Here is a 72,089-nt window from a genome sequence, read left to right as displayed (position 1 = left end):
CCCTCCAAAACTTAAACTTGCCACTCTCCAGAGGGTCGGCACTTCCAGATCTGTTTTTGTACTATATAGCTAGCCAATTGATCCATTTGAAATTTGGTTGGGAGACAGCCCATTGCCTAATTCTGAAGCCCATTTAGCTCATGTTCTGAATACTTCTAGTCTTTGGCCGGTGTTGGAATTCCCTGCCACCGTAATGGGAAATATATTACCCATCCACAGATTGGCGATGCAGGTCTGGCGCCAGGCTAGGGAGGTAAGTGGGTTTTCCGACATTGCTGCGGATATACCACTGTGGAGGAACCCTGGGCTGCGGGAGCTGCTGCCGCTGGCCGACCTTGAGGGGTGGGAGCAATATGGTATAACATGCCTGGGTGACCTTAATAACTCTAATGTCTTGCTATCCTTTGAGCAACTGCAAAATCAATACCAAATACCCCGACCCCATTTTTATAGGTATCTTCAGATCCGGCATGCGCTACAGACGCAGTTTCTGCCGGCGAGCAGTACTATATCCCATTACCTACTAATAGGAATTCTGCGATCACAGGGGCCCCAGTGGGCTTATTTTAACATTATACTCCCATTTAACAACCTCAAAAGCTGCTCGAGAAATCCCAACTGTCCTAACCAAATGGAATTCTCTGATCCCAGCACTCACGGAGGACACATTTCAAGATGTACTAGAATCTCCTTTATTTGTCTCGCCCTCAGTAAATAACAGAATGATTCAGCTATACATAGTGCATCAGTGTTACCTCACCCCAGCGAGACTGCATAGGATGGGCAGAAACCCATCTACACATTGTATCCGATGCTCATGCACATTTGCTGATTTCTGGCACATGATTTGGAATTGTCCGTCGATTCAGTTGTACTGGGGTGAGGTCATAAACCTGCTGTCTGAAGTCCTTAACGTCCCGGTTCCCACTGCCCCAGAAATCTGTCTTTTTGGTATCCTTGATGAAGAACAATGGCAACACTATGATAGAGTTTTCCTGCGAGAAGTCCTGTTTCTAGCTAGGAAGGTTATCGCGCTGTGGTGGATGGACCCAAGTGGTCCATCCTTGACGATGTGGAGAAAGCTCACTAATTCAACCATACCCTTCAACAACCTATTCTATAAGGCACGCAAGTGCCCGGACAAATTCTATAAAGTGTAGGGTCAATGGTGCGATTCATCACTCACCCTGTTCCCTCCACGACCGCTCAACTCAGCTATAACAGCGCTGCAAAGAGGACTTCAGTAATCAGTGGACAACGAAGACGAGTTAAGGGTTCTGAATTTCACTCTTGGCTGTCTGGCCATAACATTTCGTATGAGAGTATCCCGACTACTTTGTTTGCTTTTTTTTACTATGCTTAGTCCCCTTTATATACATACTTATATAGGGTATACATATGCTTCGTCTTCTAACTTATCCTGCATATGGGCTACTTCTACATATAGTCAATTGTTGTAAATGCTAATATTCCCCTCCTCTCCATCTCAGTGACCTCCTTCCAAAAACAGTGAGCTGCTTGCACACTTAGCCATTTGGGTCAGCAGTAAACACAATGTTATAACTGCACTGAAGAGTGTTTAGGGCTGTCAAGGAGTTAGGGGGACAATAGGGACTAGCTGTCAAACCGAAGTGTGAAAGTCACTGACAATGCGCTAGTCCAATACTGTATTGTGACTCTTCTCATATGCCAGAAACTTAATGAAGTCACAGAGGAATATGAGTGAAGACAAAAGAGGAAAATACAGTGACTTTCCTACATATGCATGAAGCTTGTGATTTTATCCTATAATAACCCAAAAACAGAAATTAACACTTCTTAAAAATGTTCTTTCTAGTATAATACTGTCTGGTCACACAATTTTTGTGCACATCATGAAAGTACAATAATATTTTGTTCTTACTCTTATGGCCAGGATAAAAAGTAGATGGGGAGACAGCAATTTAAAGCAACTCTCCGATACGGAGGACAAAAAGGGGGGGGGGCTAATTATATTACCTGGTGCTCTTCTCTACTACCACCTGCTCCTAGGGCCCCTCTGCAGTTTTCCAAGATGGTCAAAGTGTTCCTGTCACTATTCGATGCACACTGCACTAATTGTCAGACATTGTATGCAGTTTTCGTATTGGTCAACGCTGCTCACATGAGCATCACAGGCCAATCAGAGCAGAATGTAGTGTCTTAGACTTCTGAATCACTACCAGTGCTCAATATACCTCAGGTAATCTGAGAAGCAATGTGGCCACCATGGAGCAATGCAGAGGGACTCCAGGAACGGGCAGATTTGTAGAGATATGGCTATAGAGGAGGGCAACAACTAATACTCCTCCCTCAGGATAGGAAGGTCACTTTAATGATCAAGAACAATACACTCTGTCTGTGTACAACCAAGCAATTGATAATGCTGTCGATGCAGTGGTTACTTCAGTGCACTTAAAACATTACCCACATATTAGAGAAAAATTTGTATGGGCAAGAAATGTACTCAAGTTAAAGGAAAAAAAAGAAAAGACTATCCACTAATCAGATTTTCCTCGAAGTTCTGCACAAGGTTTCAGTTCCCAACACTTTGGTCCAGGAGTGTCATGATCGCTGTTGAAGCCAGTGATTGGCTGAGCGGTCCCATGTAGAATGACCATCTGATGCAGCTTCCTACTGGACTGAAGTGGCGGGGACATCTAACTATTAATTATGACTTAGTTTTTGTTATTTGAGACATGCGTATAATTTTTCTGCCTTTTACTCTCAGAAAACCATTTTACTATACTGTGATAGCTATCTATTATTTTTTTTAATGAAATGGACAAATGTCTCACTTTCATCTTCTGATATTTGTTCTATGTTCTTTCATGAATATAGTTTATATAGTTTTACTAGAAGATATACCGTGCGTTACACGGGGATTTTCTGAATAGCAGTCCTAGAATACACAAAGTGAGCCACAACAATGATCCCCGCACAGCGGTCTTATGGAAGTCATCTATATATAGAAAAATGAATGTATGTCTGTCTGTCTTTCTGTCTGTTTGTCATTTATGCATTACTTCACCATTCATCCGATCGCCATGAGACTTTGGGAAGTTGTTGAGTACACTCCTGGGAAGGTTACTGGCATAGCACAACTATCCTACGATAGGTGGCGCGCGTGCGAGCGTCGTCGACAGTTATGCCCCCCAGACGTAGATAGTTCTATTTTCATCTCAAGCACAAAAGCAAAAGGCATTACGAGCAACGGGATGAGTGTTCAACTACAAAATAATGCATCCGCCGAACGTATCGCTAAACAATTGCTGGATATTGGGAATGCTGTGGTAAAAAGCGGTAGAAAGCTGCGCTGTGAACGCCTTCAATACAAAACGGGACATTGTACGTAAGAAACGAGGATATCAGAACGTATCCATAAATACGTGGAAGCACCGATGCTGATTAACGCTAGGTGAATGTATCAGCCATATATTATACTGCTGAGGTAACATAAAAGCTGCGCTGTGATTGGTTGTGTTATATATTATACAGCTGAGGTAAAATAAAAGCTGTGCTGTGATTGGTTGCTATATATTATACTGCTGAGGTAAAATAAAGGCTGTGCTGTGATTGGTTGCTATATATTATACTGCTGAGGTAAAATGAAAACAGTGCTGTGATTGGTTGCTATATATTATACTGCTGAGGTAAAATGAAAGCTGCGCTGTGATTGGTTGTTATATATTATACTGCTGAGGTAAAATAAAAGCTATGCTGTGATTGGTTGTTATTAGAGATGAGCGAACGTACTCGTCCGAGCTTGATAGTCGTTCGAGTATTAGCGTGTTCGAGATGCTCGTTACTCGTAACGAGTACCACGCGATGTTCGAGTTACTTTCACTTTCCTCTCTGAGACGTTAGCGCGCTTTTCTGGCCAATTGAAAGACAGGGAAGGCATTACAACTTCCCCCTGCGACGTTTAAGCCCTATACCACCCCCCTGCAGTGAGTGGCTGGGGAGATCAGGTGTCACCCGAGTATAAAAATCGGCCCCTCCCGCGGCTCGCCTCAGATGCGTTGTGAGATAGCTGAGGGACAGTGCTGTTGGTGCCGGAGCTGCTATAGGGAGAGTGTTAGGAGTTAGTGTAGGCTTCAAGAACCCCAATGGTCCTTCTTAGGGCCACATCTAACCGTGTGCAGTAGTGTGGAGGCTGCTTTTAGCAGTGTTGCACTTTTTTTTTTTTTTTTGGTATATCGGCCGTGCAGAGCATTGCGCCCTGCAGTAATACTCCAGGGATAGAATTGTGTAGGCAGGGCCAGAAGACATATATTATAGATTGAATATACGCAGTGGTCCTTTAGAAAAAAATATTTGAAAAAAATCTATTTGGCCTGCCTGTCACTCTGCTCAGTGTTCTGGGTCTGTGTCTGCTGGGGGTAGTAGTTCTCCAAATAAATACGCAGCCAGCTAAGTGTTACAGCAGGCTTGCGCCAAATTATTTCCTGGCTCTGAAATCACCGATCTGTTGCAGTTAATAACAGTGCAACACTGCAGTTCCGTGACACACACATCAGGGACAGAATTGTGTAGGCAGGGCCAGAAGACATATTATAGATGGAATATACGCAGTGGTCCTTTAGAAAAAAATATTTGGAAAATATCTATTTGGCCTGCCTGTCACTCTGCTCAGTGTTCTGGGTCCGTGTCTGCTGGGGGTAGTATTTCTCCAAATAAATACGCAGCTAGCTAAGTGTTACAGCAGGCTTGCGCCAAATTATTTCCTGGCTCTGAAATCACTGGTCTGTTGCAGTTAATAACAGTGCAACACTGCAGTTCCGTGACACACACATCAGGGACAGAATTGTGTAGGCAGGGCCAGAAGACATATATTATAGATTGAATATACGCAGTGGTCCTTTTGAAAAAAATATTTGGAAAAAATCTATTTGGCCTGCCTGTCACTCTGCTCAGTGTTCTGGGTCCATGTCTGCTGGGGGTAGTATTTCTCCAAATAAATACGCAGCCAGCTAAGTGTTACAGCAGGCTTGCGCCAAATTATTTCCTGGCGTTCCGTAAGCGAACTCAGCCTCCAACCACAGGCCAATAAGCGGCACATTTAATTTCAGTGTTGTGTTTCTGCATTCCTGGTAATACAGCATGCTGAGGGGTAGGGGTAGGCCTAGAGGACGTGGGCGCGGCCGAGGATGCGGAGGCCCTAGTCCGGGTGTGGGCACAGGCCGAGCTCCTGATCCAGGTGTATCGCAGCCGAGTGCTGCGGGATTAGGAGAGAGGCACGTTTCTGGCGTCCCCACATTCATAGCACATTTAATGGGTCCACGCGGTAGACCTTTATTAGAAAATGAGCAGTGTGAGCAGGTCCTGTCGTGGATGGCAGAAAGTGCTTCCAGCAACCTATCGTCCACCCAGAGTTCTGCGCCGTCCACTGCTGCAACTCAGAATCCTCTGGCTGCTGCTCCTCCTTCTTCCCAGCCTCCTCACTCCATGAAAATGAGACATTCTGAGGAGCGGGCAGACTCCCAGGAACTGTTCTTGGGCCCCTGCTCAGATTGGGCAGCAGTGGTTCCTCTCCCACCAGAGGAGTTTATCGTGACTGATGCCCAACCATTCGAAAGTTCCCGGGGTCCGGGGGATGAGGCTGGGGACTTCCGGCAACTGTCTCAAGACCTTTCAGTGGGTGAGGAGGCCGATGACGATGAGACACAGTTGTCTATCAGTGAGGTAGTAGTAAGGGCATTAAGTCCGAGGGAGGAGCGCACCGAGGATTCTGAGGAAGAGCAGCAGGACGATGAGGTGACTGACCCCACCTGGTTTGCTACGCCTACTGAGGACAGGTCTTCAGAGGGGGAGGCAAGGGCAGCAGCAGGGCAGGTTGCAAGAGGCAGTGCGGTGTCCAGGGGTAGAGGCAGGGCCAGACCGAATAATTCACCAACTGTTTCCCAAAGCGCCCCCTCGCGCCATGCCACCCTGCAGAGGCCGAGGTGCTCAAAGGTCTGGCAGTTTTTCACTGAGAGTGCAGACGACCGACGAACAGTGGTGTGCAACCTTTGTCGCGCCAAGATCAGCCGGGGAGCCACCACCAGCAGCCTCACCACCACCAGCATGCGCAGACATATGATGGCCAAGCACCCCACAAGGTGGGACGAAGGCCGTTCACCGCCTCCGGTTTGCACCGCTGCCTCTCCCCCTGTGCCCCAACCTGCCACTGAGATCCAACCCCCCTCTGAGGACACAGGCACTACCGTCTCCTGGCCTGCACCCACACCCTCACCTCCGCTGTCCTCGGCCCCATCCAGCAATGTCTGTCAGCGCAGCGTCCAGCTGTCGCTAGCGCAAGTGTTTGAGCGCAAGCGCAAGTACTCCGCCACGCACCCGCACGCTCAAGCGTTAAACGTGCACGTAGCCAAATTTATCAGCCTGGAGATGCTGCCGTATAGGGTTGTGGAAACGGAGTCCTTCAAAAGTATGATGGCGGCGGCGGCCCCGCGCTACTCAGTTCCCAGTCGCCACTACTTTTCCCGATGTGCCGTCCCAGCCCTGCACGACCACGTCTCCCGCAACATTGTACGCGCCCTCACCAACGCGGTTACTGCCAAGGTCCACTTAACAACGGACACGTGGACAAGCACAGGCGGGCAGGGCCACTATATCTCCCTGACGGCACATTGGGTGAATTTAGTGGAGGCTGGGACAGAGTCAGAGCCTGGGACCGCTCACGTCCTACCCACCCCCAGAATTGCGGGCCCCAGCTCGGTGGTGGTATCTGCAGCGGTGTATGCTTCCTCCACTAAACCACCCTCCTCCTCCTCCTCCTCCAACGCAACCTCTGTCTCGCAATCAAGATGTGTCAGCAGCAGCACGTCGGCAGCAGTCGGTGTCGCGCGTCGTGGCAGCACAGCGGTGGGCAAGCGTCAGCAGGCCGTGCTGAAACTACTCAGCTTAGGAGATAAGAGGCACACGGCCCACGAACTGCTGCAGGATCTGACAGAGCAGACCGACCGCTGGCTTGCGCCGCTGAGCCTCCAACCGGGCATGGTCGTGTGTGACAACGGCCGTAACCTGGTGGCGGCTCTGCAGCTCGGCAGCCTCACGCACGTGCCATGCCTGGCCCACGTCTTTAATTTGGTGGTTCAGCGCTTTCTGAAAAGCTACCCACGCTTGTCAGACCTGCTCGGAAAGGTGCGCCGTCTCTGCGCACATTTCCCCAAGTCCCACACGGACGCTGCCACCCTGCGCACCCTGCAACATCGGTTTAATCTGCCAGTGCACCGACTGCTGTGCGACGTGCCCACACGGTGGAACTCTACGCTCCACATGTTGGCCACGCTCTATGAGCAGCGTACAGCTATAGTGGAATACCAACTCCAACATGGGCGGCGCAGTGGGAGTCAGCCTCCTCAATTATTTTCAGAAGAGTGGGCCTGGTTGGCAGACATCTGCCAGGTCCTTTGAAACTTTGAGGAGTCTACCCAGGTGGTGAGCGGCGATGCTGCAATCATTAGCGTCACCATTCCTCTTTTATGCCTCTTGAGAAGTTCCCTGCAAAGCATAAAGGCAGACGCTTTGCACTCGGAAACAGAGCCGGGGGAAGACAGTATGTCGTTGGATAGTCAGAGCACCCTCCTGTCTATATCTCAGCGCGGTGAGGAGGAGGAGGAGGAGGAGGAGGAAGATGAGGAGGAGGGGGAAGACACAGCTTGGCCCACTGGTGAGGGTACACATGCTGCTGGCCTGTCATCCTTTCAGCGTGTATGGCCTGAGGAGGAGGAGGAGGATCCTGAAAGTGATCTTCCTAGTGAGGACAGCCATGTGTTGCGTACAGGTACCCTGGCACACATGGCTGACTTCATGTTAGGATGCCTTTCTCGTGACCCTCGCGTTACACGCATTCTGGCCACTACGGATTACTGGGTGTACACACTGCTCGACCCACGGTATAAGGAGAACCTTTCCACTCTCATACCCGAAGAGGAAAGGGGTTCGAGAGTGTTGCTATACCACAGGACCCTGGCGGACAAACTGATGGTAAAATTCCCATACGACAGCGCTAGTGGCCGAAGGCGCAGTTCCGAGGGCCAGGTAGCAGGGGAGGCGCGGAGATCAGGCAGCATGTACAGCACAGGCAGTGCAACACTCTTAAAGGCCCTTGACAGCTTTATGGCTCCCCAGCAAGACTGTGTCACCGCTCCCCAGTCACAGCTGAGTCAGCGGGAGCACTGTAAAAGGATGGTGAGGGAGTACGTAGCCGATCGCATGACCGTCCTCCGTGACGCCTCTGCCCCCTACAACTACTGGGTGTCGAAGCTGGACACGTGGCCTGAACTCGCGCTGTATGCCCTGGAGGTGCTTGCTTGTCCTGCGGCTAGCGTCTTGTCAGAGAGGGTGTTTAGTGCGGCTGGGGGAATCATCACAGATAAGCGTACCCGCCTGTCAACCGACAGTGTCGACAGGCTAACACTCATCAAGATGAACAAAGCCTGGATTTCCCCAGACTTCTCTTCTCCACCAGCGGACAGCAGCGATACCTAAGGAATAGGTAGGCTGCACCCGCGGATGGAAGCATCGTTCTGTATCCCCATCAAAAACGGGGACCTTTTCGCTTCATCAATCTGTGTATAATATTCCTCCTCCTCCTCCTGAAACCTCACATTATCACGCCGAACGGGCAATTTTTCTTAGGCCCACAAGGCTCAGTCATATAATTTTTCTAAACAATTTTTATACGTTTCAATGCTCATTAAAGCGTTGAAACTTTCACCTCCACCAATTTTTATTTTAACTGGGCTGCCTCCTGGCCTAGTTACCAATTAAGCCACATTAACCAAAGCGATTAATGGGTTTCACCTGCCCTCTTGGTTGGGCATGGGCAATTTTGCTGATGTACATTAGTACTGTTGATACAGCAATTTTTGTGGGCCCTCGCCTACAGTGTAATCAAATGAATTTTTAGCCCACCTGCATTACAGCTGACGTTACATCCGCTGTGTTGGGCAATGCAATGGGATATTTTTATGTACCGCCGGTGGCTTCCTGGCACCCACCCATGCTGTGGGTCCACAGGGAATTGTAAATGCATCTGTTTCCACTTCTAAAGAACCCCAGTCTGACTGGGGCATGCAGTGTGGGCCAAAGCCCACCTGCATTGAACATGACATTACTACCTCAGCTGTGTTGGGCAATGCAATGGGATATATTTATGTACCGCCGGTGGGTTCCAGGGAGCCACCCATGCTGTGGGTCCACAGGGAGTTGTAAATGCATCTGTTTCCACTTCAAAAGAACCCCAGTCTGACTGGGGCATGCAGTGTGGGCCGAAGCCCACCTGCATTAAACATGACATTACTACCTCAGCTGTGTTGGGCAATGCAATGGGATATATTTATGTACCGCCGGTGGGTTCCAGGGAGCCACCCATGCTGTGGGTCCACAGGGAGTTGTAAATGCATCTGTTTCCACTTCTAAAGAACCCCAGTCTGACTGGGGCATGCAGTGTGGGCTGAAGCCCACCTGCATTAAACATGACATTACTACCTCAGCTGTGTTGGGCAATGCAATGGGATATATTTATGTACCACCGGTGGCTTCCTGGCACCCACCCATGCTGTGGGTCCACAGGGAGTTGTAAATGCATCTGTTTCCACTTCTAAAGAACCCCAGTCTGACTGGGGCATGCAGTATGGGCCGAAGCCCACCTGCATTAAACATGACATTACTACCTCAGCTGTGTTGGGCAATGCAATGGGATATATTTATGTACCGCCGGTGGCTTCCTGGCACCCACCCATGCTGTGGGTCCACAGGGAGTTGTAAATGCATCTGTTTCCACTTCAAAAGAACCCCAGTCTGACTGGGGTATGCAGTGTGAGCCGAAGCCCACCTGCATTAAACATGACATTACTACCTCAGCTGTGTTGGGCAATGCAATGGGATATATTTATGTACCGCCGGTGGGTTCCAGGGAGCCACCCATGCTGTGGGTCCACAGGGAGTTGTAAATGCATCTGTTTCCACTTCAAAAGAACCCCAGTCTGACTGGGGCATGCAGTGTGGGCCTGAAGCCCACCTGCATTAAACATGACATTACTACCTCAGCTGTGATGGGCACTGCAATGGGATATTTTTATGTACCGCCGGTGGGTTCCAGGGAGCCACCCATGCTGTGGGTGCACACGGAATTCCCATTGCGGAGTTGTACCTGCCTGTGACTATTTATAAAAAACCGCGGTCTGACTGGGCGTGCAGATACCTTGACAGAATGAATAGTGTGTGGCACATAGGTTCCCCATTGCTATGCCCACGTGTGCAGCTCCAGATGGAGGTGGCACAGGATTGGATTTCTCATTGCTTCTGTACAGCACTGTGGGCTATCACCCTGCCCCTTTTAAAGAGGGTCGCTGCCTAGCCGTGCCAACCCTCTGCAGTGTGTGCCTGCTTTTCCTGTGGCAGACACACTTATAAATAGACATGAGGGTGGTGTGGCATGAGTGCAGCTGAAGGCTGCGCAGGGACACTTTGGTGTGCGCTGTGGACACTGGGTCGTGGCAGCGGAGTGTCATGCAGGCAGTGATTGTGCTTTGTTGGAGGTAGTGTGGTGCTTAGCTAAGGTATGCATTGCTAATGAGGGCTTTTCAGAAGTAAAAATTGTTGGGGGGGGGGGCCCACTCTTGCCGCTATTGTGGCTTAATAGTGGGACCTGTGAACTTGAGATGCAGCCCAACATGTAGCCCCTCGCCTGCCCTATCCGTTTCTGTGTCGTTCCCATCACTTTCTTGAATTGCCCCGATTTTCACAAATGAAAACCTTAGCGAGCATCAGCGATATACAAAAATGCTCGAGTCACCCATTGACTTCAATGGGGTTCGTTACTCAAAACGAACCCTCGAGCATCGCGAAAAATTCGTCTTGAGTAACGAGCACCCGAGCATTTTGGTGCTCGCTCATCTCTAGTTGTTATATATAATATAGTGCTGAGGTAAAATGAAAGCTGCGCTGTGATTGATTGTTATATATTATACTGCTGAGGTAAAATGAAAGCTGCGCTGTGATTGGTTGCTATATATTATACAGCTGAAGTAAAATAAAAGCTGTGCTGTGATTGGTTGTTATATATTATACTGCTGAGGTAAAATGAAAGCTGTGCTGTGATTGGTTGCTATATATTATACTGCTGAGGTAAAATGAAAGCTGCGCTGTGATTGGTTGTTATATATTATACTGCTGAGGTAAAATAAAAGCTGTGCTTCGTTGTTATATATTATACAGCTGAGGTAAAATAAAAGCTGTGCTGTGATTGGTTGCTATATATTATACTGCTGAGTTAAAATGAAAGCTGCGCTGTGATTGGTTTCTATATATTATACTGCTGAGGTAAAATAAAAGCTGTGCTGTGATTCGTTGTTATATAATATACTGCTGAAGTAAAATAAAAAAGCTGCGCTGTGATTGGTTGCTGTAGGCAACAGTTTTCAATTCTCCCTTTATTCCTGTCTGGGGACATATTTATTTCCTGAAACAAATTGTCAGCACTCAGTCTGACTCTTCTAGTGGGAGTTACTTGTTGGAAATAACCAGGAATACTAAACCCAGTACATAGAATCCATTGGTGAAAGCAAATGTGGGGGTTGCTGCATTAAAATTCAAGGAAAGGCAAAAATTTGCAATTAAGGTTTCCAAGACAACAACGTTTCTGTATTCTTTTTTTATCCCATATCCTTCTCCGGGTCGAGATTATATTGTGTGCAAAATGTCATGTCAGTCGGTCGGACCGTTTGTGCGCGATGCTCCAACAAACAGACATTGACAAATCTATAGAAGATGAGATTTCAGAATAATTGCATTCTTTTTTTCTTTATATTTATGTACATTTCACACAGCACCCCAACTTTTTTGGAATTGGGGTGTAAATTTGAATTATGTCTATGCAAATTCTAATTGCGTGTCATTGCAGCTACCATGTGAATGCTCTCGAGTCCCATGGAATTTATTGATTGGAAATCAGCAGCTATAATAAAGCAATTACTGGTATATTACAATTATTGCCTGCTTTGCATTGTAATCTCTCTTGCCATTTTCTATGCCAGCTGGTTGTTAAAAGAGACCTATGGCTTGTGGGAAAAGTATTACCGGCAGAGACAGGTGTTCTTTGTGTGGGGAACAATACTCAGAAGTCTCCTCAACAATGGAAAGCACAGCCTCTCCAGTGTGATAACAGGATATCAATAATCATCTATCTGGATTACCGAATGGGTGGGCTGATGGGGCCCATATTACATCTCACTGAATATTAAATTCTTATCCTGCTACTAATGCAATAAAGGGAATTACTTTCAGAACTGATTTTAATAAAATAAATATTGGTTCCCTATATTTCCTGAAGTCTATTCTGATCTACAGCTTTCCCTGCAAGTACAGTGCAGAAATATTTTGCAACCTCCATTGTTTAGTAACACCACCATTGCTGGGACAGCCTTCAAGATCCCTGAACACTGGCCGGGGCATTTAAATGCCACTGTCAAAATTGATTGTGGCACTTAATGGGTTAACAATAGAGATGAGCGAACCTACTCGGCCACGCCCCTTTTTCGCCCGAGCACCGAGATTTTCGAGTACTTCTGTACTTGGGCGAAAAGATTCGGGGGGAGCCGTGGGTGAGTGGGGGGTTGCAGCGGGGAGTGGGGGGGAGAGGAAGAGAGAGAGGGCTCCCCCCTGTTCCCCGCTGCTACCCCCCGCTCCGCCACGCCTCCCCCCACCCCCCGGCGCCCCCCCGAATCTTTTCACCCGAGTACGGAAGTACTCGAAAATCGCGGTGCTCGATTGAGTAATTACTCGAAACGAGTATATTCGCTCATCTCTAGTTACCAGCCATGATCGGTGTTATCTCCGATCACAACTGTTTTGGGCAGTTGTTGCTTGCCGCAGATGACTGACACCCCCTATATATGGAGTGGGCTCGGCTTCTGATCTCTTGGCTCTTGTATGGTGCACTTTGGGAATGGGTTAAATTTCTTTTTTGGGAAAAAATAGACTTTAAAATTTTATGTGTGTGTGTGTGCGTGTGCGTGTGTTACAAAAAACTTCATCCCTAGAAAGCTTGTCAAAAAAACACATGAAATTCACATACAAAAAAAAAAGAAAAACTATGTGTTAAGGAAACTTTAGGATATATTCCCAGCGATTAGAAATGCTGCAGAATTTTTGAATTAGCTATGGAAAGCACGCAGCATTTACAGTACAAGCATTGTGGATGGGGTTTTAGAAATCTTATTCACCCGCTGTAGAGGCAATATTGATCTGCGCTGCAGATTTTAAATTAGTATCTCAAATTTCATTAAAGTCCAGTTGCAACAAATGTGTAAAATACGTGTATAAATGCTAATAAAAAAATAGCTAAAAATATGTGTATGTAATATTAATTATCTAGAAGAAACTATTCTCATCGCAAAAACAAATGCATCTCCTAGTACAAACAAAATTCCCCATGTCTTGACTAAAACACAACCACAAACGAAGCCGATAATAAAAAGTGATCATTAGAGCTCTATTTTACAGCTGAAAAGGAGTAAAAAGCGCCTCTTTCCATGAAAATGTATGCAGGTTCTTCATATGCCTGCCAGATGACCTGCTTGTCACTCATATAATTGCCTCCCATCTGGTGTCTGGAATAGACAAAGCCATGGGCATTTGTCAGAGCAGGGGGGATGTATATATCCTAGCACTCATATAAAGGAACACCCCAAACACATGTTGACCCGGCCATTTCTTTAGCTTGAAGGACCATTCATGAATTTGTAAACTGATTGTCTATTGAATTATTTGGCTTTCCTCTCTAAACAGCGGCACACTTCTGTCAGTCAAGAGGCCTTTACAAAAGACAAAGGCAAACTTTGGATATCCATCACACACACAATACGACAGTTTAATAGCACGGTTACACAAAGCGCAAGAACAACAGCATTTTACTATTGGCTGAAAGGTCACTTCTTAATATTGCTTTCAGGACATTTAACTAGATGGTGATTGCTTCTAAATGCACATACATTAGACTTAATTCACCCTGGCAAATAATATGGCAGAGCCATGGCTTAAAACAATAGAAATATGGAAAGTAGTAGAAATATTATACTTTAGAGAGGTCTAACGCAAAATCACTATTACTATGGAGATGTCCCCATCATTACATGGATGCATTTACATAGACCCTGATTTTTTTGCCTTTAGACCAATCTGGAAAAGAAACATCCTTGTGATCATTTTTGGGAGAAAATAACGAAGATCATTTGAGGTGAGTGCTGCGTGCTTTCGAGGCTCCCATAGGAGCCTATGGAAAACACGCAGCAAAGATAGGACATGTCCTATCTCTGTGCGCACCTCGGAGCCAACATGCAAGTTTGCACTCACATGTCCTATCTTTGTTGGACGCACTGATTTAGTGCGTCTAAAAATCACCCATGTGAACGCTTCTAAAGGAACCCATTGGTTCTTATAGAAGTACGATCTGAGCGCTGCTTAGCAGCGCGAAAAATACGCTCGTCTGAACTATTGTTCAGTGTAAATGCATGCAAGCAAACGATATATGATTGTTGTGCTGGTTGCATGCTTGTTTCAATGTATCTTGTCTTGTAAAAGGGACCTTATAGGTGATCTCATCTGCATGTACACATATATGTGTGGTCAGTACAAAAAAGTGGCACAAGATTCTTCCCATAGACTGTACATAGAACTAGGGAACATGCATCACGTGTGGAAGAAAGGCAATTAAGGCATCTATACAGGAAGGGGTTTTTACAGTTAAGGCAGTCAAACGATGCGTTGCCCTACCCAAGAAGTAGTAATGCCAGAGACTGTGGCAACGTTTAAAAAAGGTCCGGATGTATATTTAATAACTAATAGCATTAAGGTTTATATTTAAAGTATAATTAAACTTTTTTTAAACTTCTGACGTCAGACGTTTTGATCAGTGTGGATGCAGATGCTGAGACCCCAATGATCAATAAAACAAATGGGCAGAAAAGTACATCCGAGCATTGTTTCAGTTTAGCTGTCATCTGTGACAGGGCTCTATAGGCTGATGTTAAAAGAACAATATACAGTAATACTGAATATTGTACACATGATCAAAAGCTCACAAGCTCCGGTCCCATGAAAGGACTGAAATAAAAAAGTAAAAAGGAGTTAAATGTAGTTTTTTTAAAATAAATATTAAAAAAAATAAAACAAGTTTATATCCCCCCTTTACTAAGTTTTCCTGCAAGAAAATGAAAGCAAAAAAAATGAACAATTGACATCACCATATTCAAAAAAGTCCAATCTATTAAAATATTACATTATTTGTTCTGCGCAGTGAATATCATCAATAAAAGAATGCCAGAATTGCATGTTTTTTGGTCTCCCCAAACAATCATACTGGTCCAGATAATAAAGTAACACGTCATTTTACTGATATATACATGCTCTATAAGCAACATCCCTCCTCCCCCCTCCCACCCCAAAAAAGGGTAGTTGTTTTTTTTTTCCCTTTCACCCCACTTAGGATTTTTTTTAAAAATGTTCAATACATTATATGGTACATTAAATGGTACAGCTGGAAAATATAACTTGTCCCAGAGAAAACAAGCCCCCATATGGGTATATTGACAGGAAACGAAAAATGTGGGGATGAAAAAGCAAAAAACAAAAAATGGCCGTATCCTCGAGGGGTTAAAATATGGATGCATCAGCATTTTCTCAATAGAAAATTATACCACTGAATCCAACTATAGATTTAATCTGATGTATCTTCAGTCCCCAAACATCCTAATTGTGGATCCGAATTATAGATATTTACAAATATGCTTGTTTGAAATGGGCTTGACTTGTTATTCATATGTTATGGCACTTTGATTTGCCAGCACAAAGCATATTAGAATACAGCCTATAGGAATCAGTTGCAGGTAGTGTTTCTAGAACTACCTTTATGGAGAAAAATGTATTGCAGTGCCACAGTAAACCACATTGGGGAAAAAAGGCATAGAAAAAACGTACTTGGGACCAAAAAATAACACAAAAAAGCTAGTAAGAACACAGTCAATATCCAAAAACTGCATGTGATTTTTTTTTAGACAGAAATGCCAAAAAATAAACTGTGTCTGATGAAAGCCTACGGGCATATTCACATGAGCGTATATTGTCCACCGTTTTCACGGCCGGACGATTTACGCTACCATCTGATGCATTGGATTCCAATGCATCAGATCACACAGGCGTATTCCAGCGGCGTAAAAGCGCCTGCCAGGCATATATAGTCCTGGAACTATCTTTGTGCCCGGAATACGTCGGTCGCTGCATAGGCCCCTATGGGTGCCAATTTTCAAAAAAAACACCACAGACTTAAAAAAAAAACAAAAACAAAAAAAACACAAGCAATGTTTGTATGCGATTTCATGTTTTACTACTTACCTACAGCAAACATCTGACTGCAGTGTTTTCTGCCAGAAAAACATGCCACTATGTCAAAAAGCCAATAAATGTGGCGCTTTTTTCATAAAAGACTGTATAAAATCAGCTTAGAGTTCGCTCACGCGTAGCAGAAATGATGCAGATTTTCCAAAGCAGAAAATTTGCAGCAAAATCCATTGGAGCAGATGTTGACGTGGTTTTTGATGAGTATCCACTGCGGATTTCACCTTTTCAATTGAAGTCTGCTTTGGATCTGCGTCAAAATCCGCACTAATGGTGCCTATTTTGATGTGGTTTTCATACGGAATTTGGTCCAGATTTCTCACTGCAGAAACCCCACACTATTTCCGCTACGTGTAAATGTACCCTATATGAGATTTTTCTGACACTTTTCTGCTTAGAACTGTGTTACAGGCGTTTAACGCTTTGATGAATCTGACACGCAAAGCTTTAGGGAACAGACTAACACAACGCTCGCGCTGTTAATACGTCTCCCCCTCATTGCTGCTATACCAGTGTTCCAATAGATGTCTATTCTAGTTTTAGCCTCCACTAATTTGCAGATGAGGCACATTCAGCCATCCAAAAAGATGCAAAAACGGCTGTAAGTGACACGTCCCACTCCAGACAAAACCTCTTTTCAAAAAGCAAAATCCAAAAAGGATTAAGGTTGTTAGAAAGGCTTTAAGATGGCTCAGCTCTTTAACCCTTTCCAATCCAGTGTCCGACCTCCTCCAGCATTGAGATTTCCCTGCATAGCTCCACTGTCGGGATGAGGTCCGACATGTTTCTAACACTATGCAGAAGGGAGTTGCGATGTCGGAGCTCTCTTCTGTATGTATACGTATATTACAGTATGCTGGATAGGGGTCTGACTTCACTGCTCTCTTCTGTATATATATATATATATATATATATATATATTTTACAGTATGCAGAGGAGAGCTGCGATGTCTGATCTCTCCTCTGCATAGTGTAATATACATATACATCAACTGTGATGGCAGATCTTTCCGCTGCATACTGTAATATACAGAAGAGAGCTCCGATGAAAAACTTTGCACCAACGCAGTTTAGCCCTTGATCGGCATTAGGCTGTCATCAAAATCAGATCATTTGGGTTGCAACTCTTGGCACACTCACTGATCAGCTGTTTGAAGAGGCAGCATGACCCAACTTAGTGCGATGGCCTCTTTTTTGGCCATGTGACTCCATCTTCACAGGTCACAAGGGCTTTCGACAGCTCATTCCCATTCAAGTGAACAAGACTGAGCTGCAATACCGGGCAGTGCTACTACACAACATTCAGTGCTGTGCCTCATATATAATAAAGAGGTAGCAGCACTCACCCGAGCACAGCGGCCCCTTCAAACAGCTCATCATAGAGGGTGCCGGGAGTCAAACCTCCACCAATCCCACAGTGAATCGAATATTGACGACCTACTTAATATATAAGTTCTGCATTACCCCCTTTAATAAATAAGAAGGGTGAGTGGTTTCTGAATATCTGCAGCACCATCTATGTTAGGCAAACCAATATTCTGGGAAACTGCAACACATTCAAAAATGTTTGCCTTATGGCTATGTATGAAATAATTCAGGTTTATGTAAAAAAAACGTTTGCGCTTTGCACAAAGGTGTGAAAAGAAATCTGTGAAGTGCAGTTTATATTTCTTTTGTTCCATCCTAGACTTGCTAATCCTCCCCATTTAGGTTTAATCAGTGACTTTTCACAGCTCTATCCTACTATATGTCTTGCATGTGGCGCTTGCATTGTATTTACCATTGACCCAATAGCTGACATGCCTTATATGCAGACAGAAGTTTGCGGATGAACTGTACAGAAAACCCCCATAAAGTCAGACAATGGTCGTTCTTCATACGCCATTCATACAAACATCTCATTAAGCCCAAATGAGGATATTCATTTGCATATTTCAGACCGACAGCTTTTTCTTCCTTTAGTTGTGCAACGTCAATAAATTGTGACAACCCAGCCAGACAGGCACCTGCATCCAAATACATCATTTCACTAAGGGGTGAGAGATTCAGTTATAAATCAACACCTTCCTCTGAAATGATCCGGAGGAAGGCTGTGCTCCTGCAACAGACGTGCTATTGACTGCTTGGTGTGGCACCCATGCTTGCAGCACAATCACATGCATTTGCTCTCTAGCCTAGCAGGCTGTTTGGACAAAAGGTAGTCAATGGGATTATTTCATGCCACACTGAATCTTTATGCTGCGTACAGATGAACTGCTCTGGCCATTCAGTTTATAATCAAATCTTGCTGATTTGCATTTTGTTCGAATAGGTAAGATCAGCAATAGGTACAGGCCTCAGGTGATACGAGCAAAAGGTGCATGTGTCAGTGTTGTGTTGTATACACGTGGGGATTACAGAAAATGACTCATTTAGATTAATGTCTTTGGTGAAGTCCCTTCAGGGACAGTTTGGAGAAGAGGTCATATAGTAGTTTGTGCAGAATATGAGGCAGATAGACCTTTGGTACTTTAGCAAACCATTTGGACACATTTGGAAACACAGAAGTGGCACATGGGCTTCAGAAAACTGATATAAATACATTTATAAACCTGCCCCAATGCATTTTTTGTTCCATTGGTGCCTTTCCACAAAATATAACATGCTCTTAATGTGGCAGCGTTTCACCCACTTACCTCATTTATAACAAACTGCACATGCGCACGTGTATGGTGCTACAGTTTAAAGTGACATTTTAGTGAAATTTTTTAAAAAATTTGTAACTACTCCACCAGGATATATAAATTGGCTCGTACTACGTTGGTTAGTTAGCCCTTTCAATCTGAAACTTCCTGGACTCCTTCTCCTCAGATGGATCATGTGATTAGGACATCCTGAGAATTACTTGGCTTTATGTTTCTCAAGAAGTCAGTTTTTAGGTCAGCATAATTTCTGTGTCAGCGACTTGTAAAGCGGACGAACAATGTTGCCATCCTGTGCCCCTTTACGTCTTTTGATTCACCCCATGATACTATTTGCTTTGGTAGCACCTGCCTGACCCTGGTTGCCCCAGTTAAGTTTACAGTTAACTAGAACCCCTAAGTCCTTTTCCATGTCAGTTTTGCCCAGTGGTTTCCCATTTAGTGTGTAATGGTGACGTGTATTTCCTCCTTGTGCATAACCTTACATTTGTCAGTGTTAAACCTAAATTTGCCACTTTCTGCCCAAGCCCCCAACTTATCCAGATCTATTTGTAACGGCATTCTATCCTCTCGTGTTAAATACTTACACAGCTTTGTATCATCTGCAAATATTGATATTTTACTGTGCAATCTTTCTACCAGCTCATTAATAAATATAATTAGAAGAATAGGGCCCAGTACTGCCCCCTGTGGTACCCCACTAGTAATGGTAACCCAATCAGAGTATGTACCATTTATAACCACCCTCTGCTTTTAAGCCAGTTACTTACCCACTTACTCACCCAAACCAAGAATTCTCATTTTATATACGGCACAGTAGCAAACACTTTGGAAAAGTCCAGATATACAAGATCCAATGACTCTTCCAGATCCAGTCTAGAACTTACCTCCTCGTCGAAGCTGATCAGATTGGTTTGACAGGAGCGACCCTTCATAAACCCATATTGATTTGGAGTTACACAGCTCTTTTTCTTCAAACATTTTACCCACAATAGGAGTAGGACGTGCCAGCCTGTAGTTTCCAGGTTCATTTTTTGACCCCTTTTTGAATATTGACACCAAATTGGCAATACACCAATCCAATAGAGCAGACCCCCACACTATAGAGCCCTTAAATATAAGAAACAATGATCTGTCTTTTACGTTACTTAATTCTCTTAAAACCTATGGATGTATGCCATTGGGACCTGGCAATTTGTCTAGTTTAATCTTTTAAAAGGCCCATTTACACCAGCAGATGATCGCTCAAACAACAGCTTGAGTGACAACTTTGAGCGAGCATTTTGCATAAACTATTAAGTAGCTACTCTGCTACTAAAGTACCAATTAAGTGTGCAAATGAACACTTTGCTGAATGCAGTTAATAGCCCAAGGGCTATTATCTGCGCTCAGATCCTTTGTTCTCCACGGGGAAATAATGCTATCAGCACTCCCCTCAGAGAACTGCTGATAAAAGTGAAGGACGATTTTTAGGTGAGACTGAATTTAACGATCAGCTAGCAGTGCCCAAAAAGCGCACGATGGACGTGTGTTTAGACGCGATGATGATAGCTAAAAGGATCGCCGATTAGTGATTTTTTTAGCAATCATCAGCTGGTGTAAATGGGCCTTAAGGCAGGTCTGCACTTTTTCCTGGGTTAAACTGGTGATATTTAGTGGAGAGTTTACATTATCACTCTGTATCTCATCTGACATTGCATTTTCCTCTGTGAATACACTGGAGAAAATAAACTGTTTAAAAGATTTGCTTTCTCCTCATCACCCTCTACAATTTTTTCTACATTATTTATTAAAGGGCCAAGACTTTCAGTATTAATCTTTTTACTATTTTTATAATTGAAGAACAGTTTATGGTAAGTTCTAACTCTTTGGCAAGGAGTCTCTGTCTCCATCTCTGTTGCTTTTCACACAATTATTTTTTTTTCCTTATGGGTTTTTAGTGCTTCTTCGCTGCCTTTTTGTTTTAGTAGTTTAAACACTTCATTTTTGTTGTTTATTGCCCCCTTTACATCTTTATTAAGCTAAACTGGTTTTCTCGTATTGTCCAAACCTTATTACTGTAAGGTATGAACTTTTCACAGTAAGTAATTAGAATGTTTTTAATCATTTCCCATTTATTATCTCTACACTTATTCTTGAGGATATTGTCCCACTCAATAAGGTTTATGGGCTATGAGTCATTAAAATTATGACAACACTATGCCAGATATAAATACTATTTTTAATTATATTTCTACAATATTACTTTTTGTGTGACACCACATTCCAGGACAGGTTAATCATAATTATTTCTCAGTCAACAGAGCTGTATCAGGCCTGATTTCTTGTGGGACAACTTGTAGTTTTTATTGGTACCATTTTAAGGTATGTTTTTTTTGTTATTTGTGTTTAGGGGAAGCAAAATGATCATAAAATGGCTATTTTAGATTTTTTAAATGAAATTTTCCATGCTTAACAAATAGTGTAATATTTTAGAGTATGGGTTGTTAGAGATGTGGTGACACCAATTATGTGTAGGGATTTTTTTTTTCATTTCTTCAATATTTAAAGCTTTGGGTAAAAAGAAAAACATTTTTTTCTGTAAAAGCATTTAGATGCCATGATCAGCAATGACTGCAACATCTACAGGGTTAAAAGGTGTTGAGGAGTCCTCATCATTTCACCCCCTTTCTGGGAAAAAAACCCATATGTGGCAACCAGAGAGCAAGTATGCTTTCTGATTAATTGGTGTGTGAGAGAGTGTGAGAGAGTGTGTGTGTGTGTGTGTGTGTGTGTGTGTGTGTGTGTGTGAGAGTGTGTGTGTGTGTGTGTGTGTGTGTGTGTGTGTGTGAGAGAGTGAGAGAGTGAGAGAGTGAGAGAGTGAGAGAGTGAGAGAGTGAGAGAGTGAGAGAGAGAGAGAGAGAGAGAGAGAGAGAGAGAGAGAGAGAGAGAGAGAGAGAGAGAGAGAGAGAGAGAGAGAGAGAGAGAGAGAGAGAGAGAGAGAGAGTGTGTGTGTGTGTGTGTGAGTGTGAGTGAGAGAGACTATAAACAAGTCACCCCTCACCTAGGACAGGGAGATAAAAAAAAAATCACAGATCTTCTCTGTTGCCACTGGTCTTCCCTTTGCACACACGCGATAAAATGACAGCTGTAAATTAAGCATTCCCGACTCCACTTCAAATGGCTGTAACTCTGGTTCTGTAATGCCTACAAACATACCTAGAATCTTAGCTTTAAAATGACATCAAAAGCACAAAGCTGTTGATAAATTACCCCCACTATGTCAAAGTGGATGATAGGTCACTGACTGATAGTTATGTGACTGTGTCCTCCAATGGCTACATTAACCCCTTCTCGCTCCAGGACGTACATTTACGTCCTGGAGCGTCGGGTATGTATGAAGAGAGGTCACGGGGTTTATTACAGCTGACACCCGCAGGCAATAGCTGCAATCAGCCGTTCAACCGATCGCGGCTATTAACCCTTTAAATGATGTTCGGGGGTCCCACACGGCCCCCCTGCGGTGAGATCGTGGGAGCCGTGCAGGTGTCATAGCAGCCGGGGGCCTTCTGAAAGGCCCCAGGGCTGACTTGAGAGACTGCCTATCAAGACATCACCATGGGGTGGCTTGATATACTGCAGTTTCATAGGCATTACGTCATACTGCAGGAGCGATCAAAGCATCGCATATTGTAGTCACCCAGGGGGACATCAATGTAAAATTAAAAAAAAAAAAGTAATAAAAGTTTAAATCACCCCCCTTTTGCCATATCTGTAATTAAAAAATCTAACTAAAATAAAAACACATATCTAGTATCACCGCGTCCATAAAAGTCCGCTCTATCAAAGTAGCACATTATTTACCCCGCACGGTGAACGTCGTCCAAAAAAATAAATAAATAAAGAACGCCAGAAATGCACTTTTTCAGTCACCCTGTCTCCCAGAAAAATGCAATAAAAAGCAATCAAAAAGTCGTATGTATTTCAAATTAGTACTAACAGAAACTATAGGACATCCCGCAAAAAATGAACCCTCACTCAACTATGTCGATGGAAAAATTAAAAAGTTATTGCGCGCACAAGATGATGGCAGAAAATAGTAGTAGTATAGTTAAAAAAAAAAAAAAAACTATACAAGTTTGGTATCGTAGCAATCGAACTGACCCATAGAATAAAGTTATCATGTTGTTTTTGTTGCAGTTTGTGAGCCGTAGAAGCAAGATGCACTGAAAGATGGCGGAATGTCATTTTTTTTTCATTTTACTCCACTTAGAATTTTTAAAAAGTTTTTCAGTACATTATATGGTACATTCAATAGCACCATTGAAAACTACAACTCGTCCTGCAAAAAACAAGCCCTCATACAGCGACGTCGATGGATAAATAAAGGAGTTACGATTTTTTTAAAGGGGGTAGGAAAAAACGAAAATGGGAAAAAAGGGGCCACGTCACCCCCCCACCCCCACCCCCCAAAATTGATTTATCCATATACCATCAATGCTGAGTAGAACATGGTTTTGTTTTTCTCTATCTTGCTGATACATTGAATGTATATCTACTTTTATCACTTGAAGTGCACTTCATTAATATTTAGCCTGTGCAGGTGAACCCATTTATTCTTGCTATGGAACCACCATAAAAACAACCTGTCACCAGGTTCATACTGCCTGAAACAAAGGCAGTATGTCTTATTAGGAGATGCTGTGGCATTTCAGAACATACTTTGAAGTTTGATTCCAAATGGCGCTCCAAGTCATGGAGGCGGCACTGTACTGGCCTCTCCCTGCCCACATCACGTAGAGTGACCAGTCTCTCCCTATACACAAGCAGAGCCAGCAGTCACTCTACATGATGTGGGTGGACAGAAGCCAGCACAGCAACATCCCTGTGACTCTGACCACAGTTTGGAATCAAACTTCAAAAGAATGTATGTTTGTTCTGAACTGCCACAGCATCTCAGAATAAGGCACACGGTACATGGACGTAGTGTGCATACCTGTCACATATTCATGCTCCTCATGGTTCAAAATGTGATTGTTCCCAGCAACAGAAACCACGTAATCTTGTAGCTATGATACCTTTTAATGGCCAACAAAAATACATGATGTTACAGTGAGCTTCCGAACCAACGCAGGGTTCTTCTTCAGGCTTAAATGGCCATATTATGTATATTATAGAATTGCATGACTTTTCATTATACAGTGATTAAGGGTGCATTCACACTTGCATTATGGCTATAGAACAAACATTAGAACTTTAGCACTACAAATCCACAATATAAAATCAGACCTTTATTTAAAATATATATAAAAAAAACTGCATACGTGGATACAAGCCCACAATGGTGAATCTACCAATGCGTTTCTAATTAACCATCCTCAGGCCTTAGTCACACGGGCGTTTTTTCACGCGATTTGCGGATCGCATGACGGATGCGCATCCGCAAATCGCGTGACCGGTGCGCGCAAGTCACCCGCAAATCGCCCGAAAATCTGCTCCTAGCCGCGTTTCATTAGAAACGGGCCGGAGCTGTCCAGCGCATTGCATTCAATGGAGACGGCAATAGAGCCGGCTCCATTTAAAGCAATGCGCTGCGGGTGAGCCCGGGATGAATTGTCGGGAAGGGCTTAAATATATAAGCCCTTCCCTGCAATTCATCCTAAAATCTGTAAAAATAAAAAATATATATATACTCACCTTCTCCGCGCGGCCGTCCTGCAGTGGGTGTGAAGGGGGTGTGAGTCAGACCTGCCCCCTGATTGGCTCAGCGCTGAGCCAATCAGAGGCATGTCTCACTCACACCCATTCATGAATTCATGAATGGATGTGAGTCAGACCTGCCCCTGATTGGCTCAGCGCTGAGAGGCAGCAGTCACTCACCCATTCATGAATTCATGAATGGGTGTGTGAGTGAAACCTGCCTCTGATTGGTCAGGGCTGTGACCAATCAGAGGCAGATCATTCAGCAGGCGGGGATTTTAAAGCCCCGCCGGCTGAATAGTGCCGAGAAGCAGTTCAGGAGAACTGACAGCGGCCGCGGCTGGACTCCGGCTGCAGCGGAAAGGTGAGTATACAATTTTTTTTTATTTTAACACATTTTAGGATGAATTGCAGGGAAGGGCTTATATATTTAAGCCCTTCCCGACAATTCACCCCACGCACGCCGGCAGCCCATTGCTTTCAATGGAGCGGCTGTATTGCCGGCTCCATTGAATTCAATGGGCAAACATCGTTCTTCTCTGTCACAGCTGTTACAGCTGTGGCAGAGAAGAATGATTTGTCTTCTATATGTTCTCAATGGGGTCGGCGCTGCTGCCGCCGGCCCCATTGAGCGCATATAGAGAAGAGAACAGGAATCGCAGATCGCAGATAGGTGCGATCTGCGATTTCTGTTCTATAATTTATCGGACGAGCGCATAAAAAGCGCTCATGTGTCCGATACCATTGCAAAGCAATGGTTTTATAAAATCGCCGGAAGCATGCGCAAATCGCGGCTAAAAACGCCCGTCTGACTAAGGCCTTAATCTAACCATGATTAAGGACAGTTAGTCAGGAGTGCATTGGTACAATTCACCATGGCAGAGGGATCTAAAAGTAGCCCAAAATTCCTTTTACGAGCTCTTTATTCCCTATACCCTGGTTTTGATATTAGTTCTCTAATGATTTAAGTTCCTGATGAACTGCGTGATCAGGGAAACACTTTGAACAACTATATTAGAGAAACAGTCTTATCTTTGAAGTCGTGTACTTAGAAACTGAAAATACTGAGTCTGTAGCCTGATGGAGTGGCACCGAGTTAATGGGGCCCCTCCATAACGTTAACTGTGCAATTGTATTATCAGTGTCTTCTATGTGTGTGTGATGTGTATTGCACTTCTGCAGCACTGAATGGGTTAATGCCTGGGTTATGTCTGGAAAATGTATCATGTGATCGTGCTATGTATATGTGTTTTGCAAGAGTGTGGCATGAGTCTGGCAAGAGTCTAAGCTGGAGTCTGGAGAAGTAAGAGACTTTTAGAGAGTAGGAGAAACTGTGCCTTGTCCTACGAGGATCCCCCAGGATGGAAAAGGCTGAGCGATGGACTGGTGTGTACCCTGGGCCCTATTCACTCAGGCCTCCCTGCTGTTAATACGGAGGACTGAGGGGGAGAGTGAGAGGAACTGCCAGGCAGCGCTGAGTGTCTTTTCCAAATGTGAGTGTTGACTGGTAGAGAGTTGGAGAGCGAAAGAGTGGCTGGGGAGCAGAACCCCACAGATAACTAGGACTGTGGACTCGTCAGTCATCCTGCCAGTCCTCCCCGTCACACCACTATTGTGTCTGCACCAGTGTCCTGCTGGCTTGTGTAAAGTTTGGACTGTAACCTTTATTTGGCGTAAACAAACTCAACCGACTGTTCCCGGTTTTGCTCAAAAAAGTATCCCTGTGTGTGGACCATTTATTTGCCAACTTCTGGATTCACCACAGAGGATGGAATCGTGGCGTCACGAGTGACAAAGGACTTAAGGTGAACCGCATACTGGGTTTTCCTGTAAAACACCTCCAGCAGTAATTTTGCCAGGTCCCGTGCCCAGGGGAGATGGTAGAGCCCCGTGCCAAGGTCTTATCTACCCCGCTATCTACTCGGCTGTTGGCCCACTCCTCTGATGCTGCACTGACCCAGCAATTGATATTGGTAGCATAGGACTCCTAAGTTATTTTGAGTGAGGCTTCGGTCTCTAATATTCTGAGACATTCTAGTTTGATCTAATACATCTGGGGTCAATGATATAATACTAATATAATTGTTGTATTTAAATAATTTAAGCAGACTAGTGGCATATAGCCTTGTCCTATTCTTGGATGAGGGACGCTGACTCTCCATCTTCTATTTGAATTGCCCTCTGTATGTATGAAAGGACAGATGAGACTTATTTGTCTAATAGATACTGCCTAAAGGCCCATTTAGACAGCGATCATCGCTCAAAATTCGCTCAAAAGCAGTCTTTTGAGCGATAATTGTTGTGTGTAACTGCACACGCACATCGTGCAGTTTTCGTTAAGCCGTTGCTCATCGTTGTCTTTCAGCATGCTGAAAGACAAGAATGAGCCTCATCAGGGATTCACAGCGGGATACAGCTGATACTATTGTTTCAGCTGTATCCCGCTCCCTGATGACAGGCCGGGTATGAAGAACAGAGCGGTCCAACTCTGTTCTCCATACCTTGCTCAGAGCGCTCGGCTGTATAACAGACAGGCGCTCCGAGCAGAGACCAGCTGGATGCAGAAGACAAGTGGGGACGCCCCGCTTGTCTTCTGCATCCTCTGCTCGGAGCGCTTGGCTGTATAACAGCCGGGCACTCTGAGCGAGGAACAGCTGGATGCAGAAGACAAGCGGCCCCACTTGTATTCTGCATCCTCTTCTCGGAGTGCAAGGTGTCCGCTCAATGTTTGAGCGATCGTCTTGCACTGTAAATGATTATCGCTCAAAAGGCATCTTTGAGCGATAATAGTTGTGCCTAAATGGGCCTATAGTCTGTTTCTCTGGAGGAGAAATTATCCCTGCAATAGCGGGATTGGTCCCTACAAATGCACATATATACTTATGATAAATTAACCCTATATGTGTTTGTTCTTAGTCCTGGAGTTTTAATAATTATTAAAAGTTATGTTTTAAATATAAGGCATTTCTATTTTTGTAAAAGGAATTCAGGAATCCATTGGTTAATTCACCGGTTTGGGCTGGTATATGTACGTATATGGTTTTAAAATAACGCTGAAAAAACGTATGCTTTTATATTGTGGATCTGTGATGCTGGAGTTCTAAACATTGTTCCATACTGACCAACTTTTATCCTGCTCTGAGATGCACACAAGATCTGAATTCAAACAGGTGAGCAGACCCATTTGTTTTGAGAAATCCAGAATTTGAATTGAATTAAAACTTTCCAGCTTCTTCCCCATTGGTTTCAATATATATATTTTTTTAATAAAAATGCAAAGCTTTCAATTTGCTTTCCTCACAATATGCTACCACTTTTTAAAAGAACAAATAGCTTTTTTAATGGACCAAATAGTACTGTAGACCGCGCTCATGTGATAGAACAGATGTTAACAAGACTTTAAAAAAATCCACTGAAAACAATGGGCAGAAAACAGAAATCTTTGATTCAATTTTTATTCAGTTTTTGTGTTCCGAAAATGGAACAGACAGAATTGCAGCAGAAAGCCTTAGGCCTCATGTCCACGGGGAAAATCAGGCCTGCCGCGGATTCTCCATGTAGAATCCGTAGCGGGTCCCTCCTGCCCCGCGAACATGAGGCTGAAAATCAGAATAAACTCGCGTGCTCCGGACAATGCGGGTCTTCCTTCCTTCGCAGCCAGGTCTTCTTTCTTCGGCCTGGTGGATGTGCTCGGCACGCCGACGGCGTGCCGCGCGCATGCGCCGGGCACATCCGTCGGGCCGAAGTAGGAAGATCCGGCCGCGAAGGAAGGAAAATCCGTATCGTCCAGAGCACGTGAGTTTAATTCTGGTACGGGTCTCTCGCGGATCCGGATGGCTTCCGTTGGTTTCAATAGAAGCCTGCCGGAGCCGTTCCCGCAGGAGACCTGCACGAAAATGGAGCATGTCCATTTTTTTCCCCACGGATTTTAATTCTTCTTTTCCCCGTGGACATGAGGCCTTAGGGGCTCTCACAGGAGCGTTTTAATATAGTCCACCATGTGCATCTCCTGTGTGCACCTCCACTGCAATGCATTGCTGACAATCCCCATACACTATCTTGGCATGTATGTGCGTGTAATATGAGCCAAGATAGTACATGCTGTGATCTTTTATACACACACAATTCGCATGCTGTGTGTGAAAGGCACAACTAAAACTAATGTAAAAATTGGTCCTATGTATTATGCACGTAATACATTGTAAGATACAGTTGTGCAAGAGCCCTAACAGAAGTGTGAATGCACCCTTATGGCTCTCTTAGAGGAGCGTATTTTACCGTGCTTAATGCGTGAGCATGTTTTGTGTTCATAATACACGGTAACATTTTCTACACCACTTTCAATTGTGCCCCTCGCACACGGCGTGAGAGATGAAAGCTCGACCCTGCCTATACACAAAAATACATGATAGTCACCATATACATATAAAAATATGGACACCAGACAGACAGGGCTTTAAAAAATTACTTTATTTTTTGTATTACTGGCAAACAAAGTATACTGTGCATGAGAGAGTAATATTGTAATGGTAGAACGCCCAGGATCCTAGTTTTTGGTCAGCCAAAAGATTGACTGGTTTTAATAATGATGAATTGTTGAACTTGACAGGTTATACAATTCTTACTTCACTATTTCTTCATGCACATATGACAGTTATATATTATATAGTTGGTAGTAGTGTACAACTTAAAAGGCATAAAATACAAAAAATATATATAATGGCAATTAACAAGTTACTACAGATGGATATTATAGAAGTGTATAAGCAAAGATGGGGAAGGGAGATTGTAGGCAAACCAGAGGAGCTCATCCAGTACCAGTGGAAAGTAATATTGTGCCCTCTTTCTATTAATAGGATGAGGATACGCTTTACTACAATTACTCACCTATTATACACATATTCCATGCTCTAAACATCGCTTACACACTTCTCTGCAATTTCCTAAAGTTACAATTGGTAATGATGAAGTGGCACCGATTACTCCTCTCATAGCAGTCAGAGGAAAATGTGTGTCATGTGGGTTCCTGTATTAAAAGCAGTCTACAAAGTAACAGACGTCTTTATACAAGTACCAGGACTTTGGGGAAGCTCATAACACACATGTTCTCAGCTGTGATGGAAGAAGTTCACCAGAGCCACTATCACACTCAGGCCAGTGTTGGAAATGAAGACCTGGGATTAAGCATGAGTTGTGGTGGTGGAGGAATAGGACAGAAGCCTATATCAGCCCTTTACTGGAATTATCATGTAGGCAGAAGTACATAAATGTAGCTAGAATAACTGAATATCAGACATGCTCTAATTTTTAATGTGGTCTTTGATGACAACTTGCAGTACTTTGCAGAAGTTGGAATGAGGGCTATCTACTTGCATATCATCCATTGTTGAGGCAGGTATCCATGTTATTGGTCCATGAAAACTCACCCCCAACACACAGCACTGATTTTGGGGACCAAATTGTGATAGTCTGGACTTTTACTATTTTTGAGCCGTACTCGGGATAGGTCATCAATAGTTAAATCGGTGGGGTCTGCCACTCTAGATCCCCACCAATCAACTGACTGTCTGGCTCACTGTCAGTGCAGCAGGCCAGACATTGTCATCAGTGGTCAGGGCTGAAAGTGTAATAGACGGCTTCACTCCTATTGACTTCAGTGACTGCAATGTGGAGCTGGAAGTGTAACAGGATGCATTACTCCTTTGATTTCAATGGAAGTGAAGAAGTCTATTACACTTCCGGCTCTGACCACCGATGAGGATGTCCAGCCCATTGCACAACAGCAGGCCGGATGATCAGCCGATTGGCAAGGATCCTGAGAGGCGGATCCCTGCGGATCAACTATTGAGGACCACTCTGAGAATACATCATCAATAGTAGAAGTCCTGGACAATCCCTTTAAGAATAGTCAAGAAAACCTTTTAAAACTAGTACAAAGAAGGAGTGGAGCAGTTGCCCATAACAACCATATTATTTCTTTAAAGTTTTTGCCATGTTTTAAAGTTATTTCCTATCTATAGAGCAGATAACTTTAACTCTGCTATCTCTATCAGTCTCATTGAAATGAATGAGTGGCAGCATGCATGCTCAACTGACGCTCCATGTACACAGGGGAACACAGGAGCCCCATTCTTGTGATCAGCAGAGTTCCTACTAATCAGATTTCCACCAGCTAGTTATCCCCTATCCTGTGATTGGGAATAACTTTAAAAGCTTTTGCAACACCCCTTTAATTTTCCAAATGACTTTACAGAAAAAGGAGAACTGGGTTCTTATTGGCTACTATTCCATCTGCGCCACTTTTCTCTTGCACTAGTTTGATAAATCTCCCCCAATGTTTTTTGCTCAGCTTTTTTCAACTATATTTATGTACTTCTGCAGTAGTAACAATGCTGTAAATAAACAATAACACGCCACTTATGGTTTGAATTTTTCGGCATCCATTTTGGTTTCAAAATGACCCCAAAATATTTCAAATAATTCTTACTTTTTTAAAGTAATTTTACATCTAAAATTTTTTAAAAATCTATTAAAACATATATAACTCCACAATACCTTCACCAAGGAGGACACCACAGTACTGCTCTACTTTTTCTATGTTTCGTTTTGATATTTTGACTGTAAAGTTACAGAAACATTGTAATATGTTACAATGAAAGATGACTTCTGGCTGAATTGGAAAAATGGGTCTATTGTTACAATCCTTATACAGTGCATTTAATGCTCTCTTATTCCATCTCTCAATAGCAGCAAGCCGATTCTGCTGTCAGGTATAGCAGCACATCTCAGAAGTGGAGAGGAACTTAAGATCTATAAATAAAGACAAAATAAATCCCAAACATCTACAGTACAGCACACTATTTACCAATCAGTAAACACGTTGCCAAGCGCACCATTATGCTACATACATTATATGCTCTACATTACAAGCAAAACAATCCTTCAAAACAAAAAGAAGAAATAAATAATAAGTGCAAATACCTAAAAATAGGCAATTGAAGCAACTGATGTTGCCGGTTTTAGATGTGCAAAGCTTAAAAAGACCAAATGCATTAAACAACTCTATGGCCATAATGCTATCTAGAACTGACTGGAGTCTAATCTGGAACAACCGAGCAAGAACATATGCATTGCGTCGTAGATATTAAAAAAGTAGCGCCCTGGCTACAGTTACGCTGGAGATGGTACCGCCTGCCTGTTTTCATGTACATGATTAACGATATAGTGCAACATGTCATATTGTTCATAAGTATGCTCAGTCTCAATAATAGTGCAGGCCACACAGATCGGATGTGAAAAACCCCGTTCTTAAAATGTAAAGCTGGTTTTTATACGGCATGGAAATAAAGGGGAAAAATGTCAGCAGTTTGTCTAAGCAAAGGCCATTTTGGCATATTATATGCATTTCAGGGGGCACAAACCTGTAATTCAAGAAGGCTTTTGTATAAAAGGAGCTAACACAGAGTGTTCAAAATAGGAGCACACTGGGGTCATAAATTTGTCACCTGTCAAATGTTCTTCTCAACAGGACCAGAAATTAAATTATAGTCAATCCTCACACATTGAATGGGCACCTGGTCCAGTATCACTACTTCAATCCTGGAAGCGCCTTCATTGTTCAAGCGACCACTGCAGCCAATGAACAGCACATGACCATTTGAGGAGTTTTTAGGATGGATCATACATTTTTTTTAAAGAAAATCAGTCACCTCCAATTACCCATCTAAAATAAGTCTATCAAGTGATTTGGAAAAACCAAGAAAATCTAACTATACCTTTTCTGTTTTCTACAGCGAGTTTGACACCACAAAATCCAGGTCATCAGGCTTCACAAGCAGTATGTTTGAAACTGTCAAGAGGGCAGTTCACTTGCTAAACTCATCCAGAATCTCTCCACATGCATTACACCAAACCTTCTCCTTAGCTGGTGATGGATCTCTCCAACTCCCCTGAGCTACAGACGCAATGTGTTCGAGACCCTGTGTAAACATCACATCTATAAGCTCAGCGGAGCTGGAGAGGTCAATCATCAGCCAAAGGCCGTGGTTGGCACCGATGAAGTAGGAGACAGGCTGGACCAGTTAAAGCAATTGATGCACTTAGACAATTTAAAGGGGTTTTCCACGGAAATACTATTGATGACCTATCTTCAAGATAGGTCATCAATAGTTGATCGTCCGGGGTCCGATGCTCAGGACTCCGACCGATCAGCTGAGCAGGTGCATGCTGTCAGTACCAAAAATACACAGGGATCGGAGCGGAAGTCTCCACACTGACCTCTGTGTAGTGGCCGGCGCTTTTAACTGCAGGCACGGCTTCCATTGATTTTAATGACGACTTCTCTGACCTCTGTATTTGTGGCTCTGACAGCATGTGTCCGCTCAACTGATTGGTCGGAGTCCTGAATGACAGACCCCAGCCAATCAACTATTGATAACCTATCCTAATGATAGGATATCAATAGTATTTCCCTGGAAAACCCCTTTAAATTAGCATACCATATGCAAAGTGCAATCACGTGGATTTTGAGGCACTGGAATCAGTGAGGAAAACAGAAAAGATAGTTAGATTCGTCTAGTTATCCCACATAGCTTCTTAGGATTAGTTTAGGCTGATAATTGGTGGCAACAGTCATACTTTAAGTAAATTTTAAACTAAAAGTATTTTTTATCTTTTTTTGTGTTTCGACTGGCGTGCTAAGCCAATTGGTCTACCAAAAAATATTGAATCAGTTTTTCCACACTACAAGTTTAAATAACCCCGTAACACCTGCACAGTTTTATCCCCATGAACATCAGCAGGACGTTGTGCATCAGGTCTAAATTTCATATGAGCCAACGTGAATTTCAGGTACGGCGGTCCTTTACAAAGAATAAGAAAAAATGTTAGAAAGGAGACTCTGAAATGCTAACAAATTAGGAAACCAATGAGGCTTCTATAAAACCTACCTACACAGCAAAAACACAAATCTCTACTTGTAAGCATCAAATAAATTAAAAGATCCCCGGAACATTTCTTTTTCATATGCCCTGTACATTACATTCAAACGTAGTACTATCCTCACTTCGAGAATAAAAATACTGATAAGATCTAATTAGGAAAACTAAATTCTGCATTTCGCCTACAGCTGCATGAAGTACCTTAGTATATAAATATAACACTGTAGCTCATTCATGTGTTACAACGCAGCATACCGAACTCTCCTAGTGCAACTTCCTGTTCACTCAAGCATCTACAGTATAAACAGACGGCTGAGAAGCTGTTAAGTATATATGTAAAAGCTCTCTGCACACGCCTAATAGAAAAATAAAAATATGTATATAAAAATAGCAGAAAGCTAAGTTCTTAAAAACATATAAAACTACTAAAAGAAGGATATAAAAATGTATAAAACCGTGAATGAGCCAACATCAGTTTTCCGCTGCACTCCACAATTAGTCTATAATGTGTTCTGCATTAAAACGATAAAGCTTACAGACTGATCTAATTACAAATGGTTTACGTCTACATTGTAGGTCTATAGGCGGCAGAAGGAGAAGCTTTGCTTACAAGACAACAGAAGAACTAAAACGTAAAAATAGGATTTCACAACAGTATTTTCTAAACAAGTCATTTAGTCATGTCATAAGGTCAAATGAGTTTAAGGTACACAACATGGTCTTGACCGAGTCTTGGACTTGGCCTTCAGTGGCCAAAGATGTACACAGATGGGCAGCCACTCCACCAGAGGTGAGGACACGAGGAAACATCTATCCCTGAAAATGAGCACCAAGGTCAACTTATTTCATTTCTAGCGCATAGACTCCAAGACATGTGTCCTTCAAACGTGCGACTAAAATGTTAGAATATACTGTGGAGGAAACATCGCTTTAACAAAACAATTTAAACGCAGTCAACATTACCCCTCAATCAACAAGAACAGGAATTATGAGATCCCAAGGTTGTTAGTTTTTGGTTTTCAATACAAATGGTTGAATGCGGTTTATCCGATCACTTCTATTTACAACAAACTCAAAAATTCAAAGATCTGGAAAGTTGACATTTTGTTGTACCGACTGATGCAAGCAGATTAGCATGGTCAACAAGTCTACATATACTGTATAATATACTGTATACATATTTTGCTGTGTGAACGGCCTGACTATAATATAGATACCTAGTTGGTGTAAATTAGATTTTTATATAAAATGCTGCTACACTGTAGCCTTCATGCATAATACCGGCCTGTAAAACAAAGCATTGTCTTATCAATAGTATGGAAAAGTCCTACTTTAGTGCATGTATAGAAGGAAACTGGATTCACCAGTTAAATATCATACATTCATAGAACTAGAGGTCTGGATGTAGAGCTGCTGGATGGTTTGTAAGTATCAAGATAACGTCTTGCTTGTTCCGTCATGATCAACTGGTCTTCTGTCTTCCCAAATACAACTGCTTCCCATTCGTAAAAAGACTGAAAGCAGATATAGTGATTTTAAAGTATTTTCTTCAATCAACATGTAAAATGATAAATACTGTAGAAATAAACAGCAATATACACTAAGGCGGATTGTGAAGATGTTTCTTGCCTTGAGCTGAGATATCCATTGATAGCATTGAGGGATGCAGCCATGAGGTTTGAGGACTCAACAATCAAAAGCTATACTTTTAGGAAATTCAAAAGATAAATCAAAGAATCTTCCTAGTTTACAGAAGAGGAAAGTGACTACAAAAGAACGCCCTTGACCCCAAGAGCCAAAAATGTAGTCTAGACTATTCCTCTATGAGATATCACCACCCAAAATCTACCTCTGTGGTTCATTTTCAAGCTCAATTGACAAGAGAGCCAACAGACTGCTGGGAGATTTGAAGAGATAAAAAGGGATTCTCTGAATTGTAAAGCCAACTAAAATAATACAGCACATCTGCTTCCCAGGAAAAAAAGAGCAGTCCCCAGTGGCTGCAGCTGAAGTTTAGAGGAGGGCATCCATAGAGTGGTCTGTGTGGTTAAGCTGCATGTAAATAGATGCCCTCTGCAGCGACAATCCCCAAGATTAGCACACTGCATAACCAAGATTGTGAAGTAAGGTTTTCAGATTTTAGAGTAATTGGAGACAATTGGTTCTCCAGGGATTATGGTTTGGTTTTCTTGGAGTATGAACAAAAGATTCTTACCAGTATTCATAAAAACAAAGGCAGATGAATGTTTTACAGGCCTTGTTTATTTTTTATTCAGTTTATTGGGGTGGCTAATAGTGAAATCTAAAGGAATAAATGATCCAAAACTAAGAGAGAGACGAACATCTACAAGGAGAATGCTGGACCCATGACCGCCCTTTAGTGTAAGCACCATTCTCATGATAGTGAATGTATAGCTCGAAATGAGCCAAACAGCCAGCACCCTGTGGGGATTTCATGGGCAATGGAAAGGCAATGCCCAGTGTTAGAACCAGGGCAGAAGTGGAGGTTTCAATAATGCTGGACCAGGTAAGTACTTCTCTTCCCTAGACGATCCATTTAAAGCATACCTACCATTTCAGAATAAGCTGCAGTGTGTGTCAACGAGGAATACCACTATTTCTGACCATTACATGACTCATATCCTGCATTTTTCATCAGTTTTGCCATGTGCAGGCTCCATCTCTAATTCTCAGTTTTCCCTTATCTGTTGGGTACAGACTAGGTGCCATGTTTCTCATATACAGCAAACACAGAAAGAGAAGATCCCGTTCGTCCAGCACACTAGCTCTTAGGGCGGACTCAAATGATCGGATGTGCAAAAAGGCTCACATAAGAGCAGTGCATTTGCGCCTTGATCAATGCACTTTTATGCACAGTTTTGCTATTACTCTACTACTTTCACATGGGCATGGGACACATCTATGCCATGGTTTAAAAGGCCAGGTCGCCCAATTCGTTCCAGATGTGCTTTTTCCTACATAATTGTGCAGCATATTGTGCAAATGCACAGGTATTGAGTGCACATTTGTGCACCTCCTATAGACTTCTATGAAGCCTTTGGTGTGCAAATGTACACAAAAATACAGCATGCTGTTTTTTTTTCCCCCATGAGCTAAAACGACTAATGAGAATGACCCCCGTGAAATCAATGTATTCTATTCTCTGCGTATTGCGGGTGCAGATTTAGCGCACTCAAACACGCTCATGCGAGTCCACCCTTATATACAGAAGCATCAGCAGTATGGAGGACGACATTATGCAGCAGTGATTCCAGTATTTGCAAGACAATAAATCATATAGATATATAAAATCACTCACTCTCTGGATTTTAGCAGTTTTTTCCCAGGGTGACTGAATTTAAGGGGATGGGGGGGGGGGGGGGGCTCTTAAGTAAAGAAGGAAGGTTTTTTCTTTGATAAGCTGTATTACAAAAGTTCTTTTATATTCTCCTGTACTATTTATTCAAACTTTTTAAAAAACTCAGTGACCATTTAGTTTAAAGTATAAAAGCCCGTATTTCATAAGATTTAAGTTAACTTATAATACCTGGTCAAGTCTTTCCAATTTGATATTTTTGAAGTTAGTGTTTGGCTTCTTTCTTGAAAGTACATTATGTCTAGGCTTTTCAGGGCTACAGTCCAATCTCCAGTCATCCCTTTGAGCCATTGTTGTTGTTAATGAAGGCAGAGAAAGACTATCTTCAGTCTTAATTTCAATTTCATTCTTCAAAAGATAAAAATGTAGAAGTAAAATAATGCCAATTTATTGAGTTTTATTATGTTGCCCAAAAGGGCATTTACAGTCAAGTTCTGTTTATACTGTCCAGCGATACGGTTGAGGACCTATTATGTTAAGAGGAGAACAAACCTCCTTTTTGATTTTTTTTATAAAGTAAGCCAAAAATCATTGACTGCCAACATTTTTAAAGCCCAAAATGTATCAGGAGGATTGTGTGTAATATATGCCTAAAGCTCACATTACTAATATGAACACATTAGCAGCATCAACAACCCATCCAATCACCCTCCACTTTTGGAACCCTGAAAGTGCTGTACGAGTGATTTACTATTAAGTTAAAGATTCAACTGAACTTGACAACCACGTTTTAGACACCCAGTTAGGATATCCTAAGAGAAGGCCTTTAGCTCTAATCTCCCTTACTCTAGTCCCACCACTAGGAGTCACACTTGAGAGCTGCCAACAAGCAGTGTCTCTCTCTGGCACGCTCCATCTATTCACGCATTACACGGATAGCCATTAAAATTTATCAAAAATATAACTAGCGGCATCGTCCCCAAACAAAATCAGCTGTTTACCAGAGGTCACCCATATTAAAGGGTTGTCTTTAATGAAACATATTAAATGCACATTAAATAGACATTTGGCATATTTATAGATTTTTAAACCAAGTGTGTGCACTGTGCTACCTCCATCCCTGCACACCATCATCCTTCAGGCTGCATTGGTCAGCATGGTAATATCTATCACAGGGCTGCTGTTGTAGCACACCAGCCACAATCAGGAATTGGAGCTGGGGTGATGCCCAGACCGACAAGGCCGCACCTTCAGCACTGGGCACCGATAAGTGCATATGCTCCAGACGTATCTGTTTTTTAAAATCTTTTTTACAACTTATGACTTGGAGTGAAAGTAATAAACAAGGTCATACAAGCTGTCCAAAGATTACACTTCCCTGTGTGGAAGACTCACATGAACGTACAGATGGCAGACATTTGTGCTAACTTCTTCCTATCACTGCAGAAGGCCCTTGAGGTGTCTGTCGGACATCCCTCAGTGGGCTCTATGTAATGTATCCTTCTTCACAACATGTCCTGCGGTGCATGGAATGATTGGCCAACAGGGAGGTGTATCCTCTAGCCAACCAACCAGCCATCATGGAATTATATTGATTCCAGTTCCACCTCTAGAGGACACCGGTTATTGTCCTGTCTGAGATGTTTGGTGAGGCAGCCAAGTACCTGTGACTTTTTATTCTTTGTAGGACTTTTTCACTTCTACCAAATACTATGTTATATACATTCATCTTAACTTCTGCATTAAACATCTTCCTCATCATCCATCTAGGGACAAACTAGGCTACCTGGATTCCTGAGGTTGGGCCGTCTCTATCGGGGCGATCGCCCTACTTCTAGGCTGGGTCTGCCACACCCATGTTGGTTAGCGATATCGTACCCATCCCCATATTTCAGTTACCTTTACCTGTCCCATCTTGTGTTCTTCGCATTTTGGCGATATAATACAGGTCTACATTTGTCCATTGCAAACCTTAAGTATGTTTTGGTCTGATGTGTTGGTGGCATCCACGGAGGGAGTGCCATACTTGCGTCCTGCATGAACTTAACAGCTGCCCATCAATAACTGCTAAAGACAGGTCTAAGGTCCATATTTTAGGGGTTTCTTTCTAATTATATACACACACTTCAAGCCACTTAGCCATTTCTCAAAAACAGAGGAATGAAGGTGGCAAAAATAAAAAAATAAACTTTCACATTCAAGTACACTGCACTGGATAGAATAGAGCTGACCTACCGAGTATAGAAAGATGTAAAATGCACATTTTGGAAACCAGATGATTTAAACCAAAAATGAGACCCCAGATCCATCAGTACATACCTGCAAGTCAAAAGTGTCATCAGCTAACAGCTGAGCACCCAACTCTTCTTTGTCCCAAGCATCAAGAATCAATGACTTTCGGACCTTTTTAACAGCAGAAACATGCTAGAAATAAAAAGCAGTGGTTTTAGCAAAGTTTTTGCAGTTGTTTAACATAGCTTATTGGACAGAAACATTTAGATTTTACCTGTTTTTCTTCCTTAAAACCAGGTTCATAATCTTCCTCTTTAAGGAATATATCTTTTCCGGTTTCTTGCTTAAGTACCTCACGTATATCTTCTTCAAGATAAGCAAGAGGCTGTGACTGAAATTATGCAAATTCCATCTTAGTTTACATACAATACTATGGCAGAGCATATAGACCTATGAAGCAAGCAATCTCTGCTCTTAAAAATCTTGTAGCAAGTATAGATAGCTGCAGCATCCTTAAAAACACCTTTTGGCTCCGACAGGGTGGTGGCCTTGCAGAGATGGAAGAATGGGCTAGTCCTGGAATGGCTAGTGGGTCACCGAGTCAGAAGATGGGTGGCTGGTGACAAATGGTAATATTGGGCCTCCTGAGTCAGGTGGCTCACAGCGGGAGGCATTAAGAAAGAGTAATTGGTCATCCCGAGTCAGTTGATGTGGTGGGAGGCAATAGGGGATATGTCCCTAGAAAGTATGGTGAGATGACTGACTTATAGGGGGGCACTGGGGGAACTCTCCTTCTTCAGGTTCATGGTTTAAGGCGTTGGGGGTCTTTTCAACATATGCAAAATTCTATGTAACCTGTATCTGTAATAAAATGGCTGTTGTGGCCAAAAAAATGAGTAGAGCAGCAAGCTGACACTTTATAAGGGTCCTTTTAGGGTATATTGATGTGTACGATTTGTCCATCTGATTTTTGGACCAAAAAAATTGGATGGAAAAAGAACACAGTCATTGGAATGGGTGTATTTACAGGGGCTTATTTTGGATAAATCAAACTTAAGGCAAAATTATTTACAAAATATAGTTACAGGAATAAGATTTATAAAAAAATTAGGGATATCTCATTAACTCCTTTAATAAGCTACTAGTCAAACCTCTATGGCAAGTGTTATCTATAAGTTAATAGTCCAAGCAAAAAAAACAAGAAACACAAACACGTTATCTCCCATTTTGTTGCGATTTTTATACAAAAATTTGCTCATTCAAGTTTATGGGTGCAATTTAAAAATGGATTGTACTAATTTGATGTGATTGTGGTCGGTTTTTATCGTATGTAACCACAGTAGTCATAAAAAGAAGAAGAAAACAAAAAAAGAGAAGTTGGAAAAAAAAACCTTTGTAAATATACCCTTACATGGGACAATTCAGGCTGCAGAAGTGCCTGATAGTAGTATCATCGCTTTGTGTATGGAGGCGAAGTAGGATGGAGAGTGCTTTGGCCACCCGCCTCCATTCACAGTGAGTAGGTAGTCGTTCATAGATGAAGGACAGCCTGTTTACATGGGCCAATCGTTGTTTAATTTTTTTTTGCCTGCCTAAACAGGAAGAGCAATAAGTACATGAATTATCATTCGGCGTTCAATTGCTGGCAGCATTTACATTGAACGATCAGATTCCCGAGATCCAGCGGGAATCATTCAGTGTTAAAGGGCCACAAGTCTGGTTTCACATATATCAGATGTGTCCGGCCACTCTCTGTGCCTGAGCCAAACGCAGCAGATTACATTTTTGTACGCTCTGTGCAAAAGTGTAGCCTGAAAGAGCCAGACAGAAAAACGTTACATGCAGCGGGTTTCTGTCTGGTATGGGGCGGCATCCAGCACTGCAACCTTGCAGCCCATTGATTGGTACCTTTGGAAAATAGAGAGAAGCTATCCCTGCCTCACAAAATAAAGAGGACACAGGTCCCCCATTCTCGGGATTGGTGGGTGTCCCAACGGTTGAACTCCCACCGATCTATCAGTTTGCACCCATCTAGTAGATGGGTAAATACTTGTAGTTTCATCCATTAACTGGAAAACCCCTTTAAAAACATTACATTCTAACAGTTTGGGTTTAAGCAAATGTAACACAGAATCCATGTACATACCACAACCTTCAATGGCCCATACTTTCTCTCCTGTGCTGCAAGAGCATTTTTAAATGGAGTTGGTGTTCTCGGTGTGCCTAGCAGTGACCTCCTAATTTTGGGGGTCCGAAATCTGTAGAAGAAAAAAATAATAATAATAATTATATATATATATATACACATACATATACACTTACACACACACACACATATATTAAAAGGGGGGAAATAAATGCAAATGTTTTTTAGATGGGATTTGGCATCATTTGATTTATGAAGATTCTGATTCCCCAGAATAATGAAAAGGATGTTATAAGGAAATTGAGGCATCACGCGACACCCTTTGAAATCTATGACCTACCATTGATTCAATAACAGCCAGCAGTTCTCCAAAACAGAGACAGCCGTGATTGATGCAGCTCTTGGCTATGGATAGGAAGAACTCAACATGCCATCTTACTCAAATGCCACAATTCGGGGGAAACCCTGCGGTCCTTCACTAGGCCGCAGTTGAAGCCAGACATGTCCTTGACAACTCAACCACTGAACACCAGTGGTACGAGCCACCTGGCATGCTGCTTACAGAATACAATAATCAACCACTGCAGTTGAGAGTTGTATTTTCTTAAGCTCTCTGCTAAGTACCTCATGCCAATGCTGCTTTGTGTTCAAGGACAAGTCCGATTTTGATTTCAGCCTAGTATAGGACAGTGGGGTGTCTTAAGATTGATGACATTGAGGTGATTAACACTGAGAGAAGTTCTCTATTTCAACCAGACCTTCACTTTAATGGCGTGTGAATATAGTCCATCCCTATTAATTAGGAATATGGAATAACGACCACTGATGCGTAAGGCCTCCCTCACACACGGCGTTTTATACAGCGTTTAGCGCTGCCTTTTCAGCCCAGCGCTAAACGCTGTACAAGACTCCCATTCATTTCAATGAGGCTGCTCACACAGGGCTGAAAACGCTGCGCCTTCCAACGCTGCGCTTTGACAGCGATGCATGTTCTATTTTTGGGCGTTTTCAACCCTGCGTCGCCCATTGAAATGAATGGGCAGCGGTTTTAGCACTGCTAAAACGTTTTTGGCAGCGTTAACCGCTCGCCGATTTTCGGGGTGAGGGCTTGCAATAAAAGCCCTACCCCGAAAATCAGTCCCAGCTAGGCTAGATAGAGAAAAAAAGAAAGTAATACTCACCTAGCCGCTGCAGTTCGGGTCGCAGCCGCTGGTCTCTGCCGCTGATCCAGGCTTCTCCAACACTCCCAAGTCTATTGCTGGAGGGCAGGTTTGAGAACCCTGCCTCCGGCAATAGAGTGCTGTGATTGGGCATCGAGCGTGCCGATAACCAATCACAGCCATTCATTGACTGTCTCAGCCAATCAGCGCCGGCAAGCTTTGATTGGCTGAGACAGTCAATGAAGGGCTGTGATTGGTTGTCGGTGCTTGCTCGATGCCCAATCATAGCACTATTGCCGGAGACCGGGCTCTCAAACCTGGCCTCCGGCAATAGACTTGGGAGTGCCAAAAATATAAAACACCCATCTACGTACCCAATGTTTTCTTTTTCCTTTTTAGGGGTTGTCTGTTTCCTCAGTGGAGTTGCAAGAATCTTCTGCCCACATATTGGTGTGGAAGTGTAAGTAGGATATTCAAAACTGAAACGTTCCTGAATGTTACCAGAGGAAATGTTGAGAAACTAGGAGAAAAAAAACAACCAAAAAATGCAAATATGAGAAAGGTTAGAGACCAAGATACTGTATAATTCGTAATATGCAGTATATAGACTAGATATTACTTTATCTATACTAATGCAACAACATACGAGCCAAATGTGTTGAGGGAATTACTTGTGTTACTTTATGGCCAAAGTATCTTCTATCCAAAAATTATCGAAAGTCAAATGTCCCATTTTACTGAACTGACCAGTTCATAGTAAGTGTTTAAAGGGGTTGTCCCGCGAAAGCAAGTGGGGGTATACACTTCTGTATGGCCATATTAATGCACTTTGTAATATACATCGTGCATTAAATATGAGCCATACAGAAGTTATTCACTTACCTGTTCCGTTGCTAGCGTCCTCGTCTCCATGGTGCCGTCTAATCGCCCGATTAGACGCGCTTGCGCAGTCCTGTCTTCTGCCTTCTGAATGGGGCCGCTCGTGCCAGAGAGCGGCTCCTCGTAGCCCCGCCCCATCACGTGTGTCGATTCCAGCCAATCAGGAGGCTGGAATCGGCAATGGACCGCACAGAAGACCTGCGGTCTACCGAGGGTGAAGATCCCGGCGGCCATCTTCACAAGGTAAGTAAGAAGTCACCGGAGCGCGGGGATTCGGGTAAGTACTACCCGTTTTTTTTCTTTATCCCTGCATCGGGTTTGTCTCGCGCCGAACGGGGGGGGGCTATTGAAAAAAAACAAACCCGTTTCGGAGCAGGACAACCCCTTTAAGTACCAAACCTGACTTATAGCTGGATGAACATCAGTCAACTAGCTCTCTAATATTTCTTCAGAGTATCAGCGTTTATTGTATTAGTTGTACCAACTAGGAAAGGGATGACATAAATAAAAACCCTTAGGCCTCATGTCCATGGGCATAATTGAATTGAGGAATCCACGTGGGTCACCTGCGCGGATGATCCGCAGTTCAATATGTCCATAGACTATCTGCTAGTTACCAAAAGTTTATGCCTAATAACCCCCTGACAGACAGACAGACAGACTGGTATCCGGATTGTGAGTTCCACAGTGTGTGCTGGGATTACACGCAAATACATCACATAGGGAATTCCCAGGATTTGCGTTGGGATAGCACGAGGATGTTGGAACTCCCACGCATGCGCAGTAGGAGGAGACAGACGCAAGTGGGAACTGTGATCACACGGACTTCGGGCAGAACACGAGTGGTTAATGGAAAGTTACTGGGTCCATGATTTAGCTAGATCAGGTTACTGCATTGCAAGTGATTGAGGATATGTTACACCTGAGGGATTTTACTTGTGATTGGTGGAGGGATTGTTCTGTGGGACATATAAGTGTTGTTGGTCTGCATGTATTTTGTATAACCTTGACAAAAGACACCAAGCAGGGTCGAAACATCGCAGGAATGAAGGAATAAAGAAGCATTTCATATAGGCGCCTGATATGCTGTCACTCTTTCCAGATACAGATCTTTGCACATGAGTCTTGGGCTCAGACTCCTCAGTGACGGGCATTCAGGATCTAAATGATCCAGCTATTGAAATACAAGCAAAGGTAGTGCTGCAGGCGAACTGTGTTTGGATAACTCACTGCTCTCAAAGGCCATCATGCTGCAGAGCAAGACAAGGATGGCAGGAAAAACGAAGCAAGGAGTCCTGCTTATATCTGGGACGCAATGATTGCTGGAGATTGGTCTGGAGACCATATGGGCAACGCCATGAAGAGGTCTTTATGAGGAAATGTCAGACCAGTCCTATGCCCAGGATTATGGCATGAGGTGGCACAATGTATAGTAGTGGACCCCTCTAGTCTTCATTCTAGGTACACTAACTTCTCAGTGTTACATTGATTTGGTCATGGAACCAGTGGCATGACCATTTTACCAAAATGTCCCTAGAGAAGTTTTTCAACACTACAACGTCAGGCTGCATGTTGCTCATGCAACTGTGAGCAGACCGAGTGGCCTGAATGTGATAACATGGCCTACAGCGTCTCTGGAATGGTCTACAATTGAGCACATCTGGGACGTCATTGGTCGGCAATTGCAAAGAGAACTGCCAGCAGCGCATCTTGATGACTTGGTAGAATGTTCCTCAGGCAACCACTAATAAGCACATTGATAGCTTGCCAAGGCGTGCAAGTATTATGTATACTTGATACTGTAGAAATCGAGAGGTTTCAAATATTTTGTTTACTTAAAAAAAAAAATCATTTGCATGTCATTGACATGTCTATCGATCCTGCAATTTCCTTAATTCCACTACTGTTCCTTCCTGGTCTTGCAATTTCAATGCATTTCACCACTTAAACCATTGGCTTCTAGATATACCAGACTAGTGTTTTTGAAGTGCAGACTTGCATAGAGTCTCATCACATGGGCATGTCTGCACAGCCAGGGAAATCCTGCTTAGTTGTGCATTCAAAATGGCCGTCCTTAGGACAATATTAATTTGCAAGAAAGAAAAAAAAGCAAGGTTAGTAATAGCACAACATTGTGGAATAGTAAAAGGAGATAACTTGCTGTACCAACCTGTGATGGAGAAAAGGGAAGTGCTTTGACTGGAGTACTTTTTAGCACGCCATTGTTACAATCAAACATTTCAATTCCTTTCAAGCCGGGAGAAGGCTTGATTCGAAGTTTTTTCTTCCTTAGTATTGCTGGAGGTGTGCCAAACTTAGAAATAATAGGGGAAACAAATGGCAATTTATTTTCCACATTAGCAGTATCCATGTCAAGTAGCTCCACGCTGCAGCTTAATGAACAATCCTGTGAACTCTCCTCTTGCTGAACAGAAATAAGCTTTACAGGGTGAATTTTGGCAGAAGCGACCTCGATGGAAGCTTCAAAACTTGCAACATCGCTCCATGAAGAATGGTCCTATTCAGACAACAATTATTTAATACATTTACTTGTGTGTAAATGTTATGGAATATACAAGATCCAAAATCAACAGAGACCAAAATTGCATAGATACAAATTTAACAAGCTCACGGGCACAATAAAAATACTGACCAAAGACGAAATTGATAAATAGGAAATGTGCCAATTATCCTGACAATTGTATGTGGCATCTAAATCAGTAAGCAATGCACATGAAAGACCTCAGAGTACAGAACGAAGACACCTTAAAAGTGTTAACTCAATAATATGGATCACAGGATAGGTGCTAAATCTTTGATTGCTGGGCCCCATCAAAGACTAGTAGAGCTGCCCGCAGACCCCTGTCCCTCAAATCCATGGTGAGGTTGTTAACCTGCTTAAATGATTAAAGCTGTTCTCAGGGACTTTTACTATTAATGAACTATGCTCCGTATAGATCATCAATAGCTTAAGGGTGGAGGTCCACCGCTCATCAGTTGTTTGCAGGCACTGCTATCAATACGGACCGCGCTCGAAGAAGATAGCTTTGTCTGTAATGTAGCGTCCCAGTTTGGTACTGCAGGCACAGCGCCTCATGAATTCAATAGGAGCTGTGCAACACCAAACCAGGCCACTGCAATATGGACAGCGCTATCTGCTTCCAGAGCTGTCCATGGGGGGCCAGGGAATCAGCTGATTAGCGGGGATCCTGAGCAGTGGATAGCCAAGCATCAACTACTGATAGTCTATCCTGAGGATAAGTCAATAGTAAAAGTTCTGGAGAATTGCTTTAACCCCTCTAAGAAAAAAAGAATGTACTCTAAAATGGTTAAACCACTGGTCATTCTGCAAAGAATGAGCCCTCATACAATCTTATCGACTGAGAAATTATTAAAAAAAAAACAAAAACAACAACAACACACAACCCATGGCAGTCAAAAGATGGCAACAGAAAATATATATATATTTTTAAAAGTAGTACAGAAAAAAAAAAAAAAATAAAAAGTGTGACATTGTCATAATCACCCATTAAATAGAGGTGTGTCATTTTTACCAGTGAGTGTGCTGTAAAAACAATAAGCACTCCAACATACTGAAATTGTAGTTTTTTTTCCATTTTACCTTACTTAGAAATTTGGAAAAAGTTAAACAGTACCATTGAAAAATACAACTTGTCCTCAAAAAAAACTCTTAGCAGCTATGTCGATGGGAAAAAAATCTAAAGAAAAAGAAAGGGCTGCATCCTTCAGGGGTAAAAGTTCATTTGATCTGCTATACTCACAATTTCAACGTGATCATATGGTTCACCAAATTCTGGGATGGCACCTAAAGAGGGTACTACAGCATTGGGTTCCACGGTCAATATATTCCCTGGAGAGGTCATCGGGCCTGTCACATTCTTTGACTCATCCATACTGTAGAATTCGCTGGTCTGTTCCTCTACACTGTTTAGAGTAGTGGACATGCTGTCATCCACAACAATAGTTTCAGACCAACTTGACAAACTCCCACTCTGCTGAAATACAGTACAAATGTGTGTGAGTAATTACACATAATATAGCTTTTGGCACAATTGCACTAAAAGAGAACAAGGTTCCCTGACACATATTTCTTGTTCCTATAGATGTAATAGAGTCACTTTCAACCCAAGTTCTTTAAGTCAGTCAGCTCAAAAATTCTGTTGAAACTGCAGAAGGAGCTGAGAAGATTGATATATATATTTATGGGGAAAGATTCAGTAAAATGGGTGGTGCTAGCAGTGCTTGACAGCTGTGTACGACTGTCCATACATGTGTAGCTGTCAAGCACTGATAGGGCCACCCACTGGACTGTTCAGCTCAGAATGATATATATATATATATATATTATATATATATTATATATATATTATATATATATATATATATATATATATATATATATATATATATATATATATATATTATATATATATATATATATGAAACACAAGTTATACTAAATCTTTCCCCATAAAGCTATATATTAATCTGCTCAGCCCCTCCTGCTCCATAGCATGCTGTCTGCAGTTTCGACAGGGTGTTCAAATTAACAGATTCCCATTAAACCAAAAGGCACATTTACATGTAGAAGATTAGAAATGGTGACTGATCTCTAATTACCCTATGGAAAAGAAATATCTAACCCACAGAATAAATGCTGACTTTAGTTAGTGCTTCCAGAACCTGAAGCAAAATTGTACAGCTGGTACAACAGTTTTTCAAATACCATTTTATACGCAGGTCAAAGTATATATCATACTGCAAGACTTTTGTAAGCCGCATATCAATCAAATAGACACTAATACTTAGCAAGTGAATTAAAACTCTACACTGAAAACAATAAACAATGTAACAATCAGCAAGTAAATTTACTATCCTCTGATTTTTCAACTTTATTAGCTGTGAAAATATATTAAGCAGGAATCAATCACAATACTGCACAAACTATCAAAGGAAAACTACTATTGTACAAAACTGCCCCTGCTATGGCAGCGGTTGGGAGAGAAGGCACCAGGGTCCCCCACTTTAATGATCATTTGGAGTCCGAGTAGTTTGCCCCCATAATCTAAATTGGCAGGTGATAATGTTTTGGGCAAAAACACCCCTGTAGGGTACGTTCACACCTACAGATTTGCTGTAACGTTAAATTCTGCCCCAAAATCCACAGCATTTCCGCAGATTTTGAAGCAAAATAAGCTGCATAACTGAAACAGATTTCAGCAGCCACAGTACTCTCCCTCATGCTGCAAGTCTTCGTGCTGTCAGCACATTCCTGCACCCGGCGACATGCGGCCTCTAGTAAGCACCGCTAGTCAAGTGATGTGGAACTGGCTGCAGATTTTGCCGCAGTATTTTCAGCTGCACCAAATCTGCAGTATTTCCACTAAATATGAATATACCCTTCGGGTACATTCAAACGTAGCAGAATTGGTGCAGATTTTCCACAGTGGAAAATCCATGTCAAATTCTGCATCCGCACTCAACTGAAAGGGTGAGATCTGCTACAGATCTGTTTCAAAATCTACACCAAATAGCGTAGATTTGCAGTGAAAAACGTGCTGCAATTTTGGAAGTGGATCCGGGCCAGAATCCACTACTTGTCAACGTACCATTACAGAAGCTTGTACATTTTATATTGTGCTTTTATAAACTAGGCCAATATGCAGCAATACAGTTTGGCTTTACGATATAAATACGAGGTCATGTGTGTACTTCTATACTGTACTGAATACTTACACACCGTAGCAGTTCTTGTATACTACAGAAAACCCCGTATGACAATTATTCATCTGTTATAGATTACAAACTGACTGAACTTAAAGCGACCATCCACTTCACAGAAAAAAATTCACTAATGCCCTCTTCCTGAATGCTGTGATTCATTAAAGGAGATGTCCCGTGGCAGCAAGTGGGTCTATACACTTCTGTATGGCCATAATAATGCACTTTGTAATGTACATTGTGCATTAATTATGAGCCATACAGAAGTTATAAAAAGTTTTATACTTACCTGCTCCGTTGCTGGCGTCCTCGTCTCCATGGTGCCGACTAATTTTCGCCCTCCGATGGCCAAATTAGCCGCGCTTGCGCAGTCCGGGTCTTCTCCTCTTCTCTATGGGGCTCCGTGTAGCTCCGTGTAGCTCCGCCCCGTCACGTGCCGATTCCAGCCAATCAGGAGGCTGGAATCGGCAATGGACCGCACAGAAGCCCTGCGGTCCATGAAGACAGAGGATCCCGGCGGCCATCTTCAGCAGGTGAGTATGAAGACGCCGGACCGCCGGGATTCAGGTAAGCGCTGTGCTGTTTGTTTTTTTAACCCCTGCATCGGGGTTGTCTCGCGCCGAACGGGGGGGGGGGTTTAAAAAAAAAAAAAACCCGTTTCGGCGCGGGACATCTCCTTTAAATTCCCAGTCCCCTCTTAATAAAATATGTAGAATGGCAACCAGATTTCCAGACTACCCTATGCATTATATGCTTAGGTAGTCTGAAACACAAATCTCATGAAACCAGGACCTGCAGGATAAAATAGAAGATTGACACAGTGATGACATCAGCAGCAGGGGGAGTGTCTCAGACTACTGAATAACACTGTGCGTAGGGTACATATCTGAAGAAGAGGGGACTGGGAACAGGAAGAATTGCGGCAGCACCAAGCATGTTAACTATACATTCCGGGTGTCTTATGAAATTTTTACCGTGAACCGGAGAGTTAGCTTAAATGTATATATCAAATATCCATACGTCAAATTTATAACCCCAATGTCATACTCCTGCCATCAATTGTAAGAAAAATGACAAAACACATAGCATGCAATAGTGAGAGGAGTATAGAAAAAGAGTTGAACAGCCTTCTTACAGATGGCACTCTTTTTCTTCTGACTTCATTCTCAGCTGACATAAGCAGCAATTCAAGTTCCTTTATCCGTTTTTCCTTATCAGGGTCATCCACATCAACAAAGGGCTGCTGAGAGGCATGTAAAAGAACCAGAGGGGAAACAACAGTCAAGGAGACAGACAGAAGAGGATCCACACAGCAGTAGTTTAGAAAAGTGCAGCACAATGAAAGTGGTCAATAGGTAAGAGCCGGCCTATAGCTGCACCGCAATATATGTATGAACGTCTTTAAACCCCAGCACATACATAAGAGTGCAAGGTGCTAACCAAACTCAAACCAGACCTCATGTACATTTTTCTATTCTGTAATGGGACAATCCAATCAATATTACCCTTTGATAGATCACAATTTCATATAACATTACATTAGCAAAACGAAAGGCTCTGTAGAGAACGCGAACCCCTTTGGCACTACTCATAGCTTTCTGCTGAAAATCACTTGCTACATGGATCTACAACATATTAGATGACTTTGGCTGCGAAAAGTAAAAATATTTATAGAAAAGCACTGATATCTGTTACGATCCTTTCTAATTTCCAAAGGGACAACCAATATGGGCACATGATATGGCCTACAAAGAATCAATATATAGAGGTTTTACAGCATGACAAGGAATATGTGCTCATAAGCTTACACCTGCATAGGGGACCTTTTACACACGCAGATTATTTCTGCAAAATGCACCTAAAAGACGCAGAAAATTCTGCACCAAAACTTGTATGTATACATGCGGGTTAAGGAGCAGAAATCCGCAGGAGCAGAATAAGCTGCGACTGTAGGCGAGTTTTGCAGAAATATTCCGCACCAGTGAAAGGTCCCTAGGTTGTTACACAGCTCAACCAGAAATAGATATAACTGAGAAAGTAACTAAAATGTACAATAACTTTAGATAAGAGGGTTAAGCCGAATGCACACGACCGGGTCAGATTCCGCATGTGGGATCCTGGAGCGGAATCCGACCCGGTGCCCAGCCGGTGAGCCCTGCATACCTGTCCGGATGCTTATTATTTTGTACTGCGGAAGGGCCACAGGACGGACAGCTTCCATTGATTTCAATGGAAGCCATCCATAAGGAATCCGGCTCAAAATAGAGCATGCTGCGATTTTCTCCCCGCGAGTGGAAAAAAAAAAATCACAATCGATTTCCGCTTGTCGGCATGGAAACCCCCTTTTACATAGCACGCTATGGCAGGTATTTGCTGTGGAATCCAGAAGCGGATGCCAGCTCTGGATTCCGCAATGCAAGTCCGGCCGTGTGCATTGAGCCTAAGACCAGGGCTTAGATTTATTTATTAGGGACATTTACTATCACTAGTCTGTATAGGTTTTTACAGACAGGTTGTAGAGTAAATCTTACCTGAATGAAAGCATAAGAGTTCTGAGAACTTTCAATGCGGCTGTCATCAGAAGAAATGTAATGATATCCTGGAATCTGAGGACAGAGAACAAAACATTTCACTTTTGACATGGTATAAACAAATCATCGAATAAACATGTATTATACCTCCATTTGCCCTTGAAAATGTTTTGCTAGGAGTACAGGGATTCCCTTACAAAGGGCGATTTAAAAGTCTTGGACAACTAGAATATCTTGTGAATGAAAAGAGATACAAATAGAAGACGTTATAAAACACTTCGTAGATGGGTGGGGGAAAAACTTTCAGCACTATTACGGTGCCTGGCAGCAATCTTGGTGGCAGCCATTTTGGATTTACCCCAAGAAACTTCAATGGAAAGAAGGACATGGCATGCATAATTTAATGGTATGATTTCATCAGAAATGGATTGGTGCAGTCATCTTTTTTTAATAACCAACTATTTCAAGTTATAGATGATGCCGTGTTGAGTATTAATAAAGTTATGTTGAAATATCTGGTATAGCAAATAGTAATCACTAATGTTTTCAAGTAGGACAAGGTGACGTTAAGAATCCAGGACAGAACTCATAAATTCTGATGGTTGGTAACGGAAGTCCACGGGAAGAGGCCGAGGCTCTGAACACTCCGGAAGCCAGCCAGTGAGTGCACAAACTGTCAGGAAACGGATTCATAAGTCCAGACAAACTGGTAGTGTCCAGGACAAATCGAGAACGGGTCGTTTGAGCAGCATTTGTGATCCCCAGGTGTCGACAGCTGTGTAGATGTTTTCTAAGGAGTCCACATAAAAGCACAGCTGTTGACACCTGGGGTGGCCCTGACTTTTGAAACACTGTGTACTTCGTCCAAGGACGGTTTCATAAATGTAATTCGGTGATCTGCATGACATAAGCCTGACCTAGGGAAATCTCTCTGCTGCACAACAATCTGCTTGCATCATGTATATATCTCATACTGTATAAGCAGTATACTGTATATCTTCAAAAACTAAACACAATCACACTTGTTCTAAATTGCTAAAACAGGTTTTTTTTTTATAACAGAACCTCAAGCATTGAACTTGAAGACAGTTGGTTTAGAAGAAGGTTTGCTTACTTATTACCATGGATAAGAAATAGCCTGGGGAACGAATTGCCAATCTAAGTAAATGTTGCCCATAGGTATCCAAGTAAAATTAGCACTGGTGTGTGACGAAATCATGAAGAGGTTCAAGCCCTTCACAACTATGGGTGTGTCCTGTGCCAAATCTGAAATCAACGCCAACTGGCATAGTTTTCAGCTATAATTTCCTAGTAAATGTTAGACTGCACCTAGCCATGTCCCCCTAACTCTAAGCCCCGATTACATGGAAGCCGGTGCAAACCTTTGGAACTTGTACCAGAAGTGTGACTCTTTGACGACAATTCTGGCGCAAGCCAGACGATAAATATATCCCATAGTTCCCAATGGACAATAAGTAAATGGTCACCCTCCTTTCGTTCCCTGGAGCTATAGTTCCTAGAAATAGAGCTCAGGAAGAAGTTGCATTTCTGACCATGTAAGCAAATTAGGGTAAATCTAGCTGTCCACCATTTTAGCTGTATTTTTGTAGCCAGAAACACTCATTTTTAGCTCCTTTTTACCTAGTTTCCCCACATGCCGGACACCTTGCCATCTGGTTTTCCTATAAAGCAATTCTCAAGCACTCCAACCAATTACTTTTAACTGACCCTTATATTTGGTAATTTACACTCAAACTATAGTATGTTACAATCTGGGCCTCTATTACATTAGTCAAACTCTGTCAGGTCATTATCCTGCTTTGAAAAAAAACAAAAACACATAAGGATCTGTGAGTAAGACGAGAAAAGATGAAGATCGAGTACTGAAATACTCCTAAAAAACAAGCTGAAGAAAAAGAAACAATGAAGAACAGATGGAGTGTGAACAAGAATGGGGAAAGTCATGTCAGAGAGAATAAAAGAATTGTAAATGAGAAGTGGGTGGTCAACATAACAGTAGAGACATGGAGAAGAAGAATCATGAAATGCATATATATTCATCTAGAGAGATCTTGGCAGGTTAGAACTGATTTGGGCACAGGGAATTTCAAGAGGCAGTATAGTAAAAAAATTGCATATTTGGAGTGAAGAGGGCTCAAATGGGCCGGAGACACACAATCCCTAGAGACTGTAGTATAGAAAAGCAGAGCAGCTGAACAAAATGGGCGATTCTTCCCAGATGACAGTGATGGATGTACGTATGAAGTACTAGTGCAGAATGCCATATGGAGAGAGGAGCGCAGGGTGGAGGTCAACTACAAAGAACTGTAAGAAAGGACAAGTAATGAAGGCATCATCCTCCATTCACCAAGAATGAGGGGCATCACTAATTCTTAGCGAACAGAGTTCCGCTCTAAATAAGATACTTCCACAGTATGCAAGTTAAAAAGGTGCGCTATTAGAGATGGAGACAGTCAACATATGGAAAAAGAACAAACAATTACTTGAGATTGGATTGGCACATAGTACATATTCTGTGCCTGCAAATGAGCAAGTGCTGCACAAGCTTTATGATGGTGTTTTGAAGGGTTTTCCTTCTCTGTTAAATCTTGCAAATATCCTTCTTGTTCCACTTTGCGTTTCATCGTAGAATTCCAATGATTCTTTATAGAATTATCGGTCCTAGAAAAAGAAATTGTAGAATTAATTACTTTTAAAGAATTATGTGGACACCATCACTGGTGTAACTATAGGGGATGCGGTTGCACCCGGGCCCAGGAGCCTTAGGGGGCCCATAAGTCTCACTGCTCCATATAGGGAGCCCAGTACTATGAATAAAGCATTATAGTTGGGGGTCCTGTTACAGGTTTGGCATTGGGGCCCAGGGGCTTCTAGTTACGCCTCTGGGCGCCATGTATGCCAACACACATACAAATTACATAATACTTATCCAAAGTATGCAAACAATTGCATTCTCAACCACCTGTGCAATATCAGTCTGAAATCGCCACCTACATAATGTCCTGACTTGTCAGTTTTAGTTGATACTTATATAGGCCATGAGATGAAATTTTACAGCATTGTTTCTTAGAACTTTATGCTGCGCCGTTTTTCTGTTATCCCTACTAGAAATTTATGAATAAATTGGCAACTGGGTGTTACCACTAAGGAGTGAGTCCTATGCAGTTCCACACTGTCCAATCAGTCTTGACCGTATCAGATTGTATAGGGGAATGGTAATAAACAGTCCTCAAATGTATTCATACATTTCTTTGAGGAATAAACCACAATACAGACTTAAATAAAAATGCTCCAGAATGTTCATTTAATGAATAGAAGTATTTACAAAAACAGATGTGTCAGAAATGTGAAAAGTTCCTCTTAATGTATCCTGACAATACTATTTATTTTGTAAAAGGTTGTATAATATATTTGTCGTGATTACATATCATACATACCTTTTTTATTCAATGATTCAATGTTTTTTATTAAGAGTTTTGTCATTTGTTAAAAGCAAACATACATTTCCAAACCCCTTCCCTCCTGACCCATTCTTTCTTCTCGCTTGTATTCCCAACGGGTTAATCAACATGGAACATTACAAGCAGTAAATATAGTAGGTGACTTATTTCTCTCATTACATAGTGTCCTCAAGACTTCAAGGACTAAGAATTCTCTATATTTAAGGTGTGGTCCGCTCTTCTAGGGAGCATGGGAAGTCAGCCTGTAAAAGTCAGTCAAACATACAGGTGTATCAGATGACCCATATAATATCTTTACTAGGATATTATATTTGCAATCCTGCTACAACCCACCATGTCAGAGCAGATATATAACAAGCATACTTGGACTAGAACATCACTATAATCTAGTTGTTAACCATTAATCTCAGAGTTGTCAAACAAGGTGTACTTGGCCATTTCCTCCATATCTTGCCATATTTGTGGCCAATGTTTCTTTCGAGATATATTCCATTTTTCCAGGGTAAAAGACAGTTTAGCTTTAGTTTTAAATTCTCCCATTGTGGAGGACATTTCATCCAACCAGTATATATTCCTTTAATCCATCATCAACAGAACAGAAGGGGTTGGCTAATGAGTTTTAATACACTTTTATGGTATGACTATTCTCCAAAATAGCTCATCTGTACGAATAGGGAACATTCAGGCCATTGCCAAAACTAAAATGTTAAAGGGGGGTAAACTGTTAAGGCCATTGTGCAAGAATTCTGAGGGCAAAGATTCGCAAATTTTGTCACATACTTTCACACAAAAAATATGCAACTTTTTTTCACTTTTCCACCACCTTTCAAGAAAAGCAGGCAGGCTTAGCAGGAGCCAGCATGGCTATCCACGGCTTGACAGATTTACTAAGTTTTTCCAAAATAGACTCCAGCTCATTGGTTTGTGGTGATCAGACTACCCAAGATGCACCAAATGTAGTGAGAGGCTTTCACCTTTATATATTTTTCAGGGGCATCTTTCTCCAGTGCTGTTCAGATAAAGCCCTGTGCAGTAGGCACAGATCTTAACCCCTTAGTGACCGCCGATACGCCTTTTGACGGCCTGTATAGGAAGCCTATGTATGAAGAGAGATCGCGGGCTCACCTCTCTTCATACAGTGCGGGTGCTGACTGTTTCTTACAGCCGACACCCAGCGGCAGCAATCCCGATAAGCCACGCGGCTCATCGGAACTGTTAACCCTTTAAAACGTCGCTGTCAATTCTGACAGCAGCATTTAAAACCGATGGGATGGCAGGGAGCCGTGCGGGTGTCATGGCAGCCGGGGTTCTTCTGAAAGGCCCCAGAGCTGTCATGGCAGAATGCCTATCAAGCCCTCACTGTGGGGTGGCTTGATAGACTGCTTGTCAAATTGCAGAATGATGTAATGCTATGGCATTACATCATACTGCACGAGCGATCAAAGCATCGCACGTTGTTGTCCCCCTCTGGGGACTAAAGTAAAAAAAATAAGTAGAAGTAAGAATAAAGTTTTAAAAGTAATAAACGTTTATAAAAAAAAAAAAAGTTTGCCATATTTATAATAAAATAATCTAAATCATAAAACAAAAATACATATTTGGTATCGCTACGTCCATAAAAGGCCGATATATCAAAGTAATGCATGATTTATTCTGCATGGTGAATGTTGCCTGAAAAAAAAATAAAGAAAGAATGCCAGAAATGGGCTTTTTTTGGTCACCCTTTCTTCAAGGAAAAAAATGCAATAAAAAGCGATCAAAAAGTCGTATGTATTCCAAAATGGTACCAACACAAACAGGATGTCCCGCAAAAAATGAGCCCTAACACAACTATGTCGATGGAAAAATTAAAAAGTTATTAAGCGCAGAAGATGGTGGCAATTTTTATTTTTTTAATGTCTTTGAAAAAAAAATAAAAACTATATAAGTTTGGTATTGTAGTAATTGTACTGACCCATAGAATAAAATTATGTCATTTTTGTTGCACTTTGTGCACCATGGAAAAAAGACTTACCGAAAGATGGTGGAATTTTTTTTAATTTTTTTTTTTAATTTTACTCCACTTAGAATTTTTTTTAAAGCTTTTCAGTACATTAAATAGTGCCATTGAAAACTACAACTCGTCCCACAAAAAACAAGCCCTCATACATCTACGTCGATGGATAAATAAAGAAGTCACGATTTTGTAAAGAGGAAAAAATGACAATGAAAAACGAAAAAAAGAGCTTGGTCACTTAGGGGTTAATTAATTTCCCCTATTTGTTTGTTTTTCAAGTTGGAATCCCATAGATAGTTTATCAAGTCAAAGACCGGAGTGGATAAAAAAAAAGGAGGAAAGTATACAAACTGACGCTTTATACTGCATTATATACCGTCACAAAAAAACAGTTTTATTAGAGCCTCAGAACAATTACCCAATTCTGTCTGCTGTTCCACATTTTAGTGCAGCTGGAAGTACATGCCTGATTAAAAGAAGCTCATCAATGTGCATTGAAACCAAGCAAAGTGGATCCCCAAGACATGGCGATTTATTACAAGAAATGAGATAGTTATTTATGAATACAAACGGGCATTTACCTTCCTGGAAGGAGTTTTGCAATTTCAGCCCATCGGTTTCCGAGTCGTTTATGAGCATCGAAGATTATGCGATCCTCTTCTAATGTCCAGGATGACTTCTTCACTTCTGGGTTTAAGTGATTGTGCCATCGCTCTCTGCACTGCTTGCCAATTCTCCCTTTCACATGCTTTGCGATAAGAGACCATCTTTTTGGACCATATTTCTGAACCAATTCCGTCACCTAATACCCAGCGGAAAAAGAGTTGTGATTACAAGCAGTTCTTAACCTCTTGACATAAAAAAAATGTTGGAGGCTACATTCTTCGTAGCGGTTTTTCCTCTGATCCAGTTTTATTCAAAATGGAAATCAGAAAACAGAAGTGAAATAAAAAGCATCTGTAAAGCTTTCTGCTTACAACCATTTTTCAGCAACACCACCATCATCATCCTGCAGTGCTTGGGGTTGTAGGTTCAAATCCAACCAAGGGTGAAGGCTGTATGGAGTTTTTCAAGGTTGATGTTGCCCTTTAGGGTGACTACCCACTACAGTTTTTTTTTCACTGTGAAATTCGCAGCGTTTTTTTCCCTGCAGGGGTCTATGGGACTTGTAATGCTAAAATCGCGATCGCGAAAATAGCAACATTGCAAGGCAACAGTGCTAACCACAGCCATATTCATTGAACTACCGCACACAAAACTGGAAATTAAAAAAATGATGGTCTTCCAATTCTATCCATCTCTCATTGACTATTATGCAATAAAAAAGGATCTATTTGTATTCAGATTCCAAAATTTGAAAAAAAGGTGCAGCATTTCAGCTACATGTGAACACAACCTGAAATGGTATAACTGATGCATTTTCTGAAATCAGGCCTAGGAAACTCTTTAGTGCACCAATTGTTGCAGAAAAACCATCACAATCCCTCATTAGGGTACTTTCACACATAACAGATTTAGGTCTACATGGATTTTAAGTGGGGGAACTAAGATGTTTGTGAGCATTTACAGGGAGCCTAGTGCAAAGGTGGGCAACCTTTTCTGATCAGAGGGCCATACTGTCACAGACTCTACTACCCCCAATGGCTGTATTAGGACCTGTCGGTATTTCCACCCAAGACATTTATAGCATATCAGCACAGGTCATAAATATACAGTATGATCAGTAGAAGCACCAGAAGTGGAATCGGCACATATCAAAACAATGGGAGTCTACTGTTACCCTGTTTAGCACTTCAGAGGGAAGGAGACCATGCATATGCGAGTCCCCCAATTTAGAGCATTTCACAACTTCCATAAACTGCAACAGAGAGTCGTAAGTATGTATGGCCACATTTGGACTGCCTAAGAGGGAGGCTCAGAGATCTTTATCCCACATATGGAACATTTACCCCTCAATTATGGCATTTTCTTATGGGAATAACCCTTTGAATGAAAAATTTTAAAAACGGTGCTCTCCTATACATATTTTCAGAGAACCCTATTAAAATATTTAACTGAAAATGCTAAATAAAGACTAGACATTTAAATTACCCTTTGATCCTCCTCTTTAGTCCAAGGTCCCTTTACAAGTTCCGGATTCAAAACCTTCTGCCAACGATGCTGACACTGAATATCTGACCGGTTCTAAAAGATATCAGTAAATCAATAAAAAGCCATACTCATGCAATATGTCTACTATAACAATCTGACATCAACCCATTTACTTTCAATTGGAAACACCGTTTATATGAGTGGGGTACCTTACACTAGTTTTTTAGTTGGATCATGACTACAGGGTGAGGCAGAAGTCTCAGCACACCTGTTTTAACTAGTGGAATAATGAGAAAACTGACTTCCAATGTTTGAAAGTATTCATTGGGAAGGAGACTGCATTCTTTGGTGAAGGAGACTTTTTGGTGGCCATTTTGAACTCAGCCACATTGAATTCAGCTTAGGTTTTTCAAATGGTAAGTGATATATCAATCTTGGCTAGAATTTACTCAAACATACTAGAAGTGTCAGTTTTGATCTATTTTTATTTGTTTAAGAGTTAAGTGAGGGCAAAGTTTCGCACAGTGCTTTACATGATGTGTTTGATGTATCCACTATTTACAAAATGCACATGGTTAAACACTGAAGAACTGCGGGTGATACTTCTGTACAGTACTGTAGGATTCGCTGTTTCAGGTGAACCAAATTGTGTATTTTTGCCACATGCACAGAGGACTTTAGATGGCCTCAGAGATAAAAGTACAAAGGTGTTAAGTCCAGCAACCTCAGCCGCCATTCTGCTAGACCTCTGCACCCAAGTAATGTGCAGAGGTAAGCCATCCTGTTGAAAGTAACATGGAAACTCACTGTTCTCATCAATTACAGATATATGGTATCCTGTAACATCTGGTGGTACTTCTCACCATTAAGTGATCCGTCAATGGAACAAGGCCCTGGATATCCTACACAATTTACCAATTTTGCCTCACTTAACTCCTAAACAAGTAAAGAAAGGGCAAAACTGACACTTCTAGTGTGTTTCTGAGTACATTTTAGCCAAGATTGATATAGCACATGACCCTCTCCCCATTTGAAAAACCTGAGCTGAATTCAATATGGCAGGGTTCAAAATGGCTGCCACCAAAAAAAAATGCATCCTCCCTCCCAATACTTTCACAGATTGGAAGTCAGTTTTCTCATTATTACAACAGTTAAATGGGCATGTCCAGACTTCACCCTGTATATAAAACATTTTAAGTAAACAGCAATTATCCTTGTTCCCAATCCCTCCTGATTTACAAGTTAAAGTCTCTGTTTTGAGCTCATACTTTGGGTCACATGCCTGTTAGTACAGCGTAATCCATGTTTGTCATTAATTTATATAATAGACCATGCAAACCTGTGACACAATATAAGCTAACCACACATTGCCTAATTCTTCAGCCAAACAAGGGATATATATCAGCATACAATGGGATATATTTAAGCATAGCGATATTGGACAAGTGGATTTTCTGAAGTGCTAGAAGATATACTTACACTGACAGATATACATTCCTTTTCCATTGACGCTGGAGACACCGAGTCTCTGAATACCTTTAGCTTATTCTACTTAGAAACACCAAAAATACATTGTCTATATAATGGCAAAAAGTCTAGCACTGGCCAAAGTTGGCATTCTCTCTTATAATGTTCAGAATACAAACATTTTTCCACTTGCTTGAATTTGCCTTTTTTATGGATGCTGAATAATTGCAATCTCCAGATATAAGGTACAAGTTTATTATTTTATTTATATAGCTCCAACGTATTTCTCAGCGCTGTACAGAAATTGTCATTACTCACATCAGTACTAATAGTAGAGTAAAAAGTAGATCATATTGTACTAGCAGTTATTATAAACAAGTCAATATATGTTATAGGGGTTATACCAAGATTACATGTTACACCCAATCCATAGGTTAGGGGATAATTTGCTGATTAGTGGGGGTGTCACTGCTGAGACCCCCACCAATCCGGAGAACAGGGGTCCTGTGCCTCGCACCTTCTGCTCTGAGGTGGACACGGATGGACCACTGGCTGCTCTATGGACTTTCAATAGGACTGCTGAAAATAGAGCGGCAAGCACTCCCATATTTCCATCAGGCCAACTGAAATGAATGGAGCAGCAGCTGTAAAAGTTCGGCCAGCAGTCCATTCGTTCTAACCTCACTACAGGGTGTGTGTGGGGAGAGGGGGTTTGAAGCGACAGCACGGGGACATAGGTCCTCCATTCCCTAGATCAGTGGGGGTCTCAGTGGTCAGAGCACCACTGATCAGCAAGTAATCCCCTATCTCAGGGATAATTTGTGATCCTGGTACAACCCCTTAAAAAGTTCACCACAACAGTGCTATGCTGACTCAATTATCACTGATGACTTACAGAAAACTTACCAGAAAATGACAAGCAACTAGAGCCCAGTCATTTGACCCATTCTGTTCAACTAGTTTCTTCAACTTTTCATCCTGTGAAAAACCAAAAAGAAAAAAAAAAAAAACACACGCATTCATTGAAACCTGAACACTACAGAAGAGATGCAACAGGGTGTGTCATCATGCGAGTAAGAAAGAAAAAATAAATAAATTAATAAATAAATACAAAAAAAAAAAAAAAAAAAAAAAAAAAAAAAAATAAATCACAACCGCAGGCCAAAACTGCAGGTTTAAAAGAGTGTGATCTCTCCCTGTGAAAGCACCCAAAGACATAGAGAATATGCAAATACCTCTTCTTTTGACCATTTGACTCTGTTCCAGACTTTCTTCACAGATTTCTGCACTGGAACCTCATAATCATGGTCAACATATTGAAGATCGTCATCTTCGTCCTCACTTTGAACAGAGAAGAGGAAACATTCAGTGCAATGATAGCTTATGGAAGAGCGTAGGTGACATATAGGCAGTCAGGGCACATGTTATGTGGACCGTACAAGCAGGCACCACAATGCACAGTAACAAAATAGGGGAGATATGGTCACAATGCCCTTCTTTAATCCAAGTAAAGGGGTGATTAAACAAATCTGGTTGTGAAGATACAACAGGAGGAGGGGTTGATCTGATTATGGCTATAGTGCCCTTTAAATTCATCTTTATCAATAGAGGGTGCAGATTTTTGTGAGTGGAGGTATAGTGATGCAGGATTCAGCAGATTGAGAAACCATCTGCTAAATCCTGCATCAGATGGAGTAACCAAAGCATACAATATTAATTAACACAAGAATAAAAGTGAACAATGGAAGAATTATTATGCATTTGAACTTATACCTCCAATTATCTATGCACTATTCATTGCTGAATAAAAAATAGGAAGAATACCTCATGAGCAATCCGAAGTAATGGTAATACCTTGTGAACAATACCAATAACGCTTGTCTAATATCGGTACTGACTCACAGAAATACAGATAGGATACATCCTGTGGAGGTTAACTCCAATACAGTCTTTTAGAAAGGCCGCTTACAGTATACATTCGCAATGTCCCTTTAAGGCTTACTCTAGACCCCAATGGACATTTGACTCTTCTCTTGCCAATGAATTAGTTAGTCCAGTAATGGAGCTCAGGCACCTGAAACTTGTCAAGAGTGCAGTGTCCTGAGTATACAGCAATCCTATCTTCTGCAGCAGGCCTGCTGACTAACTACAATCTAACCCTTTCTAGTGCACACAACCAGTGTCCGTTTTAGGTTGGCCTCACTTACGGTTCCGTTGTGCATTCTTGATTGCTACTATGGACCAGGCGATGTTGCAGAATGGGCTGAAGTCAAGGGCAGTACTTTCTGCAACATTCTCCGCTGATGACTTGGGGATCCTGCTCCTCCCGGGCTCAGACCTGTGTCTTCTCAGTGCTCCTTGATCCCCCACCATGGTCTCTTCCTCACAAGCACTGTGCATCTTCCCATTATAGTTAACAGAGTCTTCTTTCTCTGTCCAGCTCCTACTCAACTCACTACGCAACAAGAAATTGTCCTTTCTATATCAGGGCATCATTCACCCACAAAATTCCTGTGAGCATGAATTTCTCAGTTCTGCTTCACCAAGATCTGGTGCAATTTTTGACGCATTTCCCAGTTAGTCTCCATGGCAACCGTAGCCTTTTAGGGTGTCACTTACAAGAGCAAATGTAATTTTTTTAAATCTTGGCATAATGGCATTAGTTGACCTTTCACATAGCTTGCTCGTTTTAATAAACGCCATTTACAATAATTCAACCCCTTCGCATTTTACCTATCCAACCAATAATTTTTCTGTAACACAATATCACACGGTATAATATAACAGTTATATAGACTGTATACCCCTTCTTAGAAGAATACTGAATGGTCTGTCACAACTTCTACTGTATGATACAGAGTATATTTATAGCTGACGCTAACAAGCTGCTTGCAAGGCAACAGTTAATACCTTTGCAATTATGCAACACAAGATCCTCTGTAACTACACGGGTCTATCCAATAAAGAGAGAGTCACATTTTCCAGCGTGCATTCCTTTGCTATGAAGCTGAAGGCTAGGCAGCCAGTGTTGTAGGGATGCCACGAGCAGCGCAGAAGCTGCAGCTTTCTTTCATTTGACTTTCATTAAAAATAAATATGTTACAAGGGAACTCACAAATATAAAAATAAAATGTGTTTAGTGAGTGTATATACATATATAGACACATATACATAGACAGACAGACAGACAGACACACGAAAAAAAAAAAGAAATCCAACACCTAGAAGGAGTTGTTATTTTGCTGCAAAACTCACTTGCAAAACTTTGCTGCAAAAAGAGAATATGCAAATGCTTAGAGAGGTGGGCGATAAGATGAACAGTCTTGCCACATGAGGGTCTATGAGTTGTACTACCCTTGGCCTATAAAAAGGCTCTCGGAGGCTCCCTTGTGTGTAGTGACCTCTTCTTCCGCTTGTGTGGAGCTTGTTGACCACTAGACGTCTCTACGACGCAGAGAAGACATTTCATCCAGTTAACAGAGTTTTAGAGGGGGGCGCTTTATTGGAATGCGAGAAGCTGGATGGTCGTATCAACGAATTGCCCAACCCCTTGGCCTATAAAAAAGGGTCTCAGAGGCTCTACTTGGGTGTAATGGACCTCTTTTCTGCTTGTGTAGAGCTTGCTGACCACTAGTTGCCTCTACGACGCAGGGAAGAGATTTCATCTAGTTAAAGTCTGAGAGGGGCGCATTATTGGAAAGCGAGAAGCTGGATGGTCGTATCAATGAATTGCCCGCCACCCGGGCCGTTTTGACCGAACTGTTAGGAGTGGTGGGACCAGTGGATGTGTGAGGGCACACAAGGAGACGGGTTTCATTACGTGCTCAACAGACCCCTAGTAGAAAGGATCAAAAACAAGGAGCTCCAACCGTTTCGTAGTCCACCATTCAGAGACAGGTGGCACTATGGTTACAAGCCACTTGACTGAAAGCCATTTGGTCTCATGGTGCCCATTACATGTTCGGACTTTGACAGCCACCTACCATCACCTCCGTTTACAATGGTGTTGTGAACGATGAAACTGTACTGCTACGGGTTGTCTTCAGCGACGAATCAAGATTTAGTTTGGGCACTGACAACGGCCATGTTCGTGTCTGGAGACCAGGGGTGGAGCGCCTCAATCCCACCTTTCCTGTGGAGTGGCACACTGCCCCCTGCTGGTGTGACGGTCTTGGGGGCCATCGCATATGACAAATCGGTCACCCCTAGTAGTGGTACGAGGGACAATGATAGCTCAGCGATAGGTTCAGGATGTACATACAGCCACATGTGTTCCTCTTTACAATATGTGGCTGTATGACTTTCAAGAGGCATTTTCCAGCAGATAATGCTCAACTACATACAGTAAGGGGGTCACAGGAATGCGACCAAAACGTTATCATACTTCCGTGGCCTGCCCGCTCGCCAGATTTATCTCCAACAGAACATATATGGGACCATCTGGGACATCAACTTCAACAGCCTAAACGTTTGCATGATCTAGAGGCTCAGATACAGAAATTGAGGACCAATATGCCACAGAATACTGTACAGAACCTGTATGCCTCCATGCCTGCCCGTATCACATGTTGTATCCAAGCTAGAGGCAGCCCAACAATGTACTAGAGCTTCCATGCCTGCCGGTACCATATCTGGTCTCCAAGCGAGAGGCAGTACAACAGGGTACTAGAGCTTCCATGCCTGCCCGTATCATATCGGGTCTGCAAGCGAGAGGCAGTACAACAGGGTACTAGAGCTTCCATGCCGGCCCGTATCACATCTTGTATTCAAGCTACTAGAGGTGGTACAACAGGGTACTAGAGCCTCCATGCCCACCGGTATCACATCTTGTATCCAAGCTACAGGTGGTATAACAAGGTACCAGAGCCTCCATGCCTGCCTATACCACACCTTGTATCCAAGCTAGAGGCGGTACAACAGGGTGCTAGAGCCTACCTTCAAGGGATTAGTTTTCCGCAATAAATTCTCGCTTTGCTTCGATATTGTAATTACTTACTTATATCAATGTTACAATCGCACAAAGTTTCATTAGATTCCGACAACTTCTTCTAGGGGCTTGATTTTTTTTGGACAATCCGTGTATTTTATGAGGCCCAACGCCTGCTGGTGATCCCATACACATATCTATCTATACAGACAAATATACAGTACATAGATACAAACATAAAATTGTCATTGATCTCCACAGTAAACATCCTCACTGCAGCGCTTACATCAGATGGCTTGGGTGTATTTTGCTGGGCGCAGAGTTGTACAAACATCCTGGACACACACATGAATTATGCATAATAGCAGGGTTATGTTTCACTGGGGTTTCTGCGGAATGGTTGTTAGTATGAAAAGAAGCTTGGAAAGGATGCACTTTATGATGGGCTATTGAAAGTGTGGTTACTGAGTGAAATAACTTTTCTACCACTGATAATCTAGATTAGAATGGGGAAACTTAATCCAATTATATGATTTGTGTCCCGACACAAGCATTACTGAAAGTGACATCCATAAGAATATTGATCTCTATGCCATTTGAGGTCCAAGGTGAGTTGGAGTCAAATACATTTAACTATGTATTAGGATTTAAAGCCACTCCTCAATCTATCACTGCCTTAATTCCGTATGTTCTGACTCCACTTTTGGCCGATTTCCTGTTAATTAGACATCTGTGTTCTAACTTCCATCATTTACTAGAAGGATGTGTAAACCTCAGATCGTATGTTTGGGAGGAGGGATACTGATCATCCCATTATGTTCTAACTCTCCATGATACTGTATCATCCGAGCCATAGTGCTCCAACTCCTCCAACCAATGGCCGGTTTGTATTTTGTGAGCCAACAGGTGGAAACGTAATGGCGCTGCTGAGGGTAGAGAATGAAGTTGAACATGGTGTAAAACTGCAACAAGTTGTTAAAGAAGTTTTCCAACTGACCAGGACCTGTGACTGCTGCAGCGAGCAATGATAGAAAACGTTCTTCCAGTTACAAAACTGAACACTAACAAACTCAGAGACGATAAGCTAAAAGTAAAAGACATTAAAAACCTATACAAACATTTTCAAGAGAGCACAGGTAATGTTGGGAGGCTCTTGATCACTGATTACAGTTAACATTACTGTTCAGTTAAAGGGCTTGTCCAGTTGTAAACTACTGATGGCCTATCCTCAGAATAGATCAGCAATAGTAGATCAGAGACTGTACTACCTGGGAGGCCCACCAATCAGTTGATTGCCGGGCAAGTGGGCTTGTAAACCGAGACAATTTCTGCAGGAAGCAGACAGCTCTGTTCTTACTGCAGTGGCTGGGCTTGGTACTACGTGCAAACTTCCCATTAAGGTAAATGGGATCTTTGCCTGTAATACCAAGCCTGGCCACTGCAGTGAGAATAGAGCCGAAATCAGCTCAGTGCATGAACAAAACAGTCTGGTGAACAACTAACTTGTGGGAATCCCAGGCATGGAACCTTTCCAGATTTTTATTAATGACCTATCCTAAAGATAAGGTTCACAGAGTGCAAGAAAAGTCTATAATTCTAAGCCATCAAGAGTTTACAACTGGACAACCCCTTTAACATTACTTCTAATACTTGTGATAGAATGTATAACTCGCATGTAAGCAGCGTTTTCGTATTCAAATTTAGTTCTCCTTCAGAACTGAAGGGAATGACCATATTGAACTTATCATTTTAAATAGTAAGTATGCTAAGAGCAGGAGTTAGAACACATTATGTTCTCCAACAAGTCACACAGTGTTCTAACGCCACGGGAACTATGTTAACACTGGAAATAACTCAATCTAAGCCTAATGTATTGTAAAATGGCATTCAAGTTTTTTGTTAAGGAAGAGGCATGTACTTTAAATTTCCAGATTAAGCAGATACGTTCGACTGTACAAGCATTCAAATATTCAAGGTGCCGCCATGTAAATTCTGCAAATTGGGAGTCAGAACACTATGGAACTTCGCCAACGATATGTCTAGATTTCGTTGTAATGAACACAATGTACAAGCTAGCATTACAGAAAGGTCCAATATACATAGACAATAAAAACGTAATACAAAGAAAAAAAAAGGGAACCGGTCATGTGCCAAATCCACCATAAACTAATTTATGGTGCTGCTATGGAAGTGACAGGGAGACGGGTCATGTACTTTTTACACTCACCCACTTCCTGGATCTATTGGTGCCCACTGCCAAAGTACTGACTCTTTTCAGAGTCCCGTGTGTACGCTCTCCTATACAAGTCAAGGGACAGCGCATGCAGCCAAAAATCTGATTTTCAGACTTCAGCGGTGGGCACCGTGGGATCCAGGAAGTGAGCAAGTATTAAAAAAAACACATCACCCAGCTCCATGTCACCTCCCCTAATAGCATAATAAATTAGTTTATTGTGGGTTAGACAGGCGACAGGTTCGCTTTAAAGTTATACATACAGGATTTACAGCTAAGGCCTAGCTAGTAGGCAACATTATATCCCATTTCTATAGATCACATTCTGGTTATATTGTCCTTGCCAATGTAGTACAACATGTAAAAAGTCGATCAAATGTACACAAATGCTTGAAGCTGTATATAATGTTGGTCACATGACCGTTATAAATTACGTCACCTATAACACTACTTTTCGGTCCAGAGAAAACCGATGTAAAAGCATGCAAACACCTTACAATTCTACATATTAGCTGAACTTTACCAATAACATTTATATTCATGCCAGAGTGCCAACCATTATACCCAAACCGAATATACCTTCCCAAAACGGGCAAACAATTCTAGATTCATTATAAATGCAAACAGCTAAAACTTCACGAGCTCCAAGTGAACAAAAGCTAGAAGACCTAGAAACAAACTGTCCTCTTACAGAGTACTGCAGTATCAGATCCTCTGAGGGCACAACACCCTCATTGTGTAGGGCACGACTGCCAGTCTAGCCAACAATGCTATATATATATTTTTATTGTACATCAGACGATAATTTGTTTAAAACCCAATATTTCTTTACAGCTGTTGAATCAAGCAGTAAAGCATAAAAATGAGGAACCATATGTACCTCCATGTAAATGTGAGGTCTGCGGATCATACAAACTGATGACTTCACACAACTTTAAGTGATTTGACAATACATAGCACAATCACCTGCATGTTTATCATACTCAGCCTCAGGACGCTTTCAGAAGAGCGCAAGGAGCTAATGTAAATCTATGTATCTATTTACATGGCTGTATTTTTCACAACAGTTATAAAAATGTAGCAAAAGCTACTTTTGTATATTTTTTATATCGGGTGAGTACAGCAAAACCAGAAGCAAATCCTGATCTAATACTGATGAAGTACAGTTACAATGTTATCTGTAACCCCTCTGTATTACAGAGGTGTAAAACTGGCCTCCATGTATAAATGAGCCACAATGACACAGGCACCACTGAAGAGACTGGGGACTGATAGGAAGATTTGACTGCAGGGGTTAATGGGCAGATGTTTAGATGTAATGTTGATGGGCAAGATAGATATATGCAACAATCATCATATAAGGCTGCACTTGCAGGAACGTTTTTCATGCGAACTCTGTCCAATTGTCAAATGGACAGAACTGGCATGTGAAAAAAAATCCATGATTTTTAATGGGTTAATATACATGAGCGACTTCTCTCACACCACAAGTCCAAGACTGAAACATCGCTGCACGTCCTATTTTTGTACGATTCTCGCTCAATATTCGTCCTTTATTTCCTATGACAGTGTGAAAAAAATCGTGCCGCACTCACATGTGGATTTGAAGCGTTTTCTACCATGCTGTAAGAAGTAGATGGGAATTTTCCCCACGTTTATAGCAATGCAAATCATGCATTTTTTATGCAGAAACGTATCGCACATGCCAGAAAATTGCAGGTTAAACAAGAGCGATGTAGATCAGGTTTTCACTGACCTACATCACAGTCACCCGTGTAAATGCAGCCCAGGGCTGTATTCAAGCGAGCTACTGTGATATAGGACTGAGTATTCCAGATGAGGTCTGACTAAGGAAGAGTAGAGGGGATAATGACCTCACGTGATCTAGACTCTATGCTTCTCTTAATACATCCCGGAATTGTGTTTGCCTTTTTGGCTGCGGCATCACATTGTTGACTCATGTTCAGTCTATGATCTATTAGTACACCCGAGTATACTTGCATATCTTGCAGTATTGGTGCGAGCAAAAAAAATTGCACATGTAAATTGAGCCTATTAAAAATGATAATTTCTTTCCACGTACAAGTTCTGTGCTTCCTGCAGTCGGACAGAACTCGTGCGTCAATATCGCCCATTACATTTCTAGTGAATTTTGGACCAACTCCTGGTCTTGGCTCACTGAGGAAACACACACTAATTTTTATATTATATTATATATATATATATATATATATATATATATATATATATATATATATATATATATATATATATATAGAATTGCAAATGGTCTGGGAATTCCCAGATAGTTTGTAAGAACAGGGTACTTTTTTTTCTAGTGTCTGTAAAAAATAATCGCTGTGTCCGTGATTTTCTTGAGGCTTGAGCAGGTTATTATCGGGGCAATTATTGTCCTTTTACAGCTCACAGTAAGTGCTGATAGGAAGTTCACCAGTATCTGACCGAGACTTGTATCCCTTACAATCTTTATTGTTTATTATGGTTTTCTGATGTATCCATAAAAAATGTTGGCTGTCTGATTTTAGATACGTTGTCCAAAAAAAAAAAAAAAAAGAAAACCTCATGTTGGCAGCCCTGTCACTCCTGAGAAGTCTTATTTTCGTCACGCAGTTGCTATTGTGGGCTCCTCGGTGAGGTGGATGGATGATAGATGTAGTGGATACATAGTTTCTACTGCATGTATAAGGCCATGAGCTATATGAGATAGCGAGCAAAAAAACTCAGACTAGTATCACACTCGTAAAACTGCGATTTTTTTTGCATGCAATTGTGATGGGTTGTGCAAGAAAAGCACCTTGCATTGCTGCACTTGTGGTTTTCACATGTGCAAAATACCTTTTTTTTTTCTTTTTGCTATTAAAAAAAAAAAAAGCACTTTGCACTTGCACGAAAACTGCATTTACAGTGTAGTGAGATGGTTTCAGGCTCCCAAAAGAAATAATGGGCAATTGTTAAAGCAGAAATACCCAAAAATAGGACAAGCTGCAATTTTTCTATCTCGGATCATTGTCCCAAGGGAAATTTAAAAAAAAATAAAAATTATCGCCCATGTGAACGCACCCTAGTAGGCAGGTGATGGGTAGGGAAACCATAAATCAGGGTGCAGATGACAGTAGCAGCCACATTTCAGAGCTGCTAATAATTGCACCACTGCATAGGAGCCCAGCCACCTCAGATGAACTACAAGTCCCAGCACACTATCAGAAACTATTAATTGTCCAGCCACTGTCAGAGATGAACTAGAAGCCCCATCATTCTCCATGGGGACAGGGGAGGGGCAGGGTATTCTGTGGTTTGCAGTTCTCTGGCAGCTAGAGGGCATCAGGCTACATTTCTCCTGCCAGTCCTGTCCATGTGTCATGCAGTCCCATGTAACGAGCAGTGCCAGCCATCCTGCTGCCCGGTAGTTCTTACCTGCGAGATCGTGCTGCCATTCTGCCTGATGTACGATGTACCTACAACAAGGTGATGCCGAAAGGTTTGGCGACAGGTGGCAGGCAGGGCTCCGGCGTCATGTCCGGGGCTCCGGTCCACCGCAGTTACACCTCCAGGTCTCCGTGCCCGAGCAATTCAAAATTACGCACGATGCCAACGGCCGCGTCTCGTTCTCCCCCTGCCCCGAGCCCTCTGCCTGCCCCGGGCACACACACTCACCAGCGCCGCTGACACGGGGGCGTGGCATACCAACCAACCGAACACAATCAGCCAATAGAAAGTTGTATAGAAAGGGGCGGTACCAATGAGTACACAGTGGGCGGGGAATGACATAAAACAGGGCGGGGCTTGATGTCTTGAATCCAAGGCTTTTCCCGCGTTGCTTGTCTCCGCGCTGGGAGGGAAGGAGACGTGGAGAATTGTGAGCGCCGCGGTCTCCGCGGTCTCCGCCAGAGCGGCTGCACGGAGCGGCGCAGTGTCATGTGTACCGTCTCACATTACTACTGCCGTTATACAGGGAGAGCGGGACCCTCGTGCAATAATGGACTTGGCTGGATGCAGAACACGTGACTGGGGGGCGGGACTGGCTGTCAAATGGATATGGGCGGGGCTAGATATCCACAGCTGTCAGTCACTGATCTGGTTCTATAGGTGGTTCCGCATCTGCAAGTGTCAGTCCTGTAGTAGGGGCGATCACACGGGCGAGTTTCCAC

At 42.3% G+C, this 72,089-nt stretch overlaps 1 protein-coding gene across 2 annotated transcripts; it reads right to left on the bottom strand.

The window, feature by feature from the left end:
- Positions 1-33,257: 33,257 nt before the first annotated feature.
- On the bottom strand, positions 33,258-71,555 carry MYBL1 (MYB proto-oncogene like 1). Of its 2 annotated transcripts, XM_066578265.1 has the most exons (16): positions 71,356-71,555; positions 61,996-62,101; positions 61,667-61,738; positions 59,294-59,386; positions 57,784-58,004; positions 54,229-54,406; positions 51,725-51,799; positions 50,329-50,436; positions 47,234-47,467; positions 45,622-45,969; positions 42,947-43,092; positions 41,413-41,524; positions 39,541-39,657; positions 39,354-39,458; positions 37,266-37,442; positions 33,258-35,232 (listed from the first exon to the last, which is right to left on the bottom strand). In XM_066578265.1, exons 1-16 carry the CDS (start codon positions 71,373-71,375, stop codon positions 35,101-35,103), a joined length of 2,244 nt encoding a protein of 747 aa, XP_066434362.1. In that variant the 5' UTR covers positions 71,376-71,555; the 3' UTR covers positions 33,258-35,100. The 2 variants fall into 2 exon arrangements, with proteins under 2 accessions (XP_066434362.1, XP_066434363.1); XM_066578266.1 differs by lacking the exon at positions 37,266-37,442.
- Positions 71,556-72,089: the final 534 nt, after the last annotated feature.

Source organism: Eleutherodactylus coqui, chromosome 9 (genome assembly GCF_035609145.1).
Source record: "Eleutherodactylus coqui strain aEleCoq1 chromosome 9, aEleCoq1.hap1, whole genome shotgun sequence".
Taxonomy (NCBI): Eukaryota; Metazoa; Chordata; class Amphibia; order Anura; family Eleutherodactylidae; genus Eleutherodactylus; species Eleutherodactylus coqui.
Note: the sequence above shows the minus strand (reverse complement) of the source record. Positions and strands in the feature narration are given on the sequence as shown.

Bases quoted from the DNA above. Each gene is read 5' to 3' on its own strand.
- MYBL1 (XM_066578265.1), bottom strand. From the start codon at position 71,375: ATGGCAGCACGATCTCGCAG. The intron at 62,102-71,355 runs GTAAGAACTACC...CTCTGTTCAAAG, and splicing joins ATGGCAGCACGATCTCGCAG to TGAGGACGAAGATGACGATC. The intron at 43,093-45,621 runs GTTGGTACAGCA...TTTTTCTCCTAG, and splicing joins TTCCCTTTTCTCCATCACAG to TTTCTCAACATTTCCTCTGG.